The sequence below is a fragment of the Apium graveolens genome, chromosome 2, assembly GCF_009905375.1.
Source record: "Apium graveolens cultivar Ventura chromosome 2, ASM990537v1, whole genome shotgun sequence".
Classification (NCBI taxonomy): Eukaryota; Viridiplantae; Streptophyta; class Magnoliopsida; order Apiales; family Apiaceae; genus Apium; species Apium graveolens.
Genome location: NC_133648.1, coordinates 4,131,565 through 4,203,653, shown reverse-complemented (window position 1 = coordinate 4,203,653; position 72,089 = coordinate 4,131,565). Strand labels below are relative to the sequence as shown.

The window sequence follows — 72,089 nt, the reverse complement described above, 5'->3', positions numbered from 1 at the left end:
ACAGTCTTACGAAAGCTCTAACCACTATCAAGTTTGAAAGAATGAGAAAGCTGTTAGGTGTTGATTCAGGAACTCAGACAAATTTAGATTAAGGGAGAGTTTGTTGGGCTTTTAATCTAAATTTGTGGGCTTCATTGTCAGTCCAGTTTTATTATTTGTATCATTCTACAAGTCTGGAGTCCATCTGGTGGAAGCAGTCAATAAGGACGTGGAGATCTTTTAGGAGATTACTTTGCAAACATTTGAATAAAGAGTTGTACTAGGAAGTTAGTTGATATGCTTTCCTTATTTTTCTCCGCATACTGTTATTTCTTTTGTATTCAGTATATGTACTACGTTGGTTATCCAAATAAACTAAGATGTTTTACGTACAACTTGTTTTTCTCAGTTTTCTAATACACAGTTAGAGGTTTATAACTTGTTTAAATACAACAAGGAGGGAGGAAGAGTAAGTTCAGAGGCAGGCATATGGAGTTCAATTGTGGATGGTGCATGAGAGCTTTCTTTCATGTCCAATTAACATGTGTTTCAGTTGAAATAATCATATCATATATTCATAAGTATCTTTTTGTTTTTTCTTCTTCAGCTACCTATTAATGTTCATCTTGGTGGTTATTGCAGTCTTTTTTGTCAGAACAACTCCCTAGTAATTTGTAAAGCTAAAGAGTCTGGAAGTAGCCTCCAAAGGAAGAGCTTCTTGCCATAGTTCTAGATGAGAAAGCAAGGTTAATGATGTTAAGTAATCTGTCTTCACATGTTTATCAATGTTTAACAATACTCTCTCTCCAAAATTTGGAGAATTATACCTCTCAATGCTCGAAAGTTTCTTTAAATTTTTTACATGTTTGTTCTGCTTCTTTCTGTACAAAGTAGTTTCTTTAGTAATTTCATCAACCAGTGACTACTAGTTGTAAATCTATAAAAGACAAGCCAAAGTTTATTATCTATGAAACCCATCCTTCAAGCACTACTGCTACTGCTTGTCATGATTTTGAGTTCATATACAAGTCTATTTATTAAATAAAAAGCTCAACTGAACTAGAAATCAACTATTTATATATATTAACACGACCTTAATGGCTACAACAGCTCAAGGCTACACCAGCTCCAAATAGACTATTTTTCAATTATTAGTATTTTAGTTATTTAATATTATTTCTACTAGGCACATCATGACAAATAAATTGCAGAACAATTTGAGAGAAGTTAATAATTTGATATAAATATTTTGACAGATGAAGATACATATAAAGAAAACCAACATTTTGTATATTTTCATAGATTTGTTTAGTTGTATAGTTAGATTACTATCACAAAATATTTGTGAAACTAGTAGATGAATTATTAAAGCAGTTCAAAGTTGGTAGAGGAGATGATTTCTAGGCATATCATTTATATACTCAAAAAGTTAAATCCAAAATAAAGAAATTAATAATTAAATCAAATATATAAAACAAAGTTCAAAAGAAAGGGATGTACCTTCAGAGAATATTAGGGAAATTTGATGACAATCTCTGGTGTTTTTCAAATAAAAAAGAAAGAAGAAAAAGCCATAGTGTAAACACCCCAATACTTATAGATAACATCATAATATATATCTTGTAATTTTTTTTAAGAATTTCTATAAAAAAAATATTGGCGTGTATATTATATATATTTTAAAATTTTGAGGCAGTGAGATATTTCAAAAAAAAAGAAGAAAAAGCATTTGGTGTAAGCATCCCAATATTTATAGATACGATCATAATATTTATCTTGTAATTTTCTTTTAAGAATTCATATAAAAATTTATTGGCATGTATGTTATCTATATTTTAAAATTTTGAGCCCAATGAGATATTTCAAATGTTAGGGGCTCATTTGATGTGGTACATATTCTAGAAGATTTATTTAAAAAGATATTTAAAAAATATGTAAGCGTGATTTTTCAATAAAAGTAATGTAAAAAAGTAATTGCTAAACATCTTACAGTTTAATTTTGATAAATGAATACCGCAGGGGCCAGAAAATTTATTCTTTTAATAAAATTGTTGATAAATTGAGATTAAAAATATATTGTCTCTATTATGTTGAGACGAAATAATTTATTATTTGACTAAATTTCTGGTTTACCGTACGAAATCTAACCCCAAATTTGGGTGCCAAGCAAAGTATAAATGTAATTTCAAGTGAGATTACACAAGGACAGATCAGGGAAACAAAGTTTTTATATAAAACAGTGGGCAGCAACAGCCAAAATTTCATAAGTACAGCCTAATACTTGCCAAAATTTAATAAATGCATACACCTCACCATGCACAAAAACAGGGAGGTAGGAAGTAGTTTTGCAAAGTTACCATCCAATCTTTATAATTCTTGTTGTTCATTCAAGGGCCTTCAGATATAATTTGCAAACATTTCTCTAACATGTTGTCCTTTCCTAGAGTATTTTCTCTTTGCAATTGACCAACTGTAGTTTTTAAGGTAGAAACTTGCTACTTAAGATGGCCTCGGTCATCTTTGGATTTTAATTGTAATGTACAAGTATGTGAGAATGTAATTGAAAACAATATCATGCACACCTACATGCCGTAGTATTTGTATACTAAACTTGCACATGATACTATATAAAGTACTTTAACCTCTCTTTACCTTATCAATATGTGAAAAACGAACACAATCCTTTTCAAGATATAAATTTCATCTCAATTTCTATGTGGATTAATTACACTAAGAAAATGACTCAGATTCAAACATGAAAGTTTAACCTTTTAACCTCTCATTACAGGGAACAATTAGTCCAACAATTAGTTTTAGGAAATTATATCAAGAATATGTCTAAAACATTGCTCAAACTTTTCATTTTCTAACAATTATCACATGTTTTCAAAGTGGAGGGTTATGACAGGCAGGGTTGTGAATTTGCAGAAATTGGAGGGGATATGACATTTTTCTGCATGTTATTTTACTTTCCCTTGTAATAATCCTTTGATTATTGATGTACACCTTGATTTTGTTACGGTAGTTTTTGTCAAAATCGCGTCCTTTTTGTTAAATAAACTAAATTCACTGTCTCTAAAATATGTAAAGACTCACATTAATTGTGATCCATGAAACTCAAGAGTTGTAACTATTTGATGATCCGAATTCTCCTACTATAAATGGAGAAGCTTGTATTATTTTTTTTAAAATGATGAAATAGAAGAAGTAGACAACTGTTCCAGTTCCTGTCCCATTCTTTACACCAAAATACTGAAACCATACACCAGAACATATACACAGAAACCTCAATATTCTAAGAGCTTGGTGTCAGAGCTATTATCAAACTAAAATGACTAACTTTCCTATGGTCCCAAAGCTTACAAAAGAAAACTATGGCCACTCGTGTATCCAAATGAGAGCCTTGCTTGGATCATAGGAGGCATGGGAAATTGTTGAGTAAGGTTATGATGAACCAGAGAATAAAGGAGTTTTAAATTAGACTTAGAAAAACGCTCTTGCAAAGGCTCTAAAACAAGATCAACAAACTTTGTCTATTATACACATGGGCTTAGATGAAGGCATATTGAAAATGCTCGTGTGAACAAGCTCAACAAGCTCTTTTGTAAATTATATGAAGAATTACGGAGAAAAAATTGAAGATGCTCGTGTGAATGAAAAAATATTACGATCCTTGAATACAAAGTTGCAGCATGTTGGGATTTCTATTAAAGAGTCAAATGATATAGAGCCCATGACTGTTGATTAACTCATGGGATCACTACAAGCATATTCAGAACGATTGTTGAAAAAGGAAGAGATGGAATCTCAAGTGTTAAAAACCAATATCACTGTTGAAGACAAAGATAAGGTATTGTACACACAATACTCTTGAGGAACATGCAGAGGACGTGGACGTATAAATCTCACGAGAAGTAGAGGACATGAGCCTGAAAGCAGCAGATATGAAGAAAAAGTCCAAATAAATCAATCAAAATGACGAGGACAAGGACGTGGTCGCAGCAGAGGAGGAAGATCAAATTCTGGAAGAGGTGGCAGATTCATTGAATGTTATAATTATGGAAAATTTGGTTACTTTACCAAAATTGCTGGTTTAACAAGAAGGTTGAGGAACAATCAAATCTAGTCGAGACAGAGGAGCAGAAAGATATAAGTGTTCTACTCATGGCATGCAAAGGTTTGATTTCTGAAGATGAAATTATGTGGTACCTTGATAGTGGGGCTAGCAATCATATGTCTGGCCTCAAGCATATTTTTACTGATATAAAGGAAATAAATTCTGGAGTTGTATCATTTGGATATTCATTAAAAATAGAAGTAAAAGGAAAGGGTGAAATATATTTTACTAGAAAAGATGGAAAATAAGGAACTATTGAAGATGTGTATTACGTTCGTGACATGAAACATAACATTCTAAGCCTTGGACAACTGTTAGAAAAAGGATACTCAATTTTTATGGAAAATAAAATCATGTTTTTAAAGGACAAATTTGGCAGGATCACTGCTAAAACTGAAATGTCGGAAAACCGGATGTTCAATTTAAATTTGAAAAATATACAGGGGATTTGTTTGCAAGAAAAGTCAGAGGACAAAACAATTTTATGGCCCAGGAGACTTGGACACCTACACTATGGTGGTTTAAAGGAGATGGTGAGTAAAAGAATGGTCCATGGGATTCCAAGTTTGGATTGTACAAGAAACTTTTGTGAAGAATGTGTGTTGGGAAAACAAACTAGAAGCTCGTTCCAGAAGAAGGCAATTTATCGTGCTTCACAGCCTCTTGAGTTAGTGCAAACAGACATAGGTGGTCCTATTACACCCATGTCATATGGTTCCAGGAGGTACTTTATTACTTTCATCGATGATTATTCTTAAAAAATATGGGTTTATTTCTTAAATAAAAATCTGAGGCAATTAAAGTATTCAAGAAATTTAAAGTTCTGGTAGAAAAAAAGGCATGACTATAAATCTTGGCATTGCGTTCAGACAGAGGCTGAGAATATACGTCAAAAGCTTTCAAAGAATACTTTGAAGAGCATGGAATTAGAAGTTTCTTAATTGTTCTATATTCACCATAGCAGAATGGCGTGGCTAAATGAAAAAATCGGACTATCTTAGACATGGTTCGATCAATGTTAAAGTGAAAGGAACTGCCTAAAAAACTCTGGGCGGAAGCTGTACAATGTGTTGTGTATATTCAAGATCGATGTCCAGACTCTATTTTGGGGAATGAAACACCTCAAAAATTATGGAGCGGAAGGAAGTCTACTGTATGATCACACCTAATAAAAGTTTTTGGGAGTGTGGCATATTCACATGTTCCAGATCAAAGGAGAATAAAGCTGGACGACAAGAGCAGGAAGTACATTTTCATTGGATATGATGAGAAAACAAAAGCTTATAGGCTCTTGGACCCGATTTCTATGAACGTGGTTATAAGTCGAGATGTGAAAATACAAGAAGATGATGTGTGGAACTGGAATAAAACACCAGTGAAAGCAGCAAAAGAAGTTGATGTTCCAATTTCTAAAATCTCACCGATAAATTTTGATACACCTCGAGAAGAAGAATATGAAGAGGATGAACCCAGGAATCCTAGAACGAGAGATGTATATGAACATGGTGAGGTACACCAAGTGTCTTTGGTGGCTGATGCAGAAAGCATAGATTTTGGAGAAGCAGTGAAAGACAAGAAATGGAATATTACAATGGATGAAGAATCAAAGCCATCGAAAAAAATAAAATGTGGGAACTTGTTGAACCTCCAGAAGGTTGTAAGCCTATTGATGTTAAATGGGTTAATAAAAAGAAAATGAATGCTCAAGGGGAAGTAGAAAGATATAAGGTGCGGTTAGTTATAAAAGGCTACCGACAAAAAGCCGGAATATAATACGATGAGGTTTTCCCCCTTGTTTCCAGAATGCAGACAATCCGACTTTTGATCTCTCAAGCAGGTCAATGTAAATGGCCAATTTACCAAATGGACGTAAAATTAGTCTTTTTAAATGGAACGCGCGAAGAGGAAGTGTACGTGAGACAACCACCTGGATATGTAAAAGCAGGTAAAGAAAGAATGGTGTTGAGATTGTATAAGGCGCTATATGGTTTAAAACAGGCACCACGAGCATGTAACACTGAGCCTACTTCAAGAAGAACGGTTTTGTGCAATGTCCTTATGAAGCTGCTCTCTATGTCAAGGAAAGGCAAGGTAATTTACTACTCGTTGCACTTTATGTTGATGATCTTATTTTTATGGGCAACAATAAAGAAATGATTAAAGAGTTTAAGAAGGAGATGACCCAAGAGTTCGAGATGACAAACTTGGGTTTGATGAGATTTTTTCTTGGCATTGAAGTGAGCAAGATCAGTCAGGTATTTTTATATCTCAAGAAGCATATGCTAATAGTATTCTAAAGAATTTCGAATGGCACACTGCAATTCAGTAGCAACACCAATGGAACTGGGCACAAAGCTTTCTAAATTTGAGGAAGGAAATTCGATTGAAATAAACTTATATCAAAGTTTAGTTGGGAGTTTGAAATATCTCACATGTACAAGACCTGATATATCATATAGTGTTGGAATTTTGAGCAGATTCATGGAACACCCAAAGTAGTCATACTAGAAGACAATAAAAAGAATTTTGCGATATGTTCAAGGAACAAAATCTCTGGGAATGTTTTACTCGAGGACAAGAGACTACAAATTGCTGGGATATTCTAGATAGTGATTGGTGCGGAGACGTAGATGACCGCAAAAGCACGTCTGGATACATATTTTTCATGGGAGACACGACATTTACATGGTACTCTAAAAAGCAGCCTATAGTTTCTTTGTCAACATGCGAGGCAGAATATGTAGCAGCCTCTTACTGTGTGTGTCATGCGATATGGTTAAGGAGGTTAAATCATGAGCTAAAAATCCCACAACCAAAGTCAACTAAAATTTGAATTGATAACAAGTCTACGATTGAGCTTGCCAAAAATCCAGTGCATCACGAAAGAAGCAAACACATTAGTGTTCAGTTTCATTTTATACGGGTACATGTAAAGGATAAAAATGTGCATTTATGTCATGTTGCTAGTAAAGACCAAACGGTAGATGTGATCACTAAACCATTGTCCAAGACTTTTCTAGATACTTTCAAAACATTGATGGGCATGAAGGATCGAAAGAAATTAGTCATAAATTAATGAGAAGAATGTCATAAGTACGTAAGTACGTACTCAGGGGAGTTACATGAGTACGTAGTGTATTTTAATGATAAAAGTACCTTATAAACCCGTGCGATACACGGTTTTTTAAAATTTAACTTTTTTATTTTTTAAAATTTTTAAATTTTTTTTTGATGTAAATGTATATCATTGTTTATGACGTTGTTGCGATAATGTTTTTATTATGATAGTTTGTTGCAACAAATATGCACGTATTGAAAAATATACAGACGAGGAATTGAATTTGTACAATATCTAATCATATTTTATCTACTGTTGTATCATTGTATAGTATTTTTTTTATTTGAATAGTAGTAGAACAATGTAATTATTCTGTATTTATGAACGATAATTTTTTTAATCGTATTCTATTTAGGGTTGTATTAGAACATTGTATCGCAATTGGTGTTTGAATAGTATTTGAAGAATATAATCACTTTTTATTTATTATTGTATAAAGAATATACTTATTTTAATATGATGTAATCTTAACCGTCTATTTTTAATTATATCAGATTAACGGTTGAGATTATTTTGGCAGTACATGACCAAAAAGGATAAAAAGTCCTTTACGCGTATTATATATAATAAAGGATATAATTAGGAGATTTTTAATCAAGTTGTGTAATTACAGATGTACCCTCTCGTGCATTAACATTAAAAGGTTTTTGTACTCACCTAACTTAGGTGAATACCTGCTAAGGAGTATCAAGTTCTAAACTAATAATAAGTTAAGTTCAAAAGAAAAATAATGTAGAAGCCAAGATTTTTGTCTATAATTTGGATATACCCTGGTTGGGTATACCCTAATACTTGTGTTACGATATTAATTTATTATTTTTAATTTTTTTAAGAATGCATTATATAATTTTATTTTTTCTTATATTGTATTAAGGTTTATATTAATTTAACTTTTTAATACAAAATCGAGCCCAAAAGTTGGATATTAATACGAAGAATCTAGAAAATTCTATAGAGTGACACTGAGTATGTTTTGGCCATACATACTTATTTCAAATTGTTGTGCGATACATCCATATATTATCGTAAATTATGATACTAAAAAAGTCATAAATTTATTTTAAGAGGACCCACATTTTCCTTGCTGTATCTGCCCGACCCCTAATGTAAGTGCAAATTTTAGAGTGAGATTACACGAGGGACATTATAAGGAGAACAAAGATTTTATATAAAACAATAGGCTTGTTACTCTCAGCAACTACCAAAATTTCATGAATGAGCTTAATATTTGCCAAAATTTCATGAACACATAGTCTAATACTTGCCAAATTTAATAAATATACACACATCAACATGAAAAAAAAAATTGGGTAAGTATTGATATCTTCGAGATAGAATTCATCACTGAATATTATTATTCACTCTTTATCCTTGTTTTCTTTCGAACCAGTGTTCAAGAACTCTGAATTATTGCTTGTACAACTCATTCTTCTTGATTATTTTAAGGTGCATGGGGAATTGTTGTCTACCGTTACTTGGACAATATAACCGTGAAGAAGATGCAATGGAAAGTTTACCATTGCATAGTGAAGGTAATTGGAGTGATAGGATACCGAGGCACAATTCTCTACATAAGTATACTTTTTTTCCAAAATATTTGCCTTCTAGGAATAATGAGAACCGAAAGAAAAAGGCTCTGTCTTCTTTCCGCGGGTATCATTCTGGCATTGGAAGAATTCCAAAATGTGGTGAGGCCGAGTTGATTGGAGCAGGGTGGTCTTCATGGATGGTTGAAATTTCTGGTGAAACTTTAAGGGGATGCATTCCCAAGAAATTAAAGTCTTTTGGGAGATTAAAACTAGTATAATTTTGTTCCTTCCTTATTTTTCTATATTAATTAAGTTTATTTTGTCGCCTCGTAATTTTTTTAACGTGATATCTTACGATAGCCTAATGGTTATAACTCTTAGTATATGCATGTGTGTGTGATAATATAAATTGTTATTGTCCTTTATTTAAATAATTGAATAAGATTTCTTACATCAGTAAATAATATATTCCCTTCTTGTAAAACAGTTGATTAACAATCAGCTCTCCGCGTATTTGTATCCTCTTTTGGTATAACTGTTGATTAGAAGTATTTTCGGAGATTAAAAATATAGACTTATAAGTCTTACTTGTTTTCAATATTAAAATGTTTATTTTGTCCTCTCATAATATTTTAAGGTGATATCTAGCAATTGGGCTCAATGGATATCTCGATCTCTCTTGGTAATTACCAAGAGGTCGGGTTAAACTTTACGTAAGTGCATATGTGTGTGAGTATATAAGTTTTTGTTATCGGCCTTTATTTTAAAAACAAATAAAATTTCTTACGTAAAATCAATTGATCTCTTCAAACATTAGATCGTGTATCCCCTTCACTTGTAAACTGTTGATTAACAATGAGCCTTGTGTATATATATATATATGTAATTCAGTACATCATCAACTTGTCTCCTTGTTATTGGTAATGTTTTACGGGTTACACTACACAAATAACACCTTTTATAAAAGAACAATAAAGAACATCATCAAAATACCATATTTTTTATAAAAAAAGATTTGTTAAGATTAGAATCACAAAATTTAACATGCTTAACATATTAAATATAACGTAAAATCTCATCTAAAATTGAAAACCAAACGCGACATAAAATCCACTGCAGCATCCAGTATAGAATCTTTTATGTATATATCTTTGTAACAACGAAATTATGTGTACTAATGTTATATTTGATCCTAATGTTTCTTAGATTCTACTTTTATTCATTAAAAACTTTTTGATGTCAAAATTAGAATCTAAATGTGGTTTTATGTATGATTCCATGGTGTTGTTTATTGTTCTATATAAATGGTGTTCTTCTTAGAGCAATGGCCATGTGTTACTGTCATTATGGTTGTTTTTTAATTTTCTTGAGCAGCTGATTAAAAATCTTGGCTGAATGACTTAATTTTTCTTTGCAGATCGGTGAAGGTACTTACAGCCATGTTTATCGGGCTATTGATCTTGAGAAGCAGAAAATCGATGCTTTAAAGAACATCAGAGTCGACGAATTGGAACCTGAAACCATTCGCTTCGTGGCCAGAGCGATTAGGATTCTTCGCAGTCTACACCATCCTAACATAATAAAATTGGAAGGTGTAGTTGCATGAGAGTCTTCATACAGTTTGTACCTTTTAATGGAGTACATGGAACATGATCTTGCACGGCTTGCTTCCACGGGGCTGAAGTTTCAAAAGCTTAGGTACTCATGCAAAATTTGTGCAATATTCAAAATTCCTATGCAAAATGATATTTAGGAAAAAGCCATGTTACAAATGTTCTCTTAATGTGAATTCATATTTTCTTAAATCTCCTTCATTCTTGTTGACACACAGTTTAAGATAGTGTTGTACATAGAGGTGTATTTGGCACTATGATTCATTGCGATGTAGTGGAAGATTTTTTTTTAATTTTTTTAAATATATTAAAACTCAACTTGTTCACTACAAGAAATTCTATTATTGCTAACGGCATATTCCGTTGGCAAGTTAAGGAAATCCGTTGGTAAAATAGGTTCCCAACCGATGCCAACTGAACCCTACGGTTAGAGAAAACATCGTTGGGAAGTACCTTTCTAACCGAATTGATAACAACGGAATAGTAACAAATTAATAACACATCACATTTTCCGGAAAGTAACAAAAAAACATCACAGACTAACAAAATATTTGGTTAGTAATTCTAGCAACAAATTCCTAACGAAAAATCTGGTTAGTAATTATAGCAACAAATTCCTAACGAAAATCTGGTTAGTTATTCTAGCAATAAATTTCTAATTAAAAATCTGGTTAGTAATTCTAGCAACAAATTTCTAACGAAAAATCTATTGCTAAATTTAGTAACAGAAAACTATCGGAACTTTCAATTTTTAATATTAACAGACTATTCGGTTGTTAAATTTAAAAACAAAGAACTGGTGTCCCAACGGAATTATGGTTAGTTTTAAAAGTTTCTTTCAGATTAAAAGGATGGCATTGCCTACTCAAATATTGTGCAATATTTTTATTTTTTGAGATGATAGATTTTCTATATCTATTCAAATGCAAATACAATAAAGCGTAACAAAGTCATTTTTTTCATATAAATAACATTTCCTTACAAACCAATCCAAAATGGGGTAAGAGCTAAATTATCACTCTAACCATGTATAGTAGTAAGCCCAGATAAAATATCCAAAAGCATCCTTTAATTAGTACTAAGGCTTGAACCGGTCATTATATGACCATAGGTTAATGTCCCTGCAACATTATATATTAGTGTCCTACAACAAAATATAGTCAAGTGCAACCAGAACATACTAAAAACACCAAACATACTGAACTAATTACTCGTTAACATTCTCGCTATCTGAATCCAAATTAGGGGTGGTAGGGGACTGAGCTTGTGTAGAAGTGGCCTCTAGAATTTTGACTATTTGATTCTCCATTTCTTTCATCTTATCCTTCATCACTTTTATTTTCTCCTGCAACTTTTGGTTTTCAGCATCAGCAAAGGTTGAACTGCAAAGAATATGATTCTCTGACTTATAAAATAAACTTTGCGATGAACCAACTCCATACACTCTCTTTTTCCTGTCAACCCCTCCTGCCGCCTCAAGAAATATAGCATTTTTATCAACAGGCTCCCCAACTTTCTCATGCAGCTCACAAAGTTTGAGAAATGTTTCCTTGCACCCACCAACAATATTACTCGCCAAAATCAGTAATATTAGCCAAAACCAGTAATATTTAATAATATGGACACACTTGTGCATCACAAGTCATTAGCAAATATCACAAAGACAACAACCAACCTTTTATCATTTATCCAAATCACAAACTAATTAATCTTCTTAAATAGATAGGGCTAATAAGCCCTCCCTAACCAGGTACTCCAGTTGTGCAATCTCATAGGCTAGGCAAACCCTTAATTCAAAACAAAGCATTCATAGACTAAAGTTTATATAAACAAGATTTTAAGCAATCAGATGTCAAGAAATCTGAACTCCAATAGCTAGTCAATTTTACGTTCTACAAAAACAACCAAATCAAGGAAGAAAAAGATCGGCACGCTAGTGGTTTCCACATTACACAACACTATGTTGTAAATTAGTTCTCCAAAGAAACTTGTAAGCAGTTGAGTATTTATATATGGCCTACTTGAATTGCATATTTCATACACGGTAATGCTTTTGGCTTTTCTCACCTCAATGTGGATATAATTTTAAGAAAACATTCTTAATCCATCTCACACACTTCACATAGGATGTACCATTCCACTTCAGGAATAACAAACTTTGAAAGAATTTATATTTTAAAAAATACTATTCCAGTTAATCCCATAGAGAATACATTTCAACACTGTAATATTAAAAATTCTTGTAAGAATAATTAGGTTACAAATTACGATGACTAAAATAAATCATGCACACGGTCCAAAGTTAAACACTTGTTCTACTTGAAAGTGCAGTAGTGCGAACAACTATTACTAGAAAACTCAATCTGTCTTCTATCGAACTTTAAAAAATTTAATAGCCTAATAATTAAAAATGTAGAATAAGAAAAGCCTATCCCAAGAAGTATATAAGACAACCAAATCAAAAGTTAAAAATGTAGCTTCACTTTCACTACCTTGTACATTTCAAACAAAACACGATTTAATCACTGTCTTTCCCTTTGTAAACCAATTTTTATTTTTTCGAAATGGGTGATTGACAAAACTTTCGATGATTATCAAATCATGTAGTTTTTCCACCATGTGAAAGATTATATGCATCATGATCGTGAGCATAATGAGGACAAGCTAAATGGCCAGCAATTTTCCATCCAGACAACATTGAATAAGCAGGGAAGTCACTAACTGTCCACATCAACGCAACTCGCATACGAAAATTTTGTTTCAAAGATTTATCTCAGGTCTCCCCGCAAACTTCCGATTACATTTTCAATTCATCGATCAATGATTGAAGAAAAACATCTATATTCTGTTTTGGAGCTTTTGGTCCGGGTACAAGTACAAACATAAACAAGTACTGATTTTTTGAACACATCCACAAAGGCAAATTGTATGGAGTCACTATAATTGGCCAAGAAGAATATTTTCTACATGTTGCACCAAATGGTTGAAACCCATCAACAGAAAGTCCCAGTCTAACATTTCTCGTCTCTGATAAAAATGAGGGATGTGCTCTATCAAATTGTTTCCACTCTTCAGAATCTGAACAATGACGCATTACACCTTCTTCTTTATCATGTTCAGCATGCCATCTCATATGGGTTGCTGTCGTCGGTGAAGCATACAACCTTTGCAATACGCCTGCTTGCAAGGCCAACATCCCCTAATTCATAAGTGCATTATTGTAATTAATTTGTTAACTTTATTAGTACAATTACTAAATGATGAAGTTGGCATCTTTCTGTCTGTTAGATGGACCAATTGGACAAAATATTCTCGCTTTGTGGTCTGCCTTCAGAGGACTACTGGAGCAAAGTGAAGCTGCGTCCTCTAGCCATCAATCCTAAAAAACCTTATCAAAGATGTGTTGCAGAAACTTTTAAAAACTTTCCTGCACCTTTCCTGCACCTGCATTAGCAATAATTGAGACCCTTCTCTACATAGATCCATCAGATCGACAGTCTGCAACCCATGCTTTAAACACTGAGGTACAAAGTAGTTTTGCAAAGTTACTATCCGATCTTTATAATTCTTGTTGTCCTTTTCTAGAGTATTTTCTCTTGCAGTTGACCAACTGTAATTTTAAGGTAGTTACTTGCTACTTTAGATGGCCTCAACCTTCGACCCGTACAAGTATGTGAGAACATAATTGAAAATAACACCATGCACACCCACATGCCTTGTACACTAAACTTGCACGTGGTATTATATAAAGTACTTTAACCTCTCTTTACCTTATCAATATAGGATAAACTCACATAACCTTTTTCAAGCTATTAACTTCATCTCAAATTCTATTCTATATGGATTACACTAAGAAAATGATTTAGATCCAAACACGAAAGTTTAAGTCATCATTACAGAGAACAACCTCCAAAAATTAGTTTAAGGAAATTATATCAAGAACAAGTCTAAAACATGCCTCAAACTTTTCATTTTCTAACAATTATCGCATGTTTTCAAAGTGGAGGGATATGACAGGCAGGGTTGTGAATTTGCAGCATTGGAGGGGATATGACATTTTTGTGCCTCTTATTTTACATTCAATTGTAATAATCCTTTGATTATTGATGTACACCTTGGTTTTTGTTACAATATTTTTTGTTAGAACCGCTTCCTTTTAGAGCTAAAGTGTGCGGAAGTAGCCTACAAACAAAGAGCTTCGTGCCATAGTTCGAGTTGAGGAAGCGTGAAGGTTCATGATGTTAAATTATCTATCTTCACATGTTTATCAATGTTACATCCTTAACTTTCTCAAGAATTAAACGTTTCTATAGCTGTTGTAGCCAATATGTCTTTGTTATATATGTCATTAGGCCTGTGCTGTTTTGTCCAATGTACAATCCTCTCTCTCGAAACTTGTAGTCTCTCTCGAAACTTGTAGTAGGCATACAGCTGGGGTATGGGGAAATCAAGGGTGGCATGTGATGTAAGGAGCAAAACATCAAAATCTCATACCATTCCAGCACCCGGGCTAAGTGCAGAACTATACCTGTCAATGCTAGCAAGTTTTTTTCAAATTGTTACATGTTTTGTTCTGGTTCTTCTGTATGAAGTTGTTTCTCTAGAAATACACCGTAAACATGAGTAGTTTATAACATGAGTAGTTTATATGTAAGTCTGTTGTCAATTCATAGAAGAAGACACGAGCTAACAGCAACTCCAACAATTTTGCCAGAAAATTATCAAATATTTTTTTTATATTTTTTCCTTTTCAAATCATTTGTATCACATTTTCCTCAAAAATACTTAGAGGGTGTATTCAATTGAGATTTTAAAGAATTTTTTTGGATTTTAAAAATTCTAGGGTATTCAATTTGGATTCTAATTTTTTTAAATTTGATGATATTCAATGAAAAAGTCTATTAAATATAGGGATATTCAAATTAGATTTTAAAAAGTCCATTAAAATCTTGTGGTATTCAATTTTGATTTTAAAATTGAAAAGACATGAATTTGTAGAAATCACTATGACAATCATTCAAAATTAATGGATTATTATAAATGCTCCAAAATCTGAATTAGATACACCCCTCAAACTCACTCTTGGCATCCCAAAATTTTTCACTAACTTAACAAAAATAATTCTAATAAAATAATTTATTTAACACTGAACCTAAAATTAATATCATAATTTATGAGATCACAACTTTTAACACACCCGTCTTCATCTTATTCATAAGAGTGTCATGCCACATGACTTACAAAATTTGCATACCCAGATTTTTACAAAACTCATGTCAATCAAAATAGTGAGGTTAACAAGTCATTTTTCACAAAACTTATATCAACTCTAATGAATCACCAACGTAAGTGTAAGTTACACGAGGGAACAAATTTTTTGAAGTTATTTGGAAAATATATTTTTTCATATAAGAAGCAAAGAGATAAATTTAAAGACCCATATGTATAATCATAGAGAATTGATTTATGAACATTTAAACAATTATTGCTTATAAAATACATAATTAAATTACAAGCATAAAATTTCTAGAGCCAGTAGATAAACATCGTAGTAATTCAAAGTTGTAACATGGATACGAGTTTAAATAATATTTTTTATGAATTCTAAAAATATAAACTAAAGTCCAAAATAAAGAAAATGAAGAATGTCATAAATTAATGAGAAAAATGTTCCTACTTACGTATTACGGGAGTTATACAATATTGTATTTATTATAATAGCTTGTTGCAACAAATATACACGTACATTGTATCGTATTTTTTTATTTGAATAGTAGTAGAACAATGTAATTATTTTATATTTATGAATGGTAAATTTTTTAATCGTATTCTATGTAGGATGGTATTAGAACATTGTATCACAATTGTTATTTTAATAGTATTAGAACAATATAATCATTTTTTTTATTTATGATTGTATTAAGAATATATTTATATTAATAAAATGTAATCTTAACCGTCAATTTTTAATTATATAACTTTGAGATTGTTTTGAAGGTACATGACCAAAGTTTTCAATAAAAAGTCTCTTACACACATATATAATGATATAATTAGTAGATATTAGTCAAGTTGTGTAATTACAAATGTACCCTTGTGCATCAACATTAAAAAGTCTTTCTACTCACTTAGGTGAATACATATTTAGTAGCAATAATTTCAAATATAAGAAGTTAAGTTAAAAAAAACTTAGAAGCCAAGATCTTCATAGGATATACCCGAATAGGTTGAGTATATCCTAACACTCAAGTCTTAAGATCATAATTTATTATTTTTAATATATTTTAGTAATTCAATATACAATTTTTTTTTTATATTGTATTAAGATTTAAATTAATATAATTTTTTAATACAAAATCGAACCAAAAAGTTGTATAGCAATATGAAGGTTCTAGAATTTTCTATAGAGTGACACCGAGTATGTTTTGGCCATATACACTTATTTCAAATTGTTGTGAGATACATATATATTATCATAAATTATGATACTAAAAAGTCATAAATTTTATTTCAAAGGGACCTACATGGGACCCACCTTTTTCCTTGCTGTATCCGCCAGGCCCCTGATTTAAGTGCAAGGTTTAGATAAAACTGAGATTACACGAGGGACATACCAGGGAGAACAAAGATTTTATATAAAACAATGGGCTTTTCTCGTTTTAAAGAAGTTGTTACTCTCTGTCAAAATTTCATAAACACATAGTCTAATACTTGCCAAATTTTTTAATTAATATATAAGTATTGAGATCTTCGGGATAGAGTTCATCACTGAATATTATTCACTCTTGATCATTGTTTTCTTTCGAACTAGTGTTCAAGAACTCGGAATTATTACTTGTACAACTCATTCTTCTTGATTATTTTAAGGTGCAGATATGCGGAATTGTTGTCTACCATTACTTGGACACTATAACAATGAAGAAGATGCAATGGAAAGTTTACCATTGCATAATGAAGGTAATTGGAGTGAGAGGATACCTAGGCACAATTCTCTTCACAAATATACTTCTTTTCCAAAATATTCGCCTTCCAGAAATAAGGAGAACCGAAAGAAAAAAGCCCTATCTTCTTTCCGTGGATATCATTCTGGCATTGGAAGAATTCCAAAAGGTGGTGAGACCGAGTTGATTGCAGCAGGGTGGCCTTCGTGGATGGTTGAAGTTTCTGGTGAAGATTTAAGGGGATGGATTCCCAGAAAATTAAAGTCTTTTGGGAGCTTAAAACTAGTATACTCCTGTTCCTTCCTTGTTTTTTATATTAATTAAGTTTATTTTGTCACCTCGTAATTTTTTTAACGTGATATCTTACGATAGCCTAATGGTTAAACTCTTATATGTGTGTGATAATATAAATTGTTATTGTCCTTTATTTAAATAATTGAATAAGATTTCTTACATCATTAAATCATGTATTCCCTTCTTAGAAAACCGTTGATTAACAATCAGCTCTCCGTGTATATGTATCCTCTTTGGGTAAAACTGTTGATTAGAAGTCTTTTCGGAGATTAGAAATGTAGACTTATACGCCTTACTTGTTTTCCTATATTAAAATATTTATTTTGTCATCTCGTAATATTTTAATGTGATATCTAGCAATGGGGATTAATGGATGTCCCGATCTCTCTTGGTAATTACCAAGAGGCCGGGTTAAACTCTTAGTAGGTGCATATGTGGTGAGTATATAAATTTTTGTTATCAACCTTTATTTATAAAACAAATAAAATTTCTCACGTTGAATCAGTTGATCCCTTCAAATCATTAGATCATGTATCCCCTTTACTTGTAAACTGTTGATTAACAATCAGCTCAGATCATCAACTTGTCTCCTCGTTATTAGTAATGTTTTACCCTTTGCACTTCATAAATAACACTTTATATAAAAGAACAATAAAGAACATTATCAAAATACTTTATTTTTTATAAAAGAGATTTGTTAAGATTAGAATCACAAAATTTAACATGCTTAACATATCAAATATAACGTAGAATCTCAATGAAAATCAAGCGTGACATAGAATCCAGTGCAATATCCGGTATAAAATCTTCTATGTATCTTTGTAACAACGAAATTATGTGTACTAATGTTATATTTGATCCTAATTTTTCTTAGATTCCACTTTTATTCATAAAAAACCTTTTTAATGTGAAAATTAGAATCTTAATGTGTTTTTATGTATGATTCTATGGTGTTGTTTATTGTTCTTATATAAAGGGTGTTCTTCTTGGAGCAATGGCCATGTTTTACTGTCATTATGGATGTTTTTTTTTAACTTTCTTGAGCAGCTGATTAAAAATCTTGGCTGAGTGACTTAATTTTTCTTTGCAGATCGGTGAAGGTACTTACAGCCATGTTTATCGGGCTATTGATCTTGAGAAGCAGAAAATCGTTGCTTTAAAGAAGATCAGAGTCGACGATTTGGAACCTGGAACTATTCGCTTCGTGGCCAGAGCGATTAGGATTGTACGCAGTCTACACCATCCTAACATAATAAAATTGGAAGGTGTAGTTGCATCAGAGTCTTCATACAGTTTGTACCTTGTGCTGGAGTACATGGAACATGATCTTGCACGGCTTGCTTCCACTGGGCTGAAGTTTACAGAAGCTCAGGTACTCATGCAAAGTTTGTGCAATAGTTAAATTTTTTATGCAAAATGATATTTAGGGAAAAAGTCATGTTACAAATGTTCTCTTAATGTGAATTCACATTCTCTTAACTCTTCATGCTTGTTGACACATAGTTTAAGATAGTGTTGTACATAGAGGTGTATTTGGCACTATGATTCATTGAGATGTAGTGTAAGATTTTTTATTTTCTTTTATCTTTATATTTATAATAAAACTCAACTTGTTGCAGGTCAAATCCTACATGAAGCAACTGTTTTGCGGACTTGACTACTGCCACCGTCAGGGCATCCTGCATCGAGATATAAAAGGTTCCAACCTTCTTCTTCTATTTTTTTAAATTTATTTTTGTTTTTTGCCAAGTAATTTCCGACCTCCTCTCGCAGGTTCCAAACTTCTGATAGACAACAGCGGGAACCTAAAAATTGCCGACTTTGGTTTGGCCTACTTCAACAATCCGCAAGAAGTTTGCCCTCTGACGAATCGTGTCATTAGTCTTTGGTACCGAGCACCTGAGATATTACTTGGCGCCACTTGCTGCAGTGATGCTGTAGATCTATGGAGTGCAGGTTGCCTTTTTGCTGAATTGTATGCTGGAGAACCAATTTTCCCGGGGACAACGGAGGTACATGATTTGCAAATGTGTTCTTACAGACAAATAAACATGTAATAACTACTTAAAAGATAAATAGCTGACACAAGTTTGTTCTTACGGTTTATAGTTGATTACTTGGAATTAGTAGTCTACAATAGCAGCGTCTGAAATGTCAACTGTTTATAGAATTTTTTTTTGTACTGTGAATTATTCTACCTCTGATGATGGTGGATAAGGAAGAACATTAAATTTCATTTCTACATATTAGACTCTCCTTACATTTCTATGCGAGGATGTTGTTATCCATATTTGATAAATGTAGCATAATCATATACCATTAGAGTGGTGTGAGTTTATGACACTCGAGAGATAGAGCTTATCTGCGCATTGCGCAGGATAATAAATTAGCGAGAAAATTATTTTATTTCAGGCCAGAGCAAAGGAAAATAAGGGCGACGCATTGCGCGTAGGCCAAAATATTATGTTTACATTTTCCTGCCATGGCCAGACAGTAATCCACCCAATGAAAGACTTCTGCGTGCATGGCCAAAATGGCCTACTTCATTTATTCATTGTTGCTATTACTGCATCAACTTTGCTATTAGCTGGATCAGCTGCGTCAAATATTCACGCTTTGTGGCTCACCTTCAGAGGAATACTGGAGAAAATTGAAGCTGCGTCCTGCAGAAATATTCAATCCTCAAAAACCTTTTAAAAGATGTATTGCAGAAAAGTTCGAGAGCTTACCTGCACCAGCATTAGCGCTGATTGAGACCCTGCTCTCAATAGATCCTTCAGCTCGAAAGTCTGCAATTGATGCTTTGAATAATGAGGTACCATGTAATTTTGCGAATTTAGATTCAGTTTTCTTATTATAACTTCATTCTGAGAAATCTCGTTCTGCGTATTCTTGATTTAAGGGCACTCAGATATCCATTAACATCCTCTAATAGGCTGTTCTTTCCTAAAAGTATTTTCTCTTGCTGTCCACCAATTCTGTATTTTTCTGCCTATTATTCTATTTTCCCTTGTAATATATGCATTAGAACCCTTTGCTTTTTCCTTGCTGAGCTACGTATTGATGGACAACTTGGTTTTTTATTGCAGTTCTTTTTGTCAGAACCGCTTCCAAGTGAACCTGAAGAGTTTCCAGAGTTTCCTCCAAGCAAAGAGCTCAATGGTCAAGTTCGAGATGAAGCAAGAAGGTTTATAATGTGAAATAATCCGTCTTCATATGTGTATCCATGTGTGTGTGTGTGTCACATCCTTATTCTTCCTCGAGAATTGTATGTTTCTACAGCTGCTGTAGACATTCACTTTTTGTCATGCCGTTAGGTGTGAGCTGATTTATCTTGGCTAGAAAAATGTTTTATGTTGCTTTAATGTACAATACTGTTGGAACTTGTAGAGAAGCGGCTGGAAGATACAAGGGTAACATATATGATGACAAAGGGAACCGGACGTCTAGATCTAGAGCCATTCCAGCTCTTCGTCTTAACGCAGAGTTATACCACTCAATGCTGGTAAGTTTTGTTTATTAATAATAAATCTTTTGTACCTGGTTCCTACATTGATCCAATCTTTACATTTAGTTCATTAAGTTGGTAATTAATTTGTATGCAGACGGAAAGGGTTGAGGTAAAGTTCAAGCCTTCTACCGTTGAAGCTGCTTCTGGAATTCCAAATGAAATTAGTGGTCCTGGGGAGTGATAGCCGATGGGACTCTTTACAAATTAGCATCAAATTCTGGAGCTTGAGCTTTGGTCACAGAGCTGTCCGAGAAAAGTTTGGTAAAGATGTGGATGGCATTCCCAGGACATCAGCTTGAGCTCACCATGCTTTTTTGGAAAGAAGCTCAGAAGATCCTAGTACTTCCTTGATATAGTAACCTGTTCCCAAGTACAAGAAATGTTCCCTTTTGTTTAATTACAAGAAATGTTTTAAGTGGTTCCCAAGTACAGTTGTCTCTGTGTATTTGCAGAGAGAATTTAAGAGGATGCCTCGTGTGTGAAATTGATGGGAACTACTGTGTATTCTGGACACTTTTCACTTTACACTCTAGTCCAGACTACTATAGTCTGTGTTTCATGTGGATTTGGAGTGATTGTGTTACTCTTTTGACTCTATATATCAGTTGGAAAAAATTGTGTTTAATCTTTAGTTTTGGAAAAATATGGAGGGGGTACTTTATGAGAGGCTTAGATTCGTACAATTGTTCTCTTTTCAACCTGTAATCACCTACAGCATTTCCCAAGTTTGCAAGCCAAGATTGTCAGACATGGAACTTTTGATTGCTTAACAGATTTGCCAAGTTTTGACAATGTACCGAAACGGTTAAAATACATATTAAGGGCTTAATAAGCCGTGGTTCAGAAACAAGAAAATTATTTATCAAACGACCTTTTCATCCATCGTTCAGATTTGTCATTCATTCAGAAAATCGTTCATTTAGAAAATATCATTCAGATTTAACAAATGACCCCTTAGACTTTTTCTTAAGAAATGACAAGAGTCAGAGACTCCTATTGGAGTTGCTCTCACGTATTTTCTTATATTTGTAAACAAACTATGTTTTATACATAAATTCTTTATATTTGTTAATTTGTTACGTGGATTTCATCATTTTTATGAAAAAATTCTTTTTTATGCGGGGATTTCTTTTTAGTCACAGGTAGGCATTTTTAAAAACGGCAATTTCTTGTGAATTTAAATATTAAATTATTAAATTTATTTTTGACAATCATACTCAATTAATTTAAAAATAGGAAATTACTAAATCAAACAAGCAACCTCCATTCACAACCAAACATCATCTCTACTTATTTCCATATTTACTTTTCCTCCTACTATATAAATACGATCCGTATGTATAAAGTTTTTTTGCTAATTAAACTCAAATTACTATTGATTAAAATTTCAATCTAGTTAAGCAGAAGGCAAGTTATAGGGTTTGATAGTTTAAAGAAAAAAGTTGTAGTGTTTGATACAGTTTTGTGCATTAATCATTCATTACAATCATATACATTTTAATTATTTTTTTTACTTAAACACACTGATTGTCAGACATGGAACTTTTGATTGCTTAACAGATTTGCCAAGTTTTGACAATATACCGAAACGGTTAAAATAAATATTAAGGGCTTAAAGGATATATTACTGACTCTTAGACTTTTTTTTAAGAAATGACAAGAGTCAGAGACTCCTATTTATGTTTTATACATAAATGTTCAGGTTAAATGATGTAATTAATTTAAATATTACTGGCTCTTAGACTTTTTTTTAAGAAATGACAAGAGTGAGAGACTCCTATTGGAGTTGCTCTTACGTATTTTCTTATATTTGTAAACAAACTATATTTTATACATAAATGTTCAAGTTAAATGATGTAGGAAGATTTTAGGTACATATCAATTATGTAATTAAACGCTATAAGAGCACATGCATGCTTAAGCTGAGGAGCCTGATTATGTAACTAGAGCAAAATGGGATATCACACCATTAACTTTGAGAGACAATGTACAGACGAAAGACTATGTATGATCATGCTAAACCTCTAGTCACTGCTAGAATTCTTTTTTATGCGGGGATTTCTTTTTAGTCACTGGTAGGCATTTTTAAAAACGGCAATTTCTTGTGAATTGAAATATTAAATTATTAAATTTATTTTTGACAATCATACTCAATTAATTTAAAAATTGGAAATTACTAAATCGAACAAACAACCTCCATTCACAACCAAACATCATCTCTACTTATTTTCATATTTACTTTTCCTCATACTATATAAATACGATCCGTATGTATAAAGTTTTTTTTGCTAATTAAACTCAAATTACTATTGATTAAATTTCAATCTAGTTAAGCAGAAGGCAAGTTATACGGTTTGATAGTTTAAAGAAAAAAGTTGTAGTGTTTGATACAGTTTTGTGCATTAATCATCATTACAATCATATAGATTTTACTTATTTTTTTTACTTAAACACACTGCAACAAGATACATCCGCTCTACAATAAGAGGTGCTGGGTAGTAGAAGATTTGACTTGTAGCATGCAACAGAAGAAGGGAGTAGAACAATTCATGGTTGAAGCAAAAGGACAAGGTAGAAGATTCACCTAACTGTTGGAGTTTAATCTAAACTCTGCATGTTTTATTTTGTTTTATTTCAGTAGTAAAATAAATTGTTGTCCTTGTTTGTGTGGAACAGGACTGAGTCAATAGGTTGTTATCGAGTTTGTAGGAGTGTGTAACAGCATGACTAGAACGCGGGGAGGTTTCCTAGTTTATCTCAACCACTGCTAGTCTAAATTACGTCTGTATGTATGTGCTTTGCTTTGTAAGCTGAGAACTAGTTGTTTTGCTTCATCATTCTGATTAATACAAAATTGAGCTTGCCTCATTGTGTGTGTATTGTCATTTGTGTGTGTGCGTCTATACATTCATATATATATATTGGTTAACGTCTTTGATCCTACATTGTGGTATCAGAGCCTGCAACACTGGGTACGTGAATGTCGAAAACAACAACCATGGAGGAGAACAAGGTTAAGGGGGGATCAATAGGCCTGAGTTATCCAACACTTACACGGGAGAACTACACAGCCTGGTCCATGAAAATGAGAGTGTATATGCAAGCCCACGGAGTGTGGAAGGCTGTTGAGCCCAGCGATCCAAAAGGTGTAACTGAAGAAAAAATGGATAATATTGCACTGGCTATGATCTATCAAGGGATTCCCGAGGATGTATTGTTGTCCCTGGCAGAAAAGAAGACGTCAAAAGAGGCGTGGGAGGCAATAAAGACCATATGTCAAGGAGCTGATCGGGCCAAGACGGCCAAAGTTCAGACATTACAGGCAGAGTTTGAAGCCTTAGTCATGAAGGAGACGGACAAGATTGGCGATTTTTAACTGAAAATCAATGGGCTAGTGTCAAATATACGTGCACTAGGCTCAGAAGTGAGTGAAAGCTATGTTGTCAAGAAGTTGCTGCGTGCAGTCCCACCCAAGTTTCTGTAAATTGCCTCAACAATTGAACAATTCGGTGATCTTGAGAAGATGACAGTAGAGGAGATAATAGGGTCACTCAAAACTCATGAATAGAGAATGAGGGGTCAAGCTGGTGCGAACAACAGTGCAAATAAGGATCAATTATTGCTGACAGAGGAGGAATGGTTAAGGAGGGAAACAAAGGAGGGCAAACTTTTGCTCACCAGGGAGGAGTGGCAAAATCGATCTGCTAACAGAGGCACAGAGGGATCAATGAATGCACGGGGGCGTTGGAATCGTGACAAAAGCCACGTGAGGTGCTTCAACTGTCAAGCCTACGGTCATTATGCAGCCGAGTGTAAGAAACCAAAGCGTTTTAAGAAACCTGAACTGGAGGTGAACTTGAATCAGACTGAAGTCCTGGGAGATGAACCTACCTTGCTTTTGACTGAATGTGGAGAAGTGACGAACAGGGGAACGGTATTGCTGAACGAGAAGGGTGTTATCCCGGTGCTGAAGCAGAGCAAAGAAACCAATGTCGACACTGACGTGTGGTATCTTGATAACGGAGCATCAAACCACATGACAGGCCAACGCAACAAATTTAGCTCGCTAGATGAGACAGTGACTGGATAAGTGAGATTTGGTGACAACTCCACAGTGACAATCAGAGGCAAAGGGTCTATTACGATGAACTGGAAAAATGGTGAAACACGAAAGCTGCACGAGGTATATTATATTCCCTCTCTTCGTAATAATATTATAAGTCTGGGGTAATTATCCGAAGAGGGAAATAAAGTAGTGCTACAAGGAGAGTATCTTTGGGTTCGTGACGACCAAGGGAAATTGTTAATGAAAGTGCAACGTACTGCTAATAGATTGTACAAGATCAGAATTGAAAGTAGTGAGCATACTTGTTTGATCTCCAAGGTTGAGAAAGATACATGGCTCTGGCATTCTCGTCTTGGCCATGTAAATTTCCCTGCTTTGATTATGATGTCCAATGAAGAAATGGCTCACGGTTTGCCAAAACTGATTCACCCCAAGGCACTGTGTGATGGCTGTTTGATGTCTAAACAAACTCGGAGTTCATTCCCTGCAAAATCGAATTTTTGTGCTCAATCTGTCTTGGAGCCGATACATGCAGATATTTGTGGCCCATTCACACCACAAACTTCTGCCGGAAATTGGTATTTTCTGTTGCTGGTTGACGACTTTAGTAGATATATGTGGGTCTATTTGCTGAAATCTAAGGACGAGGCACTCACGATGTTTAAAACCTTCAGAAAATTGGTTGAGAAAGAATCTGACAAAGTGATAAAAGTACTACGGACTGACCGTAGTGGTGAATTCTGTTCTAAGGAATTCAAATTATACTGTGAAGAGGCTGGTATTCAACGACATTTCACAGCACCATACTCACCCCAACAGAATGGCGTCGTTGAACGCACAAATAGGACTGTCGTGGCCATGGTAAGAAGTTTCTTGAAGGGGATGAATATGCCTGCAATGTTCTGGGAAGAGGCTGTGAGACACTCGGTTTATTGCTTGAATATGCTGCCCACTCGAGCTGTAGCCGGAAAAACACCTCATGAAGCCTGGAAGGGGAGCAAACCACAGTTGCATCATCTCAAAATCTTCGGGTGTATTGCACACATGAAGGTGCCAGGAGTTCACACCAAGAAATTGGACGACCGTAGTCGAGTAATGATATACTTAGGCAGTGAACCTGGGAGTAAAGCTCACCGTCTCTACGATCCAAGTGAGGGAACCATTCATGTGAGTCGAGATGTTATCTTCAACGAAAGCCAAAGTTGGCCCTGGGAAGAACAGCAAGAAAGGGGGCACACAGCATTCAATTTCATCGAAATCTCTGGTAATGCCCAGGAGCAGCCAACATCGAATGAGAATTCTGGGGGAGATGTAACTCTTGGTGCTGAGAATTCAAGTGATGAGAATTCTCATTCAAGTGCTCATTCAAGTGACTCGAGTACCTCTCCAAGTGGTGGCTCTTTTAATTCTTCCTTGGCTAACAGTGATGCAGAATCGAGTGATGGTGGACCTAGAAGGATGAGGCTGTTAAGTGACATATACAACGAAGCACCAGAGGTTGAATTATATGATGAGGAGCTTCTAATGGCAGCAGTCGATGAACCAAGCAACTTCAAACAAGCTGTTACTGAGCAGGTGTGGCGAGATGCTATGCAAACTGAAATTAAAGCTATTCAAGATAACAAGACCTGGGAGCTTACTAAGCTGCCACAAGGCCACAAAGCCATTGGACTTAAGTGGGTGTTCAAGTTGAAACGAGATGCAGAGGGAAATATCACGAAGCATAAGGCATGTTTGGTTGCCAAAGGCTATGTGCAGCAACAAGGAATCGATTATGAAGAGGTTTTTGCACCTGTGACTAGGCTGGAAACCGTGCGATTATTACTTACTCTTGCTGCTAAAAATGCATGGGAGGTTCATCACCTTGATCTAAAATCGGCATTCTTGAATGGGGACCTTCAAGAGGAGGTATACGTTGTCCAGCCTGAGGGTTTTGTGAAGAAGGGTCAGGAATATAAGGTTTATAAGCTGCTGAAAGCGTTATATGGGCTACGTCAAGCACCCAGGGCTTGGTACGCTTGCTTGAATAAATGTCTGGAAGACCTAGGTTTTTTGAAGTGTCCCTATGAACATTCTTTGTACACAAGGCGAGAAGGGGGTGAGGTTCTGGTAGTTGCAGTATATGTCGATGACCTTTTGATCACTGGAACCAATGTTGGTAATATACATAAGTTTAAGAAAGAGATGAGCAGCGCATTTGACATGAATGATCTCGGGAAATTGTCATATTATCTAGAAATGGAAGTGGTGCAAAAGGATGGAAATATTGAGATTAAATAGTCTGCGTATGCAAAGAAAATGATTGAGAAGGCTGGAATGACGGGGTGCAACGCTGTAAAATATCCCATGGACCCATTGCAGAAATTGGACAAGGATGTTCATGGCAAGGCGGTTAATTCAATCACGTTTAAAAGCTTAGTTGGGGGTCTCAGGTACCTTGTTTTCACAAGGCCTGACATAGCCTACTCAGTTGGAGTAGTAAGTAGATTCATGGAGACTCCTTCGACACTGCACTTAGCAGCTGTGAAACATATTCTTCGTTATGTTCAAGGAACTCTGGACTATGGTTTGGTTTACTCGAGAGGTGAAGGGAACTACCTGCTAACAGGCTACTCTGATAGCGACTTTGCTGGCAATGTAGATGACAGGAGGTCCACGGGAGGTATGGCTTTCTACCTGAATGAAAACCTTATTACTTGGGTGTCTCAGAAACAAAAGTGTGTGGCATTGTCCTCGTGTGAATCAGGATTTGGTCTTTCAAAGCATAAGGTACAATGGTTTGAGTATGTAAGCAATCTGATTTAGTGTTTAATATTTAGTTTGCATGTATTTGTGGAGTAGTATCGTATATCTATGGTTCGTATTCGGGGATTTATCAATCAATGGTTCAGAAAGAATAAGGTTTACGACTCAAAGATCAATAGCTGGAATCAAGGTTTAAGGTTCAGTGCTTCAAAGCACTTGCAATATAGGACTATCAAAAAATCTACAATATATCTCGAAAAAGTTCAGAACATTTGCCTGGTACTAGCTTGCTATACTTCACCAATTTCCAATCACAATCTCCTACTCCTCGACTATCTGTTTCCCTTTCGTATGCCTTGCCTCTTCTGCTCACATAACATAAGTATCTATCAATACTCAACTCATATGATTCTGTTTGGTATACAGTTCTATCTACCCTTCGTTTTACCCAAATCCGACTAACGGATGGAGAGTTATACCATTTTCAAGCTGATCTTGACCGAAGAGAAGATTTATACCATGATGAGTACATCTTCAATCTGTACCAGCATCATTTGAATTAGAAATTTTACACATTGTTCCAGGATATCCATATCAATAATTATGCATATTTGAATCAAATATAGAGTACTCTTGGTCTCCCGAAAGATCATAAAACAACCCATGTTATCCTTAGTCCTATAAATGGTTCCAGCAGAAAAGTTGTGAGTATATTTGAAAGTGACTTTATCAAGTGGCATGGAGCCGAAGCTTATCCCTTTACCATAGAAGAGATCCAACAAGTGGCGCGTGAAGATGAAGCTATGCGTAGTGGCAAACATGATTTGGGAAACCTTTTATGCAGGCAAGGTCGTGATTTTGTGATCTCAAATGATTGCACAAAGGTACTTTCATTGGCTATGATATGTGCACAATTTTAAATTTCAATTTAGGTCAAAGTTTAAAATTATATATTTTTAGGGGCCCAAACTTGACATGTGTAAAAGCTTAATTAGATTAACAATTTAAACTTAATTAGATTGAGTCATTGTGACACCACTTTTGAGCATCCTTTCAAGAACTTTTCTATGCCCCGTTTTGTAATTTCTTACATAAAGTGTTATCTTAACAAAAAAAATCTGATGGAATGAAATCAGGTACCTATTTCTGAACTGCCGCAGAAGACTGTTTGCCTCTTATTTTATGAAAATAATTTAGAGTGCAGAGAATGGACGGAGGAACTGAAGCAGGTTTATGAAGTACGCAAAAATTTAGAGGTAGTGGTTGTGTTCCCTGTTACTTTTGGGCAGCGTGTCTTTATTCAATCGGGAAGATTCAAAATAAATGGAAACGCGAGTTAGAATTCTGGAAAGTCTTCGTCGACATGCCATGGTTGGCAGTCCCTTTTGAAGATCCCAAATGTAGGCAGTTGTGGCGAGTCTTTATGCGCACAAAACAGTGCAATGATTCTAATGCATCGAACTTGTTCATAATTCACTCTAAAGAAAAGTACTTCGAGGAAAATGGATTTTAGGTCCTGAAGGAAACTAGATTCACAAATTATCCTTTTATTGGGGTGGAGGTTGTACCGAGTGCAATTGCAATAAGAGGGAAGAAATTGTCGTCTATTTGAGAACCAAATATTGAGCTACTTCATGCTAGGGATTTGGATGATGCTAAAGGAGGACTAGTTAGTTCGTTACATAGATATAACGATTTTCTTTATGCATATTTATATATTGTATTCTCGTTGACACTGTTTTTCCCCGTGCAGGAGAAATTTAAAGTCTGCAAACTCTTTGGGGCTCCAGTTGTGTTCCTATTTGTACGAGCTTCAGGATGTAGTGAATTTCTATCCAGATTACAGTATTATCATTTAGTTGCAAGTTGGACTATTGATAAGTTTGAGGTAGTCTACATTCCAATGAATGAATCTGATAAGGAATTCACTCTGGTGGTAGTGACTTTTGGATCTTTTTTACATTATTTTGATCAAGGAATTACTTATAGCAACAGTTACGACGCTGCACTTGAGCTGTTTACGCCCCGTTTCGGTAATTCCCTGTTTTTAGTTTTTTATGCAATTTCAAATATGCTTGTCATAAAAATTTAAAATTTTGAGCCCAATGAAATATTTTCAATGTTAAGGCCCATTTGTTGTTAATTCTAGAAAATTTATTTAAAAAGATACTCTAAAAGACATATAAGCTGATTATTCAAAAAAAATAATCTTTAAATTTCTATAATAAATACGGTAGGGGCCAGAAAATTTATTCTTTTAACGAAATTATTGATCGGCTCAGATTAAATATACATAGTCTGTGGAGAACTGGGATGGAAAAATTAATTATTTGAAGAAATTTCTCCTTTACCAAATATTCAATAATTGAGTTTTTGCTAGAATACCAAATCTAACCCCAAATTTGGGTGCCAAGTAAATTATAAAAGTTAGTTCAAGCAGATTACACGAGAACAAACCAGGGGAACAAAGATTTTATATAAAACAGTGGGCTTCTCTATGTTGTAAAGCACCTGTTACTAGCAACAGCCAAAATTTCATGAGTACAGCCTAATACTTGCCAAATTTTCATAAATGCATACACCTCAACATGCACAAAAACGTTTGTATAACTGTTGGTATCTTCGGAATAGAGTTCATTACTAAATATTACTACTCTCTCTCGATCCTTGCTTTCTATTTAAACCCGAGTTCAAGAACTCTGAATTTCTTGATTATTTTAAGGTGCAGTTATGGGGAATTATTGTCTACCGTTGATTAGACACTTTGACAGTGAAGAAGATGCAATGGAAAGTTTACCATTGCATAGTGAAGGTAATTGGAGTCATGGGATATCAAGGCACAATTCTCTTCCTACGTATACTTCCTTTCCAAACTATTCGCCTTCTTGGAATAAAGAGAATCGAAAGAAAAAGGCTCTGTATGCTTTCCACGGGTGCCATCCTGGCATTGGAAGAATTCCTAAAGGTGGTGAGGCTGAGCTGATTGCAGCAGGGTGGCCTTCATGGATGGTTGAAGATGCCAGTGAAGCTTTAAGGGAATGGATTCCACGAAAATTAAAGTCTTTTCAGAGATTACGAAAAGTATACTCCTATCCTTGCTTGTTTTCTATTTAATTAAATTTATTTTGTTATCTCTTAATATTTAAAGGTGAGATCTTGTGAGAGCCTAATGGTTAAACTCTTAGTATACGCATATGTGTGTCTGAGTCTAAAAATTTATTTTATTGGCCTTTATTTATATTATTGAATAAAATTTCTTACATCAATAATCATTTATCCCCTTCTGGTGAAACTGTTGATTAGCAATCAGCTCACAGTACGATACGAGACTCGAACCCGAGTCCCTCCCTAAACCGAGCTCTGATACCATGTTAAGTAACCAGTCATACTAAAACCTTAAGGTCATAAAGGAAGGTCCGAACAGGATCTTATATTCTTTAACGGATGCATATGTAAATGAGTATATAAATTTTTGTTATTGGCCTTTATTTACAAAATAATTGAAATTTCTTACGTAGCTAACTCTGAACCGGTTGATCCCTTCAAATCATTAGATCATGTATCCCTTTCACTGGTAAAACTGTTGATTAGCAATCAGCTCTCTGTATATATGTAATTCAGTACATCGTCAACTTGTCTCCTCATAATTAGTAATGTTTTACTGTCATTATGGATGGTTTTTTTGTAGTATTTCCTTGAGTAGCTGATTCAAAATCTTGGCTGACTGACTTAATTTCTCTTTGCAGATTGGTGAAGGCAGCCATGTTTATCAGGCACTTGATCTCGAGAATCAGAGAATCATTGTGTTAAAGAAGATCGGAGTCAACATTTGGGAACCTGAAACCATTCGCTTCATGTCCAGAGAGATTAGAATTCTACGCAGTCTACACCATCCTAACATTATAAAATTGGAAGGTGTAGTTGCATCAGAGTTTTCATACAGTTTGTACCTTGTGCTGGAGTACATGGAACATGATCTTGCAGGGCTTGGTTCCACTGGCCTCAAGTTTACCGAAGCTCAGGTACTCATACAACGTATTTTACACTTTTATATGTAAAAATAATAATATTTAGGAAAAAGTAATACATTTTTCTCTTAATGTGAAATCACATTTTCTCAAGTATCTTCATGCTTTGTGATACGCAATTTAAGATATTGTTGTACCTAGAAGTGTACTTGGGACTGTGATTCATTGAGATGCAAGTGTAAGATTTTTTTAATCTTTATATATAAAAAAATCAACCTTTTGTAGGTCAAATCTTACATGAAGCAAATTTTATGCGAACTTGACTACTGCCACCGTCAGGGGATTCTGCATCATGATATCAAAGGTTTCAACCTTCTTCTTCCATTTTTTTATTTTTATTTTTGTTTCTTGCTAAGTGTAGTTTCCAACCTTCTCTGACAGGCTCCAACCTTCTGCTTAATGGCAATGGGCACTTAAAAATTGCAGACTTCGGGTTGGGAAACTCTTACAATCCGCAAAAAGTTCGCCCTCTTTCAACTAGTGTCGTTACTCTTTGGTACCGAGCACCTGAGTTATTACTTGGCGCCACTTGCTACAGTGGTGCTATAGATTTATGGAGTGCGCGTTCTTGGTGAATTGTATACAGGAGAACCTATCTTTCAAGGGACAACGGAGGTATACATGATTTGTTAATGTGTTACAGAAGTATAAACATGTATTGGCTACTAGAAAGATACATAACTGAAAAAACTTTGCTCTTACAGTCTATAGAAATATAAGGCAATGCCTGATACTATAACTTCTAAAGGAAGTAGTCCTTCACTTTTGGAATATATATTATGACCTCTTGAATGCAAACCATACCTTTGTTTTTTTTGCGGGAGTCTGTCTGCGCATTGCGCAGGATAATAAATTAGGGAGACAGTTATTTTATTTCAAGCCAGGGTGAGGAAAAAGAAGGGTGACGCATTGCGCGTAGGCCAAATATTATTTCTACATTTTCCTGCCATAGCCAGAAAGTAATGCACCCAATGAAAGAGTTGGCCAGCATGACCTAGTTCATTTACTACATCAATTTTTCTATTACAATTGAATGATGAAGTTGCTATATTTCTGTCGATTAGGTGGATCAGCTGCTTAGAATATTCATGATCTGTGGCTCACCTTCAGAGGACTACTGGAGAAAATTGAAACGGTATCCTGCAGACATCATTGATCCTCAAAAACATTTTAGAAGACGTGTTGCAGAAATTTTCAAAGCCTTTCCTGCACCAGCACTAGCACTGCTTGAGTCCCTTCTATCCATAGACCCTTCAGCTCGAAAGTCTGCAGTTGATGCTTTGAATAGTGAGGTACTAAGTAGTTCTGCGAAGTTATATAATATTTTCTTATTATAGACTCTGAGAATTTTTTTTCTTTCCTAAAAGTATTTTCTCTTGCAGTCCATCAACTCTGTAATTTTCTGCCTGTTATTATATTTAATATGCATTTGAACCCTTTGCTTTTTCCTTGTTGAGCTACCTATTGATGCACAACCTGGTTTTTATTGCAGTTCTTTTTGTCAAAACCTCTTCCAAGTAAACCTGAAGAGTTACCAGAGTAAAATACTAGTCAACATTGTAAATGAAACACTACCTGAATATGAGTGCCCTGATACCACGTAAAGTTAGGTTCTTGTGATATTTGATCGTACTCCCAGTATCATGCCTAAATGAAATTCTGCCAGTGCACAACTCCCATTCGCCAGCCACACTTGCCTATAGTAACAAATCCAAGTCAGTGAACCACTGCTTCAACAGCTTTAAAAAGTTGAGATGGGTGAAACTTACTGGTCCAGCATGAATCGCTTTCCTAACTGTTTCATCATTCAGCCATGAAGTTGCAACTTCATCATCCTGAGTTTTATGTTTCTACAGCTGTCATAGCCATTGAACTTTTGACATGTCCCTCGATAGGCGTGAGCTGATTTATCTTGGCTAGAGAAATGTTTAATATTATAATGTACAATCCTATTGGAACAAGGGTAACATATATGATGTCAAAGGGGAAGGGACATCTAGATCTAGAGCCATTCCAGCTCTTCGTCTTAACGCAGAATTATACCACTCATTGCTGGTAAGTTTTGCTTACTAAGAATAAATCTTTTGTACCTGGTTCCTACATTATTCATTGAGTTGGTAATTAATTTGAATGCAGACGGAAAGGGTTGAGGTAAAGTTCAAGCCTTCTAGCGTTGAAGCTGCTTCTGGAATTCCAAATGAAATTAGAGGTCCTGGGGAGTGATGGGACTTTTCACAAATGAGCATTAAATTCTGTAGCGTGGACTTAGGTCACCGAGCTGTCCGAGAAAAGTTTGGTAAAGATGTTGATGGCATTCCCGGGACATCAGCTTGAGCTGACTTATCCACAGCCATAAGCAGAATATTTCCTACATGTATGTTGTACATAGATGTTAAGGAATATTTTCGATTATCTTCCTTAAAATTGTGATATTTTCTAAATTATGTCCTTTGTTTTGGATCTCAAAATTTGTATTCAATTATAAAAAAAAGGCATCTCCCAAATTTATTAACAAAATAGTTCCTAAATAATATGTGATATATCTCCCAATTTGGTATGTCTAGTATCGTGCATTTGTTTAGTAGTATAGTAACCTGTTTCTTGTTTTTCAATAACAAGAAAAGCTTTATACATTTCAACTGGTTCACAAGTACTACTGTTTTTCAATAACAGATAGAATTTAAGAGGATTTCACTGTGTCTCTGTGTCAAATCGGATTTAAAGTGGGAACTACTGGATTTTGTAGTCTTACAGTTAACTTTAAAAAACTACAGTTTCTAAAACAAGCGATAAATAGGTTAGATTTTGGACACTTTTCACTTTACACAGTCCAGACTATGGTATGTGTTTCTTGTGGATTTGGAGTAGGGCTGTAATTCGAGTCGGGCGGCTCGCGAGCTCGCCCGGCTTGAACTCGTTTAAGTGGGCTCGACTCGGCTCGTTTAGTTAAACGAGCCGAGTTCGGGCAGAAGTTCCTGCTCGTTTAATTACTCGAGTCAGCTCGGCTCGACTCGTGAAATTAAACGAGCCGAGTTTGGGTAGAGATTTTGGCTCGATTAAGTATAAAATTAAACGAGCCAGCTCGACTCGACTCGTGAAATTAAACGAGTCAAGTTCGGGCAGGGATTTAGGCTCGTTTAACTAAACGAGCCGGCTCGGCTCGACTCGATTAATCTTGGCTCGAAACTCGGCTCGAAACTCGGCTCGCTCGGCCCGAATTACAGCCCTAATTTGGAGTCATTGTGTGACTCTTTTGATTCTATATATTAGCTAAAAAAATTGTGTTTTATCTTCAGTTTTGGAAAAATACGGAGGTGTACTTTATGAGAGGCTTAGATTGGTACAATTGTTCTTTTCTCAACCTCTAATCACCTGCAGCATTTCCCAAGTTTGCGAGCCAAATTTGTGTTGACATGGAACTTTTGATTGCTTAATATATTTGCGAAGTTTTGACAATTTACCGAAATAGTTAAAATACAGATAGAGTGCTAAAAAATATATTTTGAATAATTAATTTAGTTTAAGAGTAATTTAGAATGTTACTACATTTGTAAATTGTAATATTATTAACTCTGTTTTTTAAGAATTGACAAGAGTCAGGACATGTGCCTGTTGCAATGCTCTTATGTATTTTTTTGCATTTGTAAACAAACCATTGGAGATGCTCATCTATTTTCTTGCATATGTAAACAAACTATTTTTATGCCTATATTTCCTGGTTAGATATAAGGAGATTTTTGGTGTGTAATGAAACGCCAGAAGAATAAATTCATGATCTAAGTAATGCATGATCATGCTACTATCCTCAAATATAAGATCAGATTAATAGCCAAAGATTTAAGCTAGAACCACCTTTAGTTTTGATGATAGCATGCAACTGAGTTCAATACAAAAAATTTGTGTGCTTCAGCAAAGTATTTATAGGGTGTATTCATTTGGGATTCTGTAGGATTTTTATTGTATTCAATAAGGATTTAAAATTATTTTTTAAAATCTGGAGGTATTCAAATCAGATTTTAAATAATCCTTATAAATCTGTGGGTATTCATTTGAGATTTTAAAAAATCTTATAAAATCTGTAGGTATTCAATCCAGATTCTAAAAAATCAAACAAAATCTCTATGTATTCAAATTTTAACAGATTTGCAAGAGTCATGGATTTTGAAGTATTTGTTTCATATTTTATATAAAAATTCATGAACCTCAAATCTTTAGTTGGAGTAAATATTTTGATGGATTTACAAATCATAACAATTTATTACTAAAAAATCAAAAAATAATAAGTGAAAAAGATATTACTTACATATATTTATACCTACATCTTTTTTCATCTTCATGCTTACTTGGTGCTCCTAGGGTTGTTTTCTTCTCTTTAGGTTTGTTTTCTTTTCGTTCTTTATATGATTATATCTTTTTTGTTCTTGCATGTCATATATATTTTGTCTATATAGTTATATATCTCCGTATAATTGTATATATATAGTTATATTTCTGTATAGTTGATGTGAACATATGTATATTGATAAGTTTTTTTGTTACATATTATATCGTATATTGTCAATTGTCAATTTTTATGCATCATTATGTGATATATGTGTTCTAAAAATTTAAAACATTTTAGTTCTATTATGGCTGATTCGCAAAGTGCCAAAAAGAGAGCCGGTTATGATCAATGGACGGTAGACGAGAGTAATGCGTTATTAGAGCTTACGGTTGATGCCGCGAGTCGAGGATGGCGTGATAATAGTGGTATCTTTACTAAACAAATAGTAATGGATCGAATTCTTCCTTCACTTAATGAAAAATTTAAGTGTAATAAGACTTATAACAATTATCAAAGTCGACTAAAATGGTTCAAAATTCGGTATCTCTCTTATTCAACTCTTATGAGTTTTAGTTCTGGATTTGGATATGACCCTATTTCTAAGAGATTCACCGCTCCAAATGAAGTCTGGGAAGAGTACATAAAGGTAAATCCAATTTTTTATGCTTTTATTCATGTGAACGCTTAAATATTTTATTTCTTAGAAATTGTTATGCTAACAATATTTTTTGTGTTAGGCTCACCGATAAGATGAGCAACCTAAAAAACCTCTGTAACTGGACTGGCACTTCCTGCTCTGCTGTGAAATCCAATTTCATTTGTGTATCTCAGGGACAGTTAACAAAGTATAACTGATTAACGATAGTAGTATATGGTGTGTACATTAAGGGCAGGAAATGATTATGATTCATATTGGTTCAGTTGTACTTGTACTATACATATTGGTTCAGTTGTACTTGTACTCAAATTGCTAACTTATTCCCGGTTCTAATCTCCAGTTGCTCGAATTGCTAACTTATTTGCGGTTCTGCTCTGATTAACAACTGTTATGTTAAGAAACTCTACCTCTGATATTACACAAATCTCATCTTCTGCTCCTCCATTTGCCTATTCTTTTGCCTTAGCCTTTCCCGTACCAATGCTCTTGCAGCCACACGTCGAACCGGATCAGATTTCAAGATCTGCACCATATTCTCCCCCAAGCCCTCACTACAACATATTTGCAATCATACAACTGTTTTTTTGCAGTTGTGTGACAGGTAGAGTTTTCGTTGTGTATCCAACACTCGTGTGATTGAAACTTGGACAACGGTTGTTTATACACTTATAATAAGTGAGATTCAACAACGTTTTTTAATAATGGTTACAATCAAGAATTCACAACACGTACTCTATATTAACCATTGTTAGGAAATTCTTTAAACAACCATTTCTTTATTGAACTATTGTCTACCTAATTTAACAATAATGGTTTTGTGAAAAAACCATTGTTGTTAACTTATTCGATATTTTCATAAACAACAGTTTATAAACTTCTTTTAACTAGTTAAAACCGTTGTTATGAATGTTTTTTGTTTAAAAGAAAATGGTGTAAAAGATTTAAACCATTGCAAAGAATATCAATAGACAATAGTTTTTTTAAAAAATATTATGTGCAATGAGACATACAACAGTTTTCATCATTTTTAAAGTGTCTTTCACACAACTGTTTATAAAATTAATCCCATTATTTAAAATAAACCATTTTTAAAATAAAATGGTATTATGATAATTCAATTATTATTTCACAATTGAAATTAAATTTACAATATAAAGGTTCTATACATGAATTACAACTATAATTTAAAATCTATTTCTAAACATGCTCATTAATTCTTAACATAAACAGAGCATGTATATATTAGTCTAGTAAGTTGGTATCAATTTCTCCATTCCTACTAGAATTATTCTTGTCACCACTTCAGGAATCATTCACATCACCACTTCCCGGAGATATTGGCTCCCTTCCTCTCGTGCTAAAGCCAGAGCCTTTATCCCTCATATGTAGAAATTGCAGATGGTTCAAGGATCCCATGAAGCAATCTTAAACTTGATAGGTGTATAAGAGAATAACTGCAAACCACTAATATTCTCAGGTATAAAGTCATTAATGTAAACAATAGTTTAAACAAAGCAGCATGGCATAATATCCACATATAACTATGTCATCTGATCATCACAGCAAAAAATGTCAAAACCTTACCATATGAGGCTTAAAACGGAGGGAAAGTCTATTCATTCCCAGATCATAAACACATATTGATGAATCACGAGTTCCTGCAATAATCTCTTTAGAATCGCTTGAGAATTTTACGGATAAGATCCCATAATCATCATTATCATCCAGAACCCGGAATTTTAATATCTCATGAAGTTCCTGTATAAACCAACTTCAGTGAGAAACAAAGCCTTTGATGTATCACAGGAAATATTGAAAGGGAAATACTTAAAATAAACGTCCATATTTCAACATTTAAGGTTACAGACACTACTACAGAAACGTACAGTACTACTGGCAGAATGTTCTCCCATCAGTACATCATTTCAAAACACCTGTTCAACACATCATCATTAGTGTTGCTAATAAATCAGTACATAGACTTCTTAAGCTACATTGTTACGTCATACCTTCACTTGTACACTGAACTTATGAAGTAAAAGCGATACATATTATTTTTCCTAAGAAATAAGAACTCCCTTAACACTATAATATAACAACTTATATTTTTCTTTCACGGATATTTTCTACGCAGAATATAAATAAATGTTATACTTTATGGGGGAACTGAACTTAAAATTCAGGGGACACAATTATGAATATTGTTAGCTGAGTGGGAAAACAATACGAACTGCAGGATGCAAAAGAGCTAGTCACACTAAATCGATATACATTATTAACAAGAATGATATAAAAAAATTAGACGCTATTTACATTGATTGATAAAAAAACAAAAATACTGTGATTATAGATGTAGTTAACAAGAATGATATAAAACTTGGAAATCAATAATTTGTTATGTACATTCCCCAAAAGTGAAATATCAGGAATTCTATAGAAATGTATCACCACGGGTGCTCATAGCTCTTAAGTCGCAATCCAGACTGCACCTTAATCAACTTATGCTCCAGGAGAACAAATAAGCCTGCTAGATTAACTATACCTACTGCTAGACACTACTAGTAACATATCTTGTTTTGTTCACTAGTTGAATAAAAAGAAACCATCTGCCATTGCAAAATCATTCAACAGTTGTCTCAAGACAGATCATTTTTATATCACAATTGCAATCTTACTAGTTACTGAATCAAGTCAACTAAGAACCAGACTATTTCTTTAATATCTTAATTGGCGAGAAATCTTTAGAAATGAATAACAAATGAAAGATACAAGTAAAGATGTGATACAGTTCAGGCCATATCATACAGTTTCGTATTTGAGGAGGTTCAGTCTCTTCCTTCTTTGTTTGTCATTCTGAAATTCCTGTTTCATGACCACAAGTATAAGGGGTTTAGCAGGCTAAAAGCTAATACTGATGACTGTTTTGACTTTTTATGAAGCAAATGAATAGGAGTAATGATACTGTAACATAGAAGCAGGAAGATTGAAAAAAATAAAGAACAACCAACCTCATACATTACTTTCTTATTGACTGGTGTAGTGTTGTCACAAAGAAGCCACTCACTGGTTGCTTTCAGTTTTAAGAACCCGCCCTCAATTTCGTCATCTACGGACTATAAAATTAGAATCAATCATCAATTGCAAGATAATCTTGAAATTGTAACTCAACAATAATAATAATAAAAAGGAAAAAAGAGGGTAACAAGTTTCAGACCTCCTGGTATAGTTCTGACGAGTGAGAGCGTTGTTGAGTTTAGACATTGACAATGTGTTTGACAATATCCCTGAGCCAGAGACTGTCCGTAATCTTTGTAACAAAATCTCCATTCTCTCTATCCTTCATTAAATCATGAAAAACATAATCATTTTCAACTTCAGCTACTGAGATGGTGATTTTGTTGGAAAGAGATGAAGTAACAAAACGAGGAAGGGGGGTTGTCGGAGATTTTATGAAATGAGATGGGTAATTGGTGGTCAGATAAGTGGTGGAACAACTACTCATATTCATTCCCCGAATGCTTTTCTCTTTGATTTTTATTCAATTATTAATGTGCAAGCTGGAAATAGAAGCTGTTCCCATGGAGTAAATTAAGCACAACAAACATATAACCTAACCTTGCAAATGATAAACAGCTACTCATCAGTCATACCCTGAGCTTGAAAGGTTTGAACTCCAAAAAATATTCCTCAAAATTGTCGCTTTGAACTTGAAAATCAAGGAGATTAGAAATTCCAACCTTCAATTTTCTAATTGAGAAGTTGAATTCATATGCAATTTTGTGAAAGAGAAACAAGATTGGGTGAGGGAGATAGTCAGGATTTGAAAACTAAAAAACCAGGCAAAGAGAGGAGAGAGATGAGTCGTGGGAGAGAGATGGAAGAGTACGGAGAGAAAGAATCAGGAGGAGAAGAGGAGTCAGATCTAAGAAAGGGGAATGGGAGAGATAAGGGGAAAATGAAAATTAGAAGGAAGGGGGAAATGAAAATTAAAGGGGGGAAACCAAAAATTGTGTAAAAATGAAAAAATCATAAATTAATTTTTTTATTTATATATTATAATTAAATACTTATTTTTATTTTACTTTATATTAATAGAATAATATTTATTTTAAATAATTTCATATAATTTTTTATATAAAATTATTTGAAACAAATTTGAAAAAATTTCAATTATTTTTCTATATAACTAAAGTTAATATATATTAATATTGTGCAAAATGATCCTAAAACCATTTTTTAAGAAAGTAATTATTTAATCAAAAAGAGACTTATTTTTATAGTTGCGCTTCTATTCGATTTTCATTATAAAATCATACAAGATAAATTTAAAATTTTTTGAATATTTTTTTGTATGATTACAATAGATACATCTCAATACAGTTGGATCTTTGAAAATATCATTTAAAAAAATTACCATGTTGATAGAAAAAGAATCCAGTCTTCGGGAGTAGTATTTCCTCACATAAAAGATTAATTTGAAATTTTTAATAATTTTTTAGTATGATTAAAATCAATATATCTTCATATTTATATGGTTGGATCATTGAAAAAATGAATTATAAAAATCAATTAATAATCCTGATGGTTGAATTATAAAAATGAATTATAATAATTTTTTAATATGACTAAAATTGAAATATCTTAACATCCGTACGGTTGGATCATCGAAAAAATCATTTTAAAAATTAATCTTGTAAATCGGGAACGAGGCTCGTTGTGGGGAGGGGTACTTTTACCGGATTTTTCTAATCCTGTCATGCAAGATGAATTTCTATTTTTTTATAATTTTTTCATAGGACTAAAATTGATATATCTTAACATCCGTACGGTTGGATCGTCGAAAAAATCATTTTAAAAATTAATCTTGTAAATCGGGAACGAGTCTCGTCGTCGGGAGGGGTACTTTTACCGGATTTTTCTAATCCTGACATGCAAGATGAATTTCTAATTTTTTTATAATTTTTTCATAGGACTAAAATTGATATATCTTAACATCCGTACGGTTGGATCGTCGAAAAAATCATTTTAAAAATTAATCTTGTAAATTGGGAACGAGTCTCGTTGTCGGGAGGGGTACTTTTACCGGATTTTTCTAATCCTGACATGCAAGATGTATTTCAATTTTTTTAATAATTTTTTCATATGAATAAAATTGATATATCTTAACATCCGTAAGGTTGGATCGTCAAAAATTTTATTTTAAAAATTAATCTTGTAAATCGGTAACGCGTCTCGTTGTCCGGAGTAGTACTTTTACTGGATTTTTCTAATCCTGACATGCAAGATAAATTTCTAATTATTTTATAATTTTTTCATATGACTAAAATTGAAATATCTTAACATCCGTATGGTTGGATCGTCGAAAAAATCATTTTAAAAATTAATCTTGTAAATCGGGAACGAGTCTCGTTGTCGTGAGGAGTACTTTTACCGGATTTTTCTAATCCTAACATGCAAGATGAATTTCAATTTTTTTAATAATTTTTTCATATGAATAAAATTGATATATCTTAACATCTGTACGGTTGGATCGTCGAAAAAATTATTTTAAATATTAATCTTGTAAATCGGGAACGAGTCTCGTTGTCGAGAGTAATACTTTTACTGAATTTTCTAATCCTCACATGCAAGATGAATTTCTAATTTTTTTATAATTTTTTCATAGGACTAAAATTGATATATCTTAATATCTGTATGGTTGGATCGTTGAAAATTTCATTTTAAAAATTAATCTTGTAAATCGGAAACGCGTCTCGTTGTCCGGAGTAGTACTTTTACTGGATTTTTCTAATCCTGATATGCAAGATGAATTTCTAATTTTCTGATAAATTTTTCATATGACTAAAATTGAAATATCTTAACATCCGTACGGTTGGATCGTCGAAAATTTTATTTTTAAAATTAATCTTGTAAATCGGGAACGCGTCTCGTTGTCCGGAGGGGTACTTTTACCTGATTTTTCTAATACTGACATGCAAGATAAATTTCTAATTTTTTAATAATTTTTTCATATGACTAAAATTGAAATATCTTAACATCTGTACGGTTGGATCGTCGAAAATATCATTTTAAAAATTAATCATGTAAATCGGGAACGAGTCTCGTTGTCGGGAGTAGTACTTTTACAGGATTTTTCTAATCCTAACATGCAAGATGAATTTCTAATTTTTTTAATAATTTTTTCATATGACTAAAATTGATATATCTTAACATCCGTACGGTTGGATCGTCGAAAAAATCATTTTAAAAATTAATCTTCTAAATCGGGAAAGAGTCTCGTTGTCGGGAGGGGTACTTTTACCGGATTTTTCTAATCCTGACATGCAAGATGAATTTCAAATTTTTTAATAATTTTTTCATATGAATAAAATTGATATATCTTAACATCCGTACGTTTGGATCTTCGAAAAAATTATTTTAAAAATTAATCTTGTAAATCGGGAACGAGTCTCGTTGTCGGGAGGGGTACTTTTACGGGATTTTTCTAATCCTGACATGCAAGATCAATTTCAATTTTTTTATTAATTTTTTCATATGACTAAAATTGATATATCTTAACATCCGTACGGTTGGATCGTCGAAAAAATCATTTTAAAAATTAATCTTGTAAATGGGAACGAGTCTCGTTGTTGGGAGATGTACTTTTACCGGATTTTTCTAATTCTGACATGCAAGATGAATTTCAATTTTTTTAATAATTTTTTCATATGACTATAATTGATATATCTTAACATCCGTAAGGTTGGATCGTCGAAAAAATCATTTAAAAATTTAACTTGTTAACCGAGAATCTCATTTTATACACTAATACTTTTACAATGGTTTCCTTGAAAAACCATTGTGTAAAGATAAACTAAGACAACATTTTTTTTTATTATAAAACCGTTGTGTAAGCATATCAGCTTTTTTCAATCTAACGGCTAATATCTAATCTCATTTCAATCAAGGGTTGTCATTCCGACACATCAGCAATCCGATTAAAATGTTTACAACCTATCATCGGGTGCCACCTCATCAGGTGGTGCCCATTGAAATTATAAATTAACTATTTCAGACAACTGTTTTATTCCGTTGTATGAAGGTATCTAAGACAACCTTTGTAAAAACTGTTGTGTGAATTACACAACATAATATCTAAAAGCTTGTATGAGACCAACTAAGACAACAATTTTGTTTTAACATAAAACCGTTGTTTAAGAATATCAGCTATTTTTCGACCTAACGGCCCATATCAAATCCCATATCAATGAAGGGCTTTAATTTGGCCACCTCAGCAATCCTTGTGAATGATTTACCACCTATCACGTGTTGCCACCTCAATACATGGTACCCACTGAAATTTCTTAGACAACTGTTTTCAGACTGTTGTTTGATGGTTTAGAGGACAACCTTTCTGAAAAACCGTTATCTGAATTACACAATGTAATGTCAAAACCGTTGTCTTATATCCCTATACATTAACATAGTAACAACGGTTTGTAATCGTTGTGTGAAAGATCTACTACAACAATATATTTAAAAAACCGTTGTCCGACTCGATGAGAGAATGCAACTTGTACAACAGTTTAAAAAAGATGGATATCCGTTGTTTGTTCAGGAGCTCACACAACTGTTTTTTCTGCAAAATCAATTCACCGTTGTATGATATTTTAGGACGACGGTTTTTTTTTAACCGTTGTCTGTCAACCGTTGTCTGATTGCAAATTTCTTGTAGTGCCTGGTGATCATATAACTGGTTTCTTTAGTGATCTTCAAGGTAATGACCGTCCAAATCAAACTAGTTACACGATTACATCAGACCTTGACAACTTCTGTGTCATTTTTGAGTAACTTTGACAAATATTATAAAATATTGGATAATGAGAAGTTTTTGACTAACTTCTGATCTGCATCCTAATACTAGTAGCAACTAACTTCCCAAATGAAAATTGATGACTACAGTATAAGATTCCATTAGCTTAAAAACTTTAGACACTGACAAAAAACAGGGATTTGATATACCACTATGACAGTAAAAACTACTGCTAACAGAGTGTAGTAGGCGGTCCAGTCTTGTTCGAGTTTTGGAGTATTATCGAACTGTATAGACTATAGTGCTTATTGTTCTCTTTTAAGCGTGATTTCGGTTATGTTAAAAATCTGATAAGAACAAGTTAATTTGAATTGAACTAACAGAAGAGGGTAACTTTTTCTTAGTTCAAGATGTGGCATTAGATGTTAATATGCTCTAGTAGAAGCTAGTGAATTTTAACTCTGATTGATAATATACAAAAACGTGTTCAGAACTTCTAAGAAAATGTAGTGCATAGAATTTGAGAAAACATTTGGTAGTAATCCTTATTTATTCTGTCCGCGAACTTCTAAGAATATGTAGTGCATAATTACAATGCCGGGAAATTAGAGTATGGAAGAATGACTTTTACAGGAAAAGAGCAAATCTTCATAGTTCAGAACCCAGAAAAAGTTATATGACAACACTTATCGATAAGGGATGAGGTATAGTGCATTAGTAATGAACTGTATTGGCATATATATCTTCACTAGAACTTACAATAGAACAAGTAATGGTTAAATTTAAACATGCAGCTCTATATTGTATGGTCCTTACATCAGTTAGTTAGTCCCTATGACATGCATCGAGTGCAGAGACTTTTAACTTTGTACCTTCTTGGGTGGTTGATCATTATAAGAGACTTTCAGGCCTTCTAAAATTGTTAAAGCTTCTAAAAGAAAGGAAACAATTATAAGCCGTGTTATTTACCTACGTTGTAAGTTTTTAATGTCCTTTTCCAAATCTACAACGTTGCATTAGACATATGAACTTGCTGCTAATAAATTTATAAATGGCTTTGTTTAATGGATTAAGTTGTTTAATGGATTAAATCTGATGTTTGCTGCTTAATGTTTTCAACATATTCATTATTCTGAAATTCATAATATTACTGTCTAACAGTTTTGTTCGTAACATATTAGTTATGGTCATTTGTGTTTTCTTACTTGTGAACATTTCTAATCTCTATTTTTTTTGTAATTTTCGTGCAGGTTTAATATTATGGATAATGTGATAATGCTGGAAAACAGAATAGAAGAAGAAGAATTCGAAGAAGAAAGTGACAATCAGTTTTATGAAACAGTTAAGTATTTATTAATGGTGATCAATGCGATAATGACAGTGTTAAAAGCTAATTTAACTATTATGAATGAACCTATTGGTCGTTCTCTAACACGACGACCAATATCTAGACTTGGGTACTTTTTTATAAATAATTTGATGAAAGAAGATCCAGAAAATTTTCGCGAGCTACATAGAATGTATCCAAATGTGTTTCTTAAGTTATGTGGCATTATAAGAGAGGGAACTAATCTAGAAGATACACGATATGTGTCTATTGAAGAAATGGTTGCTATGTTCCTACTAATTATAGGACATAATGATCGTTATTGTAATGTCCGACAGAGGTTTGGTCGCTCACACTTCACTGCTAGTAGAAATCTTAATAAAGTTTTGAAGGCTTTGAATACTATAGCACCACAAATAATGGGTAAAGCCCAGGGGTATTTCCCTGAAAATTTCTGGAAGTACAAGATTTTATCCTTACTTTAAGTTAACTTTTTGCACTAAAAGTATAATAATTTGACTATATTCTAGTCTAATTTTTAATTCTAATGTTATATTTTTATGGATATATTAATTTAGGACTGTGTTGGTGGTATTGATGGAACTCATATTCCGGCTATGATAAGAGGTCGAGATGTTAGCAGCTACCATAATTGTCATAGATTTAATTCTCAAAATGTGCTTAGTGGCTGGAAAGGTTCAGCACATGACTCAAAATTGTTAAATGATGATGGGTTGGAAGTTCCTCAAGGTAATATTTATTTACACTTTTATTTATTGTTTTTCTTATTTCTATAGTCTAGTGACTTTTTATTTTATAAATCAAAAATAAATTAGTAAAAAATGATTCATTTTCAGGAAAATATTATCTTTTTGATTGCAGATTTGCTAATCGTCGTCAATTTTTATCTGCAATTCGTAAAGTAAGATATTATCTAAAAGAGTTTGGTGGCGAAGGTCGTCACACAAGAAATGCAAATGAGCTATTTAATCTCCATCATTCCTCGTTGAGAAATGTAATCGAGAGAATTTTTGGTATCTTCAAATCTCGATTTACGATATTTAAAATTGCACCTCCATTTTCATTTCAAGTACAAGCAGAGTTGGTACTAGCTTGTGCTGGTTTACACAATTTTCTTCGAAAAGAATGTCGCTCTGATGAATATCCTATTGAAGTAGTAGATGACCAATCTTCAGACATGGAGGAAGCTGATAACCCTGAATCAAATATCCCAAGCCAACAACAACAAAGGACTGAAGCAAATACTTGGAGAGCTAACATCGCTAATTCTAAGTGGGAAGATAGGCCTCGTAATGCAGTAAACGAAGAATATGAAGAAGACCAATATGATGAGAGCTAGGAACATAACGGATATTGAGTGATGAGTTACACTTTTTTTGTTAGTTGATGGGTTGGACTTGTTATTTGAATCTTGTTATTTAATTTGCACTACAACATTGCTATTAGTTGATATATTAAATTATTAATTAAAAAATATTAGTAAAACAATCCAATAAAATTCATGAGATTTTATTCAATCCATCAAAATTCACCAAAATCTGCATAGAATTAAAAAAATCAACATCCAAATCTATGTGGAATTTAAACAATCCATGGATTTTCAAAATTCATTAAAATCCATGGATTATTAACAATCCATTAAATCTCAAATTAATACACCCCCTTAGATTGCTTATTGAAATAGAAGATGTAAAACAAAGAAATTTTAGATTTCAATTCAAGATTGAAAACCCAATTTCACATTATTTTTGTTATTATATACAGTTTTCTCCCCCCTTGTCTTATACAAATAAATAATTGTATATATATATATAATTATTTATCCTAGATACAATTTTATTTTCAAATCTTGAACACCGATTGAATGTAATTTGTAATATCAAAGTATAAATATAATTCTAATAATTTTGTTTTTGACATTTTTAATTTTAAAATTGGGATCACAAAACCGGACCAAGCAAGCCCCGGACCCATATCTACTACATACGGTAAAACCTCGATAAATTAATACTCGATAAATTAATAACCTCGTTAAATTAATAATTTCTTGTAACCCCGAGCCGGGCCCTTTATGCTAAATTAATAATTCGCTAAATTTATAAGATAATATTTTTTTATTAATGCATATAAGTCTCATATTATATATAAATTAATAATTGCATATACATCAAAATTATAGATTTCTAGGATGCACTTTTATAGTAAGTCTCAATTGTAACATGTTTCTTTTTATAATTGATGTTGTCTTGTACTTCATCTTGAATCTTTCTTAATGCATTATGGAGCTCTGGCGTACTATTTTTATATTACAAGAGGAAATTACGTAATATAATTATTGCTTTAAGGACATCTTTTAGTGAGACTGACTCCAACTGTGTACTTAGTTAAATAAGGTCCCTTTTATTGTTGTGGTAAATAGGACCAAATCTGGTCTAGAAAAGATAGGTGTCCTCAACCATTTTGAAAACTTCGGGACATTATGTAATCTAATTAAATAAGTGAATCCTTTCAATTTACTTAAATTCATAAATATTTTTTAATGTTATTTTAAGTACTAGTTTATAATTAGATTGCTTATAATTGAAATAGAAGATGTAAAACAAAGAAATTTAGATTTCAATTCAAGATTGAAAACCCAATTTCACATTATTTTTGTTATTATAGATAGGTTTTCTCCTCCCTTGTCTTACACAAATAAATATTATAAATAAAAAAAATTATTTATCCTAGATTCAGTTTTATTTTCAAATCTTGAACACCGATTGAATGTAATTTGGAATATCAAGGTATAAATATAATTCTAATAATTTCATTTTTGACATTTTTAATTTTAAAATTGGGATCACAAAGCCAACCAAGCAAGCCCCAGACCCATATTCACTTCTCTCTCCCAACCATTTCTTTACATTTTCATTTTTGGATGTCCATCTAATTCTTTACATTTCAAAACTTATCAAATATAGTAAATGGGTCCCATCACTTTCACATTTTTTTCTTTTTCACACTACTTTTACTCCACTAACTTTTTTTATACATTAAAAATATTTGGGTCCCACTACTTCACTCACTTTCTTTTCTCTTTAACCTACGTGCCCAAACCAAATATAAACAATTGGCGGGGACGGAGGGAGTACATGCAGTTTGACAAAACCAATTCCATATATACTTGAGATTTTCCTGCTCAATCTACCGAATACTCTATAAATACATCCAGACCATTGATAAAAGTTGGATGTAAGTTAGGGTTTGATACACTTCATTCATTCATTACAATCATATATTATAGGGCTTTAATTTGGTGATTAAATTTTAATTTTGGCAGCGGAAGAAGAGACTGCATCAGAATAGACAAAGATTTTACTTGTAACATGCAGCCGCGGAAGAATAGAGTACAAGATAGAACCAACATTAATCCTGGGTTGAAGCAAAAGAACATGCTAGAGGATTCAATCTGGTCTATAGAGCCGATTACTCTCAAAGTAAAACCCGGAGATGAGGTTATTCTGGAAGATATTCTGGTATCCCCGGAATACAGAGTCACCAAAGGTTATCTTGTCAAGGTTAATTTTATATCTCTTTTCACTCCACTTTTCTCTTTTTTTACATATCTTAATTTCACTAGATCTTAACGTTGGAGCCCGCAATTCCTTTATCAATCAGGCTTAATTTTGACAAAATCGTGTTGGTTAAATATTGAATTTATCTAATTTGTGCTAATAATTTTATCAATGTGTTGTAGAGTACATAATAAATACACTATTTTCCTTTGCTTTAAATTACACATATAGACTTCATTCTCTAAGTTTTAACAGTGACTTTTGCCATCATCTCCTCTGATCTTAGCTAGCTAAGTCTAATGCAATTTCTGCTTCATCTACAGGAGTTGCAGGAATGGTATACTGATAAATACGTGTGCATTTTTATGCTCTCTATGTCTTCTGCTCATGCGAAATCCACTGTTCTTGATACTATCATGTTGAGGGACGTTCAACATCAAATTGAGTCTTCCGGTGCCATATTTAAGGTTATTTGTGTGCCTACACATTTTCAAGCTGATCTTGAGAAAGAACATTCAGATGATGATGAGTACATCTTCAATCCGTACCAGCATCATTTGAATTTGAAATTTTACACACCGTTCCAGGATATCGATATCGATAATCATGCATGCTTGAATCAAATAGCGAGTACTCTTGGTCTCCCAAAAGATCATGAAACAACCTATGTTATCCTTAGTCCTATGAATGGTTACTGCAGAAAAGTTGTGAGTATATTTGACAGTGACTTCATCAAGTGGCATGGAGCCGAACCTTATCCCTTTACCATAGAAAAGATCCAACAATTGGCGCGCGAAGATGAAGCTATGCGCAGTGGCAAACATGACTTGGGCACCCTTTTGTGCAGGCCAGGTCGTGATTTTGTGATCTCAAATGATTGCACAAAGGTACTTTCATCGGCCATAATATATACAGAATTTTGAATTTCAGTTTAGGTCAATGTTTAAAGTTATATGTTTTTAATTAGGATCCAAACTTGCCATGTGTAAAAGCTTGAGTAGATTAACAAGTTAAACTCAAGTTGAGTCATTGTGACAACACTTTCCTTTTAAGAACTTTTCTATGTCATCACATGCTATCTTAACAAAAAAAAATTCTGATGGAATCAAATCAGGTACCTATTTCCGAACTGCAGCAGAAGATTGTCTGCCTCTTATTTTATGAAGATAATTTAGAGTGCAGAAAGCGGACGGAGGAACTGAAGCAGGTTTATGAACTGCACAAAAATTTCGAGGTGGTGGTTGTGTTCCCTGTTTCTTTTGGGCAGCGTGCCATTATTCAATCGGGCAGATTCAATAAATGGAAACGCGAGTTAGAATTCTGGAAGGTGTTCGGCGACATGCCATGGTTGGCAGTCCCTTTTGAAGATGCCAAATGTAGGCAGTTGTGGCGAGTCTTTATGCGCACAAAACAGTGCAATGATTCTAATGCATCGAACTTGTTCATAATTCACTCTAAAGAAAAGTACTTTGAGGAAAATGGATTTCAGGTCCTGAAGGAAACTGGATTCACAAATTATCCTTTTATTGGGGTGGAGGTTGTACCGAGTGCAATTGCAATAAGAGGGAAGAAATTGTCGTCTATTTTAGAACCAAATATTGAGCTACTTCATGCTAGGGATTTGGATGATGCTAAAGGAGGACTGGTTAGTTCGTTACATAGATATAACGATTTTCTTTATGCATATCTATATATTGTATTCTCGTTGACACTGTTTTTCCCCGTGCAGGAGAAATTTAAAGTCTGCAAACTCTTTGGGGCTCCAGTTGTGTTCCTATTTGTACGAGCTTCAGGATGTAGTGAATTTCTATCTAGATTACAGTATTATCATTTAGTTGCAAGTTGGACTATTGATAAGTTTGAGGTAGTCTACATTCCAATGAATGAATCTGCCCATGACATTGCCTCTCATTGGATGCTGACTAGCGGTTCTGCAGAATTCAAGGAGAAGCACTTGCTTCCGCTCTTTCCTCATTTTTTCAAGGAAGAAATTACTCAAAATGCTGAAAAAGAATTCACTCTGGCGCTGGTGACTTTTGGATCGTTTGGACATTATTTTGATCAAGGAATTACTTATAGCAACAGTTACGAAGCAGCATATGAGCTGTTTTTGAAGACCTTTCCATTTAGGTACGACGAGGAGAAGGAAAACTTTGAAGACGTATTTAGTGCAACCCGTCCTAAATATTTTCCATTGAACAGCGAAAATGAGAAAAAAGACATATGAATAGTTTACGCCCCGTTTCGGTAATTCCCTTTCAAATATATGCTTGTCATAGAAAATTAATTTATAGTATATTGTAATTTTAAAGTTAATTATGAAAAAAAAATTATTGTTTTTACAAATGTTTAGACTATATGGCTCATAAAGTCTCATGTGCACATGTAGATGCTAGTATCTTCCATGTAACACCTAATTAGTCTCTACACCTTCCCTGCTGGTTCAAAAGTTTAAAAGGATCATAAATTAAACCTTATGCATGAATCGATAGTCGGGAACAGTTAACTTTCCATTTGTATCATGGTCAAGGTTTTCTAAATTTTGTTAGTTACTTTTGGTGGTTAAATGTATAGGATGCCCTGATGTGTTTTGTGGATTCAAAAAGCTTTGAGGTGATGGATTTGTGTTTCGAAGTACCTGTGGACTAAATTCATATTCTAGTTTCATAATCAACAGCTTGATTTGATGAAAATGGAAGCGCTTAAGCATGTCTAAGCTTTAGCGGTGGTCAAAGATATGAATGATCCTTGATGGTTTTCAGCTATAGTTTGGTTGTTGTATAAAATTCTATTGATTTCTTATCTGTTTATTCAAATAGCATAAATTTGTTTAGTTAGGTTCCCCTGAGCTCTTAGTCTATTCCAGTATTAGGGTATATCTGATAGTGGTCTGGTGGATCTACTCCCCAGTTTGTACATTCTTTCTCCAGTCTGTTGGAAAAGAATGCTTATAAAAATCTTTTACTTCAATAAATTATCAAATATTCTCGCATCTCCTATTAGCAATGGAACCCGCGTTTTGACAAAAATAATGTTGGTTAATCAGAGTAAAATTGTAGTTTAGATTTCACATAGAATTGCAGATAAGCACCCTTAAACCTATAACAGTTTTAACGAGAAATCAATGACACGATTGAGCTGAAAACTACGTAACGGGGAAATGTCAATATTCCTGCCACAAGTAAATATGAAAATCCTCAAGGGTCAGCCTAGCTAATACCCCTCTCCTCTTGGTACTTAGAGGGTCAAAGGTTCAAGAGATTATGTAATTTTTGTAATTGACACAAAATCATTTTTATGTTGACACTAGCATAGATACAGAGAATCGAGCTGAACCACAACTGCTTTATATATAATGTTACAGGAGATACAATCCTAGTTACACATCTAATCAAGAAAAGATGAAGTTTGGCCCCAGAGTCGAGTGTACCCAGACCTGAAATTTATTTCTTCAAATCTCGATTTACGATATTTAAAATTGCACCTCCATTTCCATTTCAAGTACAAGCAGAGTTGGTATGAGCTTGTGCTGGTTTACACAATTTTCTTCGAAAAGAATGTAGCTCTGATGAATTTCCTATTGAAGTAGTAGATGACCAATCTTCAGACATGGAGGAAGCTGATAACCTTGAATCAAATATCCCAAGCCAACAACAACAAAGGACTGAAACAAATACTTGGAGAGCTAACATCGCTAATTCTATGTGGAAAGATAGGCCTCGTAATGCAGTAAACGAAAAATATGAAGAAGACCAATATGATGAGAGCTAGGAACATAACGGATATTGAGTGATGAGTTACACTTTTTTTGTTAGTTGATGGGTTGGACTTGTTATTTTAATCTTGTTATTTAATTTGCACTACAGCATTGCTATTAGTTGATATATTAAATTATTAATTAAAAAATATTAGTAAAATAATTCAATAAAATTCATGAGATTTTATTCAATCCATCAAAATTCACCAAAATCTGCATAGAATTAAAAAAATCAACATCCAAATCTATGTGGAATTTAAACAATCCATGGATTTTCAAAATCCATTAAAATTCATGGATTATTAACAATCCATTAAATCTCAAATAAATACACCCCCTTAGATTGCTTATTGAAATAAAAGATGTAAAACAAAGAAATTTTAGATTTCAATTCAAGATTGAAAACCCAATTTCACATTATTTTTGTTATTATATACAGGTTTTCTCCTCCCTTGTCTTATACAAATAAATAATTATATATATATATAATTATTTATCCTAGATACAATTTTATTTTCAAATCTTGAACACCGATTGAATGTAATTTATAATATCAAAGTATAAATATAATTCTAATAATTTTGTTTTTGACATTTTTAATTTTAAAATTGGGATCACAAAACCGGACCAAGCAAGCCCCGGACTTATAGCTACTACATACGGTAAAACCTCGATAAATTAATACTCGATAAATTAATAACCTCGTTAAATTAATAATTTCTTGTAACCCCGAGCCGGGCCCTTTATGCTAAATTAATAATTCGCTAAATTTATAAGATAATATTTTTTATTAATGCATATAAGTCCCATATTATATATAAATTAATAATTGCATATACATCAAAATTATAGATTTTTAGGATGCACTTTTATAGTAAGTCTCAATTGTAACCTGTTTCTTTTTATAATTGATGTTGTCTTGTACTTCATCTTGAATCTTTCTTTATGCATTATGGAGCTCTGGCGTACTATGTTTATATTACAAGAGGAAATTACGTAATATAATTATTACTTTAAGGACATCTTTTGGTGAGACTGACTCCAACTGTGTATTTAGTTAAATAAACTCTATTTTATTGTTGTGGTAAATAGGACCAAGTCTAATTTAGAAAAGATAGGTGTCTTGAACCATTTTGAAAACTTCGGGACATTATGTAATCTAATTAAATAAGTGAATCCTTTCAATTTACTTAAATTCATAAATATTTTTTAATATTATTTTAAGTACTAGTTTATAATTAGATTGCTTATAATTGAAATAGAAGATGTGAAACAAAGAAATTTAGATTTCAATTCAAGATTGAAAACCCAATTTCACATTATTTTTGTTATTATAGACAGGTTTTCTCCTCCCTTGTCTTACACAAATAAATAATTATAAATAAAAAAAAAATTATTTATCCTAGATTCAGTTTTATTTTCAAATCTTGAACACCGATAGAATGTAATTTGGAATATCAAAGTATAAATATAATTCTAATAATTTCATTTTTGACATTTTTAATTTTAAAATTGGGATCACAAAACCTACCAAGCAAGCCCGGACCCATATCTAATACTCTCTCCCAACCATTTCTTTACACTTTCCTTTTTGGTCCAATTCTTTACATTTCACTACAAAAAAAACGGCTAAATACAACCGTTTTAAAACCGGTTGTATTTAGCTAAATTCGACCGTTTTCGGTTGTATTTAGCTAAATACAACCGGTTTTTGGACCGGTTGTATTCGCTCGAGTAATATTTAGTAAACCGGTTGTATTTAGTACTAAATATGACCGACTAAATACCACCGGCTAAATACAACCGTTTAAATACAACCGGCTAAATACAACTGCTTCCGGTCAAATTTAATTTTTCAGATAAAATTCAAATATCCCGCTCAAATAATTAAATTTTACAAAAAAATTTAAAAAGTCCGCCCAATTATTAAATTCAACCGTATTTGACCAAAAATAGGATTCTAAATACTACCCAATACGGTTGAATTAACGCACATCAATTTCAAAAAAAAAGTACTCGCCGGAAACTACTACCCAATACAGTTGAATTCTCTATCTAATACTACCCATTTCCGATTTTAACAACCATGTTCCGCAGCAGTTAGTCAATTACTACTCACAAAAACAGCCATGTCTTGCTGTTATCTTTCATCTCTAACTCGCCACACGACTCACGACTCACTTCACACCCCTCCTCACTCGTTTGTTGTGCTCAGCCCCAGTAAAACCCCAACTCGTCCCATCTCTCCAACCCTCAAACGACGCCGATTTGATCTCCCAAAATCTCCTGCAACACCACAACCCATTTCACTCGATGGAATCATCTATCCAACCCCACGGCGTTTCTCTCAATTCTAATCTCCTTCATCAGACCTAAATATAAAAAGAGAATCATAATCAAAATCTGAAAAATCAATCCAAATTCGACGATACACAAATACAAAGTTTTTACCTCAAATTTTCGATGCTCATACTCTTTTACCCTTTCTAAATACCAACCCACAACTAAAAAAAAGAATTGAACTTAAAATTTTAAAAATCCATCTCATTTTTAACTTGAAAAATGAAGAGAAAAGAAAGAGGGGGATGGGGGTTTCTCAACTGGAGCTTGAGATTTCGGCTGAACAGTGGGAGATAACAATATAAAGTCTGTTTAAGTTTGGTGAAAGAAAAGAAAGAGGGGGATGAGGGACTTGTGCGGTGAAAGAAACAGGGGCGGGGAGAAACAGGGTTGGTGGGGGTGGGGTGGGGAGTGGGGGTGGGTTATAATATTTTATTTTATAGTTTTTTTATTTTTATTGTTTTGATTAGTAATCTTCACCGTCCGTTATATTAAATTTTATAGTTAATTTGGTACGTTGGATCTTGTTTACACGGATCGCTGACATGGCACTAAATTCAACTGTATTTGGTTGAACTTAGGAGTGTTAACTTAAAATTTTATGTGATGATAATTAAATTTTTTTATGGAGGGATTTAGAAAATTTTACCTTATTTGCTAAAATAATTAAAATCTAGTAATTAAAAATTCTTAAAATTTTGTATATAACTCTTTTTTAACTATTTCAACATCGATACGATTGGATCGTTAATTATCAATTCCAAATAGGTGGAATATTCTAGAGTTAAAATCTCAACCCCTAAATTTAATTTTGTAAAATAATTAAGTTATTTAGTTTGCTTTTTAAACAGTCAACTAGTAATTTGACGAGTACTCCTAACTAGTGTTTAATCCCATATTGATGATTCAATATTTTTCAAAATATTAATGAATGATCCAACCGTATGTCAAGATCTGTATATTTTAGTGATATGACAAAAATTTTAGAAAAAAATAAATATATTTGGTTTGCCTTTTTAAGAGCCAAAGAGTAGTTTGACCAGTACTTCTAACTAGTGTTTAATCTCATATTTATGTTTCGATATTTTTAAAAATATTAATGAATGATCCAACCGTACGGATGTCAAAATCAGTGTATTTTAGTGATATTAAAAAAATTTTAGAAAAAAATAAATATATTTGGTTTGTTTTTTTAACATTCAACTAGTAATTTGACGAGTACTCCTAACTAGTGTTTAATCTCATATTGATGATTTGATATTTTTAAAAATATTAATGAACGATCCAACCGTATAGATGTCAAGATCTGTATATTTCAGTGATATGACAAAAAATTTAGAAAAAAATAAATATATTTAGTTTGCCTTTTTAAGAGTCAAAGAGTAGTTTGACCAGTACTTCTAACTAGTGTTTAATCTCATATTGATGTTTCGATATTTTTAAAAATATTAATGAATGATCCAACCGTACGGATGTCGAGATCTATATATTTTAGTGATATGACTAATATTTTAGAAAAAAAAATATATTTGGTTTTTCTTTTTTAACAGTCAACTAGTAATTTGACTAGTACTCCTAACTAGTGTTTAATCCCATATTGATGATTCGATATTTTTAAAAATATTAATGAATGATCCAGCCGTACGGATGTCAGGATCTGTATATTTTAGTGATATGACAAAAATTTTAGAAAAAAATAAATATATTTGGTTTGCCTTTTTAAGAGTCAAAGAGTAGTTTGACCAGTACTTCTAACTAGTGTTCAATCTCATATTTATGTTTCGATATTTTTAAAAATATTAATGAATGATCCAACCGTACGGATGTCGAGATCAGTATATTTTAGTGATATGACAAAAATTTTAGAAAAAAATAAATATATTTGGTTTGTTTTTTTAACAGTCAACTAGTAATTTGACGAGTACTCCTAACTAGTGTTTAATCTCATATTGATGATTTGATATTTTTAAAAATATTAATGAACGATCCAACCGTATAGATGTCAAGATCTGTATATTTCAGTGATATGACAAAAAATTTAGAAAAAAATAAATATATTTAGTTTGCCTTTTTAAGAGTCAAAGAGTAGTTTGACCAGTACTTCTAACTAGTGTTTAATCCCATATTGATGTTTCGATATTTTTAAAAATATTAATGAATGATCCAACCGTACGGATGTCGAGATCTATATATTTTAGTGATATGACTAATATTTTAGAAAAAAAAATATATTTGGTTTTTCTTTTTTAACAGTCAACTAGTAATTTGACTAGTACTCCTAACTAGTGTTTAATCCCATATTGATGATTCGATATTTTTAAAAATATTAATGAATGATCCAGCCGTACGGATGTCAGGATCTGTATATTTTAGTGATATGACAAAAATTTTAGAAAAAAATAAATATATTTGGTTTGCCTTTTTAAGAGTCAAAGAGTAGTTTGACCCGTACTTCTATCTAGTGTTTAATCTCATATTTATGTTTCGATATTTTTAAAAATATTAATGAATGATCCAACCGTACGGATGTCAAGATCAGTATATTTTAGTGATATGACAAAAATTTTAGAAAAAAATAAATATATTTGGTTTATTTTTTTAACAGTCAACTAGTAATTTGACGAGTACTCCTAACTAGTGTTTAATCACATATTGATGATTTGATATTTTTAAAAATATTAATGAACGATCCAACCGTATAGATGTCAAGATCTGTATATTTTAGTGATATGACAAAAAATTTAGAAAAAAATAAATATATTTAGTTTGCCTTTTTAAGAGTCAAAGAGTAGTTTGACCAGTACTTCTAACTAGTATTTAATCTCATATTGATGTTTCGATATTTTTAAAAATATTAATGAATGATCCAGCCGTACGGATGTCAAGATCTGTATATTTTAGTGACATGACAAAAATTTTAGAAAAAAATAAATATAATTTGGTTTGTCTTTTTAATAGTCAAAGAGTAGTTTGAACTTCTAACTAGTGTTTAATCCCATATCGATGTTTCGATATTTTTAAAAATATTAATGAATGATCCAACCGTACGGATGTCAAAATAGTTAAAATTTAAATACTCAAATTACTTACATTTTTCGGTGAACTTTTTTTTTTGACAATTTTCATATATGTATGGTTGGATTATAATTTAAAACAAATACAAAATAAATTGAAACTCAAACTATAAATATTAATTGAACGATAAATATCTAACTACCATAATAACTTTTTTGCAAGAACTAAAATATAAATTTCGTGTAAATTTTATTTTATATTTTTTTTCCAGAAATTTGCTGCCATTTTTAAAAATAATTCGACCGAAATCGGTTGAATTTAGTACAAAATTCGCTGGCGGGAAAATTCCCTCCATTTTTTGGCAAGGCTAAATTCGACCGAATGCGGTTGAATTTAGGAACACACCTAAACTCAACCGTATACGGTTGTATATAAATAGAGTTGTATTTACTCGGTTGTAATTAGTAAGGCTAAATTCGACCGAATGCGATTGAATTTAGGAGCACGCCTAAACTCAACCGTATAGAGTTGTATATAAATACGGTTGTATTTATTCAGTTGTAATTAGTAAGGCTAAATTCGACCGAATGCGGTTGAATTTAGGAGCACGCCTAAACTCAACCGTATAGAGTTGTATATAAATACGGTTGTATTTATTCAGTTGTAATTAGTAAGACTAAATTCGACCGAATGCGGTTGAATTTAGGAGCACGCCTAAACTCAACCGTATACGGTTGTATATAAATACGATTGTATTTATTCGGTTGTAATTAGTACTAAATTCGACCGCGTATATACGACCGTATTTAAATACGACCGCATGCGGTTGTATTTAGCCGCGCCCTTAATTTTAACCGAAAACGGTTGAATTTGATAACAGTTGTATTTGTGCGGTTGTATTTAGCCTTGTTTTCTTGTAGTGTTTCGAAACTTATCAAATATAGTAAATGGGTCCCATCACATTCACATTTTTTTCTTTTTCGCACTGCTTTTACTCCACTATCTCTTTTTTATACATTAAAAATATATGGGTCCCACTACTCACTTTCTTTTCTCTTTTTTACTGCTTTATACATATTTCACCTCGTGCCCAAACCAAATATAAACAATTGGCGGGGACGGAGGGAGTACATGCAGTTTGACAAAACCAATTCCATATATACTTGAGATTTTCCTGCTCAATCTACCGAATACTCTATAAATACATCCAGACCATTGATAAAAGTTGGATGTAAGTTAGGGTTTGATACACTTCATTCATTCATTACAATCATATATTATAGGGCTTTAATTTGGTGATTAAATTTTAATTTTAATAGACAAAGATTTTACTTGTAACATGCAGCCGCGGAAGAATAGAGTACAAGATAGAACCAACACTAATCCTGGGTTGAAGCAAAAGAACATGCTAGAGGATTCAATCTGGTCTATAGAGCCGATTACTCTCAGAGTAAAACGCGGAGATGAGGTTATTCTAGAAGATATTCTGGTATCCCCGGAATACATAGTCACCAAAGGTTATCTCGTCAAGGTTAATTTTATATCTCTTTTCACTCCACTTTTCTCTTTTTTTACATATCTTAATTTCACTAGATCTTAACTCGTCATCAACTCCGATCCTAGCTAGCTAAGTCTAATGCAATTTCTGCTTCATCTACAGGAGTTGCAGGAATGGTATACTGATAAATACGTGTGCATTTTTATGCTCTCTATGTCTTCTGCTCATGCGAAATCCACTGTTCTTGATACTATCATGTTGAGGGACGTTCAACATCAAATTGAGTCTTCCGGTGCCAAATTTAAGGTTATTTGTGTGCCTACACATTTTCAAGCTGATCTTGAGAAAGAACATTCAGATGATGATGAGGACATCTTCAATCCGTACCAGCATCATTTGAATTTGAAATTTTACACACCGTTCCAGGATATCCATATCGATAATCATGAATGCTTGAATCAAATAGCGAGTACTCTTGGTCTCCCGAAAGATCATGAAACAACCTATGTTATCCTTAGTCCTATGAATAGTTACTGCAGAAAAGTTGTGAGTATATTTGACAGTGACTTTATCAAGTGGCATGGAGCCGAAGCTTATCCCTTTACCATAGAAAAGATCCAACAATTGGCGCGCGAAGATGAAGCTATGCGCAGTGGCAAACATGACTTGGGCACCCTTTTGTGCAGGCCAGGTCGTGATTTTGTGATCTCAAATGATTGCACAAAGGTACTTTCATCGGCCATAATATATACAAAATTTTGAATTTCAGTTTAAGTCAATGTTTAAAGTTATATGTTTTTAATTAGGATTCAAACTTGCCATGTGTAAAAGCTTGAGTAGATTAACAAGTTAAACTTAAGTTGAGTCATTGTGACAACACTTTCCTTTTAAGAACTTTTCTATGTCATCACGTGCTATCCTAACAAAAAAAAATTCTAATGGAATCAAATCAGGTACCTATTTCCGAACTGCAGCAGAAGATTGTCTGCCTCTTATTTTATGAAGATAATTTAGAGTGCAGAAAGCGGACGGAGGAACTGAAGCAGGTTTATGAACTGCACAAAAATTTTGAGGTGGTGGTTGTGTTCCCTGTTTCTTTTGGGCAGCGTGCCATTATTCAATCGGGCAGATTCAATAAATGGAAACGCGAGTTAGAATTCTGGAAGGTGTTCGGCGACATGCCATGGTTGGCCGTCCCTTTTGAAGACCCCAAATGTAGGCAGTTGTGGCGAGTCTTTATGCGCACAAAACAGTGCAATGATTCTAATGCATCGAACTTGTTCATAATTCACTCTAAAGAAAAGTACTTCGAGGAAAATGGATTTCAGGTCCTGAAGGAGACTGGATTCACAAATTATCCTTTTATTGCAATGGAGGAATTACCGAGTACAATTGCAATAAGAGGGAAGAAATTGTCCTCTATTTTAGAACCAAATATTGAGCTACTTCATGCTAGGGATTTGGATGATGCTAAAGGAGGATTGGTTAGTTCGTTACATAGATATAACGATTTTCTTTATGCATATCTATATATTGTATTCTCGTTGACACTGTTTTTCCCCGTGCAGGAGAAATTTAAAGTCTGCAAACTCTTTGGGGCTCCAGTTGTGTTCCTATTTGTACGAGCTTCAGGATGTAGTGAATTTCTATCTAGATTACAGTATTATCATTTAGTTGCAAGTTGGACTATTGATAAGTTTGAGGTAGTCTACATTCCAATGAATGAATCTGCCCATGACATTGCCTCTCATTGGATGCTGACTAGCGGTTCTGCAGAATTCAAGGGGAAGCACTTGATTCCGCTCTTTCCTCATTTTTTCAAGGAAGAAATTACTCAAAATGCTGAAAAAATAATTCACTCTGGCGCTGGTGACTTTTGGATCGTTTGGACATTATTTTGATCAAGGAATTACTTATTGCAACAGTTACGAAGCAGCATATGAGCTGTTTTTGAAGACCTTTCCATTTAGGTACGACCAGGAGAAGGAAAACTTTGAAGACGTATTTAGTGCAACCCGTTCTAAATATTTTCCATTGAACAGCGAAAATGAGAAAGAAGACATATGAATAGTTTACGCCCTGTTTCGGTAATTCCCTTTCAAATATATGCTTGTCATAGAAAATTAACTTATAGTATATTGTAATTTTAAGGTTAATTATGAAAAAAAAATTATTGTTTTTACAAATGTTTAGACTATATGGCTCATAAAGTCTCATGTGCACATGTAGATGCTAGTATCTTCCATGTAACACCTAATTAGTCTCTACACCTTCCCTGCTGGTTCAAAAGTTTAAAAGGATCATAAATTAAACCTTATGCATGAATCGATAGTCGGGAACAGTTAACTTTCCATTTGTATGTTACTTTTTGGTGGTTAAATGTATAGGATGCCCTGATGTGTTTTGTGGATTCAAAAAGCTTTGACGTGATGGATTTGTGTTTCGAAGTACCTGTGGACTAAATTCATATTCTAGTTTCTTAATCAACAGCTTGATTTGATGAAAATGGAAGCGCTTAAGCATGTTTAAGCTTTAGCGGTGGTCAAAGATATTAATGATCCTTGATGGTTTTCAGCTATAGTTTGGTTGTTGTATAAAATTCTATTGATTTCTTATCTCTTTATTCAAATAGCATAAATTCGTTTAGTTAGGTTCCCCTGAGCTCTTAGTCTAATCCAGTATTTAGGGTATATCTGATAGTGGTCTGGTGGATCTACTCCCCAGTTTTTAAATTAAACTGCAAATTTCTTGTAGTGATTATGAATTGATTTCCAAAGTTATCTTGAGACTTTCCAGATTTTGACAGGAACCTACCTATAAAAGATACATACAAACCCATTTACCCGATTCTTCCAGAACCTTGATCTTGAACCCTCGAAACCCTAAATCAAAAAGATAATTTTAATACTGTTCAGTTACTGCCAGGATTTATTATTTAAAATTGTTCTATTAGTTACTTGCTAAGCCTTTTTGCTCATATTGTTTTGTGTTGATTTAGCCTCAGACTTAGGCCGCTCGTAAAAGTGTCTATAATGGTCCCTTCCGACATTTTGGCATTTTCATGTTACCCGATATTTTGGGATGTTCTAAGATTATTTTTTCTTTTAAATATTTTTGAATAAAGTGAATAAGTAATGTACATTAGAAAACCCGATTAAGGATGTTAATTAATACGATCTGCCGGGTACCTTGGATATACCGTCAGTGAATTTGGATTTCAACGATGCCAAATCGATACCCGATCCAAAATCCGAAATTCAAATTAAACCTGATCCAAATCTGAAACCGATTAAAACCCAACACATATATAATATATGATATATAATATTTTAGATATAATACATATATTTTACATATTTTTATTATATTATTTGAGTAGTAGTATATTCATGTCAAGTTTGTCAACTCTTATTTAATAAATTATAGCTTTTTATTTAAATCTCAACTTTTATTATTTAAGTGTACTTTTTATATATATTAAAAAAAATTGTGATTGGATACTAAGTATTATGTTATTAACATATATTAAATTCCAAGGGTTAGATTTTATGGAGTCCCCTATTTCATTGGAGACTTGGAGTCCTAGACTACTCATTAACTAATTTATTTGAATTCTAGCTATTATATAGATGTAATTATGGTATTCTGATGTATAAATAATGTAAAATTTGACAATATTATTCGTAATATTGGATACCTAAAAAATACACGATCTGATCTGAAACCCGACAGATTTGGATTTAGATAACCCGGAAATATTGGGATTTGCATTTTACAATACCCGACATGTTGCCATACCTAAACCCAATCAAACCTAACCGCCCTATTTTCGATCGAATAAACCGGAAAAAATAATAATTTAATATTATAAAATTATCACCCAAAATTTGTATTCAAATAGTTTATAATCTTAAAAAATTGCTCTAAAATCAAAAAAAATATAAAATGTTCATTTAAACCGGGTGTTAATCCTACATGGCACACGTGTATAAAAATGTCTAAAATGGCACAACATGTAAAAATAGCCCAAAATAGTATGCAGAAACACAGAAACGGGCTAAAACACTAAATTGCATAGGGTTTTGGTTGTTATTAATACTATATTTTTCCTTTTTTTGTCCATGACGCTAGATGAACTTGTATTTGAGGTTTTTAAATTTTTTGTCATGGTAAACGTTACTTTGGTTAGATCTCTTTAAGTAATGTTTTGCATAATTTTTTCTAGTTAGATTGTTGTGTTTTTTACTCAATTTTTAATATTTTTAAAATCCAAACGAGACATTTTTGAACCAAGGATAAAAACGGTTAAATATGAGTTTGATTCCTAAGACCATGAACCCTTAATTGGTGTACTTTTTTTATTATTATTTTTAATATTTCTAAAATCTAAAAGAGAATAGTTGAACTCCAAAATGTTAAAAAATTGTTAAATTAACTACGTTTTTTATTCAAAAAATTTTTTTGGATATTTAATTAATTCATTAATTAAAGGTCATACAACATTTATAATAATAATCAAAATTAAAAAAATATGTATTAAGATAAATCAAATCATAGTCTTCTTCGACAAAACTACAATCGTTGATCAAATTTTTAACTGTTGTAAATTTCTCGCTCACATTGCTGAATATACAGCGTGTTTAGAGAGACGGTCTAAAAATTTGTTAGAATCGTAAAAATACATAAATTTGAAGTGTCCAAACACATTCGAACAACTGAAGATAATCGTGATCCAATGTGACCCCTATTAATGAACCAATATACAAAATTTCGTACATATATGATCCTGGATAACAAAACAAACAAATTAAACTCTAACAATGAGAGATAAATAAAATATAATATATGGTTAGGAAAACTCACAGAGAGGTACTAAAACTTGTAATGAAAAAAGAGATTTATTTGAAGTAAACATAAACTAGGAAAAAATGATCAAAATGCGGCTTATCATTAACCAACCAAAAAAACAAGAGTTCGGATTTTGAGATAGAGAGAGGGGAGCATCAACTATTTTTTTTAAATATTTCTAATACCCAAAGTGAATTATTTAACTCAAAAAAATTATTAAATTAGGGTACACCCTTAAATTTATAAATATGAACTGAAAAATAATTATTAAAATCATAATATTATGTAATATTCCCGACCCAAAAAAATGGCACAAAATAAAAAAATTAAAATATTAATAAAATACACCAAAATGTTACATGATAATAGCATGGTGGACTTAATTAAATAAGGGGAAGGCAAAGTGCTAAAAATGTGGCATTTTTGCTTGTTTTTAAAATGTTGCAAGCAATCTAGTTTTGAAGTCCTATTTTGGATCTTATTTTGTTTGTGCCATTTTATCTCCAAAATATGTTATTTAGGAATCATTTGGTTCAAATATTTCAAATATCATGTATGAGGTTTGTTTATTCGCAATTCATACTTAATGTCTATTTGAAAATTTTCTTTTCTCTAAACCCATATCTAAATTCATCAAAAGTAAAATTTTGATAATCAATGAGGAATTGAGTATGAAACGTGGGAATGATACATCGACTAATATAAATTTACGTGTAATTTTATAATACCAAAATTAAGTTAATAACTCAAAAATATAAAAAATATTAAATATATTATAATTTAAATTATAAACTTAAAAAATATTTTAAATTATTTATATAAATTTGAGCAATCAACCAAACATGATATTAATATACTATCAATTCCGGCAATTAACCAAACATACGTGATATAATACCAATTTCATACAGTCTTTAACCCCATAACACATCTCAAACACCTTGTCACTCCCTAACAAGTGAAATGACCCCTTAGCTCTTTTATCCTCTATATAACGCACAAAAAATTCGGATTTGAAAATTCGATCCCGTCAAAACCCGATCAAGCCCGGGTTGGAGCCGAGCTTAAGGCCTCGACATGCCCTATATTTTTAGGCAAAGAATTAATGTTTTCATAAAATATTTCATGTAAATTAATACTCCCTCTGTTCCGCCCATTTGTTTACAATATCCTTTTTGAAATATACCTTCAAATTATTTACATTTTCAAAATTTTCCTGAAATAGTAAAGTTTTATAATTTTTAAAATAAATACATCCACTACTTCTCTCCACTATACTCAATTTATACATATAATATTAATCGGTCCCACTAATTAACTCACTTTTTTAATTTTTCTCCACTACTTTAGTATTTTTCTTAAACTTCGTGCTGAACCCAAATGTAAACAATTGGGAGGGACGGCGAGAGTATATTTTTGCAATAATTTAATTATTAACATATATAATCTTCAAAATTCCTAATAAAACTATATCCAATTCAAATGAGTAAAAAACCTGACCCAGTCTAATTCGATCCAAAAAAAAGTCCGATAAAACCACCTCAAGAACCTAGACAGACTGCGACATTTCTCAAAAAACCCGGCCCAATCTGATTCGTTCAAAATCAAAACCCGTTAAATGATGGCCAAAGCCCGGCCCGGGCAGTTGGTGCATCTCGATATATAACAAGAGCTGAAATCGCGTTGCGGCCGATTGATCTCTCTTTGTACACGAAGCTGCCTCATCATATTCAATCTCTCAATCGCCCCTTTTTATTAAACATCGTCAACTACAATCCAATCTGGTTGAGCATATCACAATGTTCCATAATAATAATGGTTAATTTGTTTCGGATGCAATCTTTTAAATTTTCATGTTTTTGTAATATTTTCTTTTTAATTATAAAAATGTATTTTAATAAAAATTAATTTTAATTTTCAATTTTATTAATATTAATATTTTAAATTTTTCATTTTTTTTAATCTTTTCATTTCTTTTGAAATCCTTTTTTAATCATTTTATTATTAATATATATATATATATATATCTTAATTATACTACAAATTAAAAATTATATAAAACTGTTGGACTTGGGCTTTTAGTAGGAGCTAGTTGACCACCTAACATTATATTTCTATAGGAGGATTAATATACTTTGACTACATTAAAAGTTACTTTTGATCGGGTGATGATAAAAGTGGACATCGGGTATATCATGAGTCGTATGAGACATATGAATGATAGATAAATGATTTAACCCTCCTATAATTAGGAGAGATATTATTGGCCTCTTGATTGAGTGAGATTATAAAAGCATGGCCATGCTCAAATAATGATTTGTCTCGATAATCTACTCATGGATCAAGTAAACCCGGATTAAATGTTGAAGAGGATGACTAAATACATGTCTCGAGTTTAATCTATAATATGTATGGCTAAAGGGATTATATTACACGAAAAACATTAATCACGAAAGGTTTTATCTAATCACGATTTAATTATTGTTTAATTGGGTAACAATGATGTATTACTAGATACCGCTCATTGTTTATAATTTTATTAGAGAATAAAATTATTCCCAATTAAATAATAGCCTATAGGGTCGCACAAATAGAGCACTTAATGGAATAGTTAATTTAAATTATGGATTTAAATTAATTGATGATTATTTGAATTTTATTATAATTAAGTAAGACTTAATTGAGATAATATAAATTCGAATTAAAAGGAATGTTTTTGCCCACAATAATTAAGTATGACTTAGTTATTAATTAAATAATAGAAATTCGTTTTTATTATTTAATCCAGTACCTACTAAGGTTGGGTTTTGCTGTTATGGGCCTTTTTAATCAGCCATTATAAATACATATTGATAGGTTAAAGAGGCTTGTACATTTTTGAGAAAACCCTAGCAGCAAAGAGAGGCAGAGGAAATTCAGATTGTCAAGAAGGAGGCTAGTACATCCATTCCGTAGTCAAGTTCGTGAGACGTTCTCGAAGGTGCTCGTGTGGATACCATAGAGGTGTTTCTCCGAGAGGTAGACACAAAGCGTGATAGCTAGGATCTCCGTTGAGTTCGTGAAAGTTAAGCCCATGTTTTGCTTACTGGGCTTCAAAAATAAGGAAATGGCACTTGCTCGGCCTATATAATACGGCTTAGGGTTAGGGATTAGCACCCGTTCATGTAATCATGGTTTTGGAGGTGAAATCGAGTTGCAGCCGATTGATTTCTTTTTATACACGAAGCTGTCTCATCATATTCAATCTCTCAATCGCCCCTTTTTATTAAATATAAGGTGTCAATTTCGAGACTCTGTTCACTTGTACAATCTTTTATGAGTATAATTTTTGTTTTTTTTAGTTTAATTCTTCATTTTTATTTGAATTTCTGAATTACTTGCAGAAACAATGAAGAAAGTGCTCCATGAATCTCGTTACTGTTCACGTGTAGTTTCCAGGTAATTCTTTGTATTTTTCAAATTTAATGCGAGATTTATAATAGTATTTATTTTTGTTAAATACAACAAGTTGATCTAGATTTGTGTAATTGTGTGTGTGTAAAGTGTATGAATAAGAAATCTAGAATGGATACGTTCACGTTCATTTTTGGTTGTTCTTCCTATTTAAACGGATCCCGATCCATTAAAACTATCGAAATTTCCAGCCTCAAACCCTTATAATTTGAAAATTTATTGTTAATACTTAACTTTATCCTAGGGCAACATTTACGGTTTATTTACAGTGAAATGATTATATCGTAAAGGATTAATATGGAAGATGCATTGTTAAGTAGTTGCGGAAAAATAAATTTGTTTTAATTTCTATTTATGAAGAAATATTCACAAAAAATAGGTATGACTATGTAAATACGGTAGATTAAAACCATGGTCTTTGAGAGGGCCGCACCAAGTTTGTTTCTAAAGTTTGTTTTCATGTATTCTAATTGGCTAGGCTTATACTCTGATCTGGAAGCGGAACTGCACGTGTTAAAAGAAGAGAATGCACGTCTGCAACATGCTTCGGTAAGTAAGACACTGGCTACGACTTTGTTTCTGTAAAACAAATCTGCATGTTTATTATTAGTTATCTTTTTGGCTAGTGCAAACATAAACTAGAAGCAACAAAGAGGATTAAGCAGCAGACATGTTGACCATCATTTTATATCTTGCATATTTTCATGTTCAGTAATCATTCATGAGAACCAAAGATTATGGAAACAGCCAACCACGAAGTAAGAAGCATCCAAGAATGTAAATAAAACTAAAAGCAAAAAAGACTATTAATGTACAAATCTAGAATTTTTAACAAGTCTTGACATGTTTTGCTACCTCGTCTACAGGAGTTCACGGAAATGGTCATATATGGGTTATTAAATTACCATTTCAACCCTCAAAATAAACAGAAAATACTTCAACTCAAGTTTGAAAATGTTTTTATGTTTTCCGCAAGCAATTGTTGGGCTCACTGCTCACCATTTCATGGAGTGCAGAGATTCTTAAGGTCCTCTTCTTGTACAATCTTTTATGAGTATAATTTATCTTTTTTTTATTTAATTCTTCATTTTTATTTGAATTTCTGAATTACTTGCAGAAACAATGAAGAAAGTGCTCCATGATTTTCGTTCCTGTTCACATGTAGTTTCCAGGTAATTCTTCGTATTTTTCGAAATTAATGCGAGATTTATAATAGTATTTATTTTTGTTAAATACAACAAGTTGATCTAGCTTTGTGTAATTGTGTGTGTGTAAATTGTATGAAGAAGAAATCTAGAATGGATCCGTCCACATTCATTTTTGGTTGTTCTTTCTATTTAAACGGATCCTGATCCGTTAAAACTATCGAAATTTCCAGCACGGTGGATGGTTGAAGATGTCAGTGAAGCTTTAAGGGAATGGATTCCACGAAAATTAAAGTCTTTTCAGAGATTACGACAAGTATACTCCTATCCTTGCTTGTTTTCTATTTAATTAAGTTTATTTTGTTATCTCTTAATATTTAAAGGTGAGATCTTGCTAGAGCCTAATGGTTAAACTCTTAGTATACGCATATGTGTGTCTGAGTCTAAAAATTTATTTTATTGGCCTTTATTTATATTATTGAATAAAATTTCTTACATCAATAAATCATTTATCCCCTTCTGGTGAAACTGTTGATTAGCAATCAGCTCACAGTACGATACGAGACTCGAACCCGAGTCCCTCCCTAACCGAGCTCAGATACCATGTTAAGTAAACAGTCACACTAAAATCTTAAGGTCATAAAGGAAGGCCCGAACAGGATCTTATATTCTTTAACGGATGCATATGTAAATGAGTATATAAATTTTTGTTATTGGCCTTTGTTTACAAAATAATTGAAATTTCTTACGTAGCTAACTCTGAACCGGTTGATCCCTTCAAATCATTAGATCATGTATCCCTTTCTTTGGTAAAACTGTTGATTAGCAATCAGCTCTCTGTATATATGTAATTCAGTACATCGTCAACTTGTCTCCTCATAATTAGTAATGTTTTACTGTCATTATGGATGGTTTTTTTGTAGTATTTCCTTGAGTAGCTGATTCAAAATCTTGGCTGACTGACTTAATTTCTCTTTGCAGATTGGTGAAGGCAGCCATGTTTATCAGGCACTTGATCTCGAGAATCAGAGAATCGTTGTGTTAAAGAAGATCAGAGTCAACATTTGGGAACCTGAAACCATTCGCTTCATGTCCAGAGAGATTAGAATTCTACGCAGTCTACACCATCCTAACATTATAAAATTGGAAGGTGTAGTTGCATCAGAGTTTTCATACAGTTTGTACCTTGTGCTGGAGTACATGGAACATGATCTTGCAGGGCTTGGTTCCACTGGCCTCAAGTTTACCGAAGCTCAGGTACTCATACAACGTATTTTACACTTTTATATGCAAAAATAATAATATTTAGGAAAAAGTAATACATTTTTCTCTTAATGTGAAATCACATTTTCTCAAGTATCTTCATGCTTTGTGATACGCAATTTAAGATATTGTTGCACCTAGAAGTGTACTTGGGACTGTGATTCATTGAGATGCAAGTGTAAGATTTTTTTAATCTTTATATATAAAAAAATCAACCTTTTGCAGGTCAAATCTTACATGAAGAAAATTTTAATCTTACATGAAAAATCAAAGGTTTCAACCTTCTTCTTCCATTTTTTTATTTTTATATTTGTTTTTTGCCAAGTGTAGTTTCCAACCTTCTCTGACAGGCTCCAACCTTCTGCTTGATGGCAATGGGCACTTAAAAATTGCAGACTTCGGGTTGGGAAACTTTTACAATCCGCAAAAAGTTCGCCCTATGTCAACTAGTGCCGTTACTCTTTGGTACCGAGCACCTGAGTTATTACTTGGCGCCACTTGCTACATGTTTATGGAGTGCTGGTATACATAATTTGTTAATGTGTTACAGAAGTATAAACATGTATTGGCTACTAGAAAGATACATAACTGAAAAAAGTTTGCTCTTGCAGTCTATAGAAATATAAGGCAATGCCTGATACTATAACTTCTAAGAGAAGTAGTCCTTCACTTTTGGAATATACATTATGACCTCTTGAATGTAAACCATACCTTTGTTTTTTTTGCGGGAGTCTGTCTGCGCATTGCGCAGGATAATAAATTAGGGAGACAGTTATTTTATTTCAAGCGAGGGTGAGGAAAAAGAAGGGTGACGCATTGCGCGTAGGCCAAATATTATTTCTACATTTTCCTGCCATAGCCAGAAAGTAATGCACCCAATGAAAGAGTTGGCCAGCATGACCTAGTTCATTTACTACATCAATTTTTCTATTACAATTGAATGATGAAGTTGCTATATTTCTGTCGATTAGGTGGATCAGCTGCTTAGAATATTCATGTTCTGTGGCTCACCTTCAGAGGACTACTGGAGAAAATTGAAACGGTATCCTGCAGACATCATTGATCCTCAAAAACATTTTAGAAGACGTGTTGCAGAAATTTTCAAAGCCTTTCCTGCACCAGCACTAGCACTGCTTGAGTCCCTTCTATC

The 72,089-nt window shown here is 33.0% G+C and overlaps 6 protein-coding genes, 1 long non-coding RNA gene and 1 pseudogene across 9 annotated transcripts in view; 7 read left to right on the top strand and 1 right to left on the bottom strand.

The window, feature by feature from the left end:
- Positions 1-17,112: 17,112 nt before the first annotated feature.
- On the top strand, positions 17,113-21,283 carry LOC141684457 (putative serine/threonine-protein kinase At1g54610). Its single transcript, XM_074489446.1, has 8 exons — positions 17,113-17,582; positions 18,682-18,963; positions 19,211-19,289; positions 19,365-19,603; positions 20,179-20,406; positions 20,681-20,778; positions 20,982-21,096; positions 21,197-21,283. Exons 1-8 carry the CDS (start codon positions 17,232-17,234, stop codon positions 21,281-21,283), a joined length of 1,479 nt encoding a protein of 492 aa, XP_074345547.1. The 5' UTR covers positions 17,113-17,231.
- Positions 21,284-27,477: 6,194 nt separating this feature from the next.
- On the top strand, positions 27,478-34,445 carry LOC141706758 (putative serine/threonine-protein kinase At1g09600; annotated as a pseudogene).
- A 2,124-nt stretch (positions 34,446-36,569) lies between these two features.
- Positions 36,570-37,014, top strand: LOC141684437 (uncharacterized protein At2g29880-like). Its single transcript, XM_074489427.1, has 2 exons — positions 36,570-36,911; positions 37,003-37,014. Exons 1-2 carry the CDS (start codon positions 36,570-36,572, stop codon positions 37,012-37,014), a joined length of 354 nt encoding a protein of 117 aa, XP_074345528.1.
- A 1,001-nt stretch (positions 37,015-38,015) lies between these two features.
- Positions 38,016-40,869, bottom strand: LOC141705635 (LEC14B homolog). Of its 3 annotated transcripts, none has more exons than XR_012568432.1 (6): positions 40,138-40,869; positions 39,932-40,036; positions 39,729-39,785; positions 38,810-38,857; positions 38,508-38,681; positions 38,016-38,377 (listed from the first exon to the last, which is right to left on the bottom strand). XR_012568432.1 is itself a non-coding variant. In XM_074508528.1 (6 exons), exons 3-6 carry the CDS (start codon positions 39,938-39,940, stop codon positions 38,327-38,329), a joined length of 291 nt encoding a protein of 96 aa, XP_074364629.1. In that variant the 5' UTR covers positions 39,941-40,036; positions 40,138-40,260; positions 40,539-40,869; the 3' UTR covers positions 38,016-38,326. The 3 variants fall into 3 exon arrangements, 2 of the variants coding, with proteins under 2 accessions (XP_074364629.1, XP_074364632.1); XM_074508528.1 differs by lacking the exon at positions 38,810-38,857 and having other exon boundaries at positions 40,138-40,260; positions 40,539-40,869; XM_074508531.1 differs by lacking the exon at positions 38,810-38,857 and having other exon boundaries at positions 40,138-40,255; positions 40,539-40,869.
- Positions 40,870-45,414: 4,545 nt separating this feature from the next.
- On the top strand, positions 45,415-47,402 carry LOC141684428 (uncharacterized). Its single transcript, XM_074489415.1, has 4 exons — positions 45,415-45,419; positions 45,966-46,425; positions 46,621-46,792; positions 46,900-47,402. The coding sequence occupies exons 1-4, from the start codon at positions 45,415-45,417 to the stop codon at positions 47,400-47,402; spliced, it is 1,140 nt and encodes a 379-aa protein (XP_074345516.1).
- Positions 47,403-49,410: 2,008 nt separating this feature from the next.
- Positions 49,411-52,572, top strand: LOC141705633 (putative nucleoredoxin 1-2). Its single transcript, XM_074508525.1, has 5 exons — positions 49,411-49,623; positions 49,944-50,507; positions 50,735-51,265; positions 51,350-51,867; positions 52,195-52,572. The coding sequence occupies exons 1-4, from the start codon at positions 49,432-49,434 to the stop codon at positions 51,845-51,847; spliced, it is 1,785 nt and encodes a 594-aa protein (XP_074364626.1). The 5' UTR covers positions 49,411-49,431; the 3' UTR covers positions 51,848-51,867; positions 52,195-52,572.
- Positions 52,573-61,614: 9,042 nt separating this feature from the next.
- Positions 61,615-62,709, top strand: LOC141705631 (uncharacterized). The gene is made up of 3 exons (XR_012568423.1): positions 61,615-61,714; positions 61,799-62,317; positions 62,618-62,709. It is a non-coding gene; the product is annotated as an uncharacterized LOC141705631 (long non-coding RNA).
- A 6,310-nt stretch (positions 62,710-69,019) lies between these two features.
- Positions 69,020-72,089, top strand: part of LOC141684420 (putative serine/threonine-protein kinase At1g09600) — a 4,073-nt gene continuing 1,003 nt past the window's right edge. The window contains exons 1-7 of the mRNA XM_074489403.1: positions 69,020-69,080; positions 69,398-69,558; positions 69,649-69,703; positions 69,910-69,992; positions 70,658-70,933; positions 71,165-71,251; positions 71,911-72,089. The exon at positions 71,911-72,089 is cut by the window's right edge and continues 49 nt beyond it. Of these exons, the coding sequence (XP_074345504.1) occupies positions 69,918-69,992; positions 70,658-70,933; positions 71,165-71,251; positions 71,911-72,089 (617 nt within the window). The 5' untranslated portion in view covers positions 69,020-69,080; positions 69,398-69,558; positions 69,649-69,703; positions 69,910-69,917. The remainder of the gene's footprint in view (positions 69,081-69,397; positions 69,559-69,648; positions 69,704-69,909; positions 69,993-70,657; positions 70,934-71,164; positions 71,252-71,910) is intronic.

Bases quoted from the DNA above. Each gene is read 5' to 3' on its own strand.
- LOC141684428 (XM_074489415.1), top strand. The intron at 46,426-46,620 runs GTTTTGAAGGCT...ATATTAATTTAG, and splicing joins CTAGTAGAAATCTTAATAAA to GACTGTGTTGGTGGTATTGA. The intron at 46,793-46,899 runs GTAATATTTATT...ATTCATTTTCAG, and splicing joins TGGGTTGGAAGTTCCTCAAG to GAAAATATTATCTTTTTGAT.
- LOC141684437 (XM_074489427.1), top strand. From the start codon at position 36,570: ATGGCTGATTCGCAAAGTGCCAAAAAGAGAGCCGGTTATGATCAATGG.
- LOC141705633 (XM_074508525.1), top strand. From the start codon at position 49,432: ATGCAGCCGCGGAAGAATAGAGTACAAGATAGAACCAACATTAATCCT. The intron at 49,624-49,943 runs GTTAATTTTATA...CTTCATCTACAG, and splicing joins CCAAAGGTTATCTTGTCAAG to GAGTTGCAGGAATGGTATAC. The intron at 50,508-50,734 runs GTACTTTCATCG...GAATCAAATCAG, and splicing joins TCTCAAATGATTGCACAAAG to GTACCTATTTCCGAACTGCA.
- LOC141705635 (XM_074508528.1), bottom strand. The intron at 38,682-39,728 runs GTATGATATGGC...TGGTTTATACAG, and splicing joins ACCTCCTCAAATACGAAACT to GAACTTCATGAGATATTAAA. The intron at 38,378-38,507 runs GTAAGGTTTTGA...AGTGGTTTGCAG, and splicing joins TCCGTTTTAAGCCTCATATG to TTATTCTCTTATACACCTAT.
- LOC141684457 (XM_074489446.1), top strand. From the start codon at position 17,232: ATGCGGAATTGTTGTCTACCATTACTTGGACACTATAACAATGAAGAA. The intron at 19,604-20,178 runs GTACATGATTTG...CTTTGCTATTAG, and splicing joins TTTTCCCGGGGACAACGGAG to CTGGATCAGCTGCGTCAAAT. The intron at 20,779-20,981 runs GTTTATAATGTG...TGGAACTTGTAG, and splicing joins GTTCGAGATGAAGCAAGAAG to AGAAGCGGCTGGAAGATACA.